The sequence below is a fragment of the Melopsittacus undulatus genome, chromosome 8, assembly GCF_012275295.1.
Source record: "Melopsittacus undulatus isolate bMelUnd1 chromosome 8, bMelUnd1.mat.Z, whole genome shotgun sequence".
NCBI lineage: Eukaryota > Metazoa > Chordata > Aves > Psittaciformes > Psittaculidae > Melopsittacus > Melopsittacus undulatus.
The window spans coordinates 5,744,803-5,816,891 of record NC_047534.1 but is presented as its reverse complement, the minus strand read 5'-3'; positions in this window follow the sequence as shown (position 1 = coordinate 5,816,891).

Below are 72,089 nucleotides of genomic sequence, written 5' to 3'. Positions count from 1 at the left end.
CACAGAGAAGAGAGACATGAGAGGGTTGGAGGCTGCTGATGCAGCCAATAAAAGGGACTTGGAAACAACAGAAGGGAAAGCAAAAACACATTAAAGGAGGAAGAAAATGGACTGTGAAGAGATAAGAGACTGAGCAAAGCAAGGATGTGGTCTGAGAAAAGCTGGAGAAGAAACCACAGGGAGGCAGGGGAATGGTTGTGAGGTTCTTGAGAGTAGAGGATGGAGGGAGCACCAAAAAGACCATCCTGGCCACAGAGCAAGAGCTTTGGGTCTCACTGTCATCTTCCCCTGGTCGAGCAGAGGCCTGGCCAGCAGCTGATACTCCCTTTGTGCTGTATGAAATGTAGCCTATTGCTTTCAGCTGCTGAGGGTGGCAGATTGGACCTGTGGAGAGGAGTATTGAATGGCTGCATAAGACATTGCTCATACTTTCAAAAGGATTTGACTGTTGGCAGTCTTCAAATCAGAAATGGCCTTAAAACTGGTTAACCACCTTGTTTCGGTGGCATTTGTTCAATGTCCCTCTTTGTTCTTGTAGGTGGTAATGGGAAAGAGCAAGGAGGAGTTGTACAGCATCACCCTGATCCCATGCAGTGGAGCCTATTGGGATAAACCAGTGTCCTTCCCATGGAGGAAACATCCTGCTCTGTGCAGCACAGCAGATGCCTGGGCAGAGCAGGAGCCCCCATAGTGCTGGGGGTCACCCCTTTCCTCCACAGGACCAGTTGTGCAGGAGGGCTGTTGCATTGTGCAAAGCTCTTGGTACATGTCCCCAGATGGTCTTCAGGCCTGATCCTTTGCCAGGTCCCTGTAGGGAGTTTCAGCACTGGGGCTGGTTCGTTCAGCTTTGGGCAGCCTGAGAATATGATACATCCCTAATTGACAATTGAACCTCAATTTAATTCCATGCAGGTCAGCAGACCTAGCGCTGGGTTTCTGCTTGTGTGAGAGCACAGTCCAAACCACTCTGATTTCAAGGACTCATAACCAGAGCAGCCCCCATACACTTCAAGGAGTGCAGGATCAGTCCCAGGGTGAAAGATTTTGCTTGGGAGGGTGCGTGGGAGAGGCAGAGTGGCCGTAACCTTATCAGTGGTAAATCTCTGTCTGTCTGGATATTAGCAATGTGTTTTCCCAGCTGCGTCAGTGTATGTGTTTGTGTATACAGACTCAATTTATGTCATTTTGTAAGCAGATCAGTGTTTGTGCCAGACTCCGTGCGATTTTGTGAAAGGCGTGCTTACATGTTTGGATAGATTTAATAACAGCATGCATGTGAGCGTGTTTATATTTAGACAGGCTCATGGGAAAGGCTTAGCACACAGGGAAACGGCATGAAGACGGCCTGGCTGGGGAGGGTTTCTTCTGGAGGCTTGCAGATTGGTCTGCCTTTTGCATGGATGGCAACTAGGTCTGACCATGCCCATGTGTGGGGCATTCCTGACCCCGTGTCCCAGGCTGCTTTGTGGCTGGTGATGCTCCCATACAGGGAGGGAGAGGATTTATGTGTGTGTAGTTGGATGTGAAACAAGTGCATATGCCATTTCATTTTGGTGGGTGCCTTGGGAAGATGCATTTTTGAAGATTTCCAATGGACAGATACAGAAGGGTGATGGTTATGGACCCATAACAGCATCCCATTGTAATGCTCCAAAACTCAGTATAGCTTCAGGGCACTTCCCAGCACATCCCAGTATAGCTGAGGCACCACTTCACAGAGTCAAGCAAAACTGTCTCACCAAGAGCTTAGCCTTAGCCTGCAGTAGGTTTGCTGTACACTGAGGCCCATTTGTGGCTTGAGACAGCAGAGGCACTGGCTGTTCAGTGCCACGCGTGGTTTCACATGCTGTGCCTTGCAGCGGGTGCGTTGTACTCACACACACACACATTTCCAACAAATACCTTTCTGTATTTGAAATATCTGTGCTCACCTCATGGGGCTGCAAACAGGGTCTGCCATGGGATGGCCTCGGGGTGGGTTTTGCTGGTGGGGCGCATTGGGGTGCAGAGGTCTGGGTCCCCATTGTGCAGCTGTTGAGGACAGAGGCATCGTGCTCCCATGCCCCAGCCCTGTCGCCCTCTCACTTGGCCACCGCCCTGACTTTTGTCCTGCCGTTTGACATCTGTGACTTTGAAGGCAACCCATCCCCAGCGCCAAGCCCTGCTCAGCCCCACCACCCCGGGCTGCCATCCAGCAGCATCTGCCAGCCCCATCACCACCACCACCAGCACCCCCATCCCGCTGGCTCCCCACCTCTCAGCGGTCCTCTGCGCTGGCGGGCAGTGAGCAGGATCAATAAGACACCTCCGACTCCTCTATTTACAAACTAGCTGCCTTCAGCAGCCAGGCTGTTTAAGCACTTCATTCCCATTCAGGAGGGCCATCTGCTGCCTTTTGCTGTAAGTCTCTCTGAAAACCTCAGCCTTGACAAGCTCGAGATATGTCAGCGCAGTTATCAGCGGAAAGCAACATCTGCCGTGCCTGACACCCACTATTGTAGGCCATTTAATCTGTCCCCCTCCTCCCTTTAACTGCAGACAACAGCTCCCTATATTATATTTTCCCACTCAATTAGCACTATCATCCTGCTGAAATAGAGGCCAATTTACCTTTAATGACATCATTGTTAGGAGAGTGGCAGCCCTGGCCGGTGGCTGGCGGGAGGCAGCCCGTGTTCCCGGCTCGGCGGGCGTGCGGGCAGCGAATCCGCGCTGCCTTCACCCCGACCGCAGACATTGTTTCCGACAGTTCTCAGAGTCAGTGTGGCGGAAAATTGAGTCCAGATTCATTAGGTTTTTTTCCCCCTTCTCCTCTCCCATCCCCCCCCCCATATTTTTTTTTCTCCCCGTCATGCGCTGCTCAAGTCAGTTAAATTGATACATTTCCTAACAAAATTGAAGTGCTTTGTGCTGCCAGCGGAAAGCCTGGTGACCCTGTGCGGCCCACCGAGCAGCCAAAACGAGTTGATGGATCCATTAGGCCGCGTAGAATGCCTTCCCCCTCTGCCTCCGCTCCTGAGTGACACTGTAAATCTGAACCAATTTCAGTCCCTAATCATCATTACAAACCCCTCCACTGTTCATTTATTACTCTACAATTCTAATACAGCACACGGCTGGGTCAGCGCACGGGGAGCTGGCGCGGCTGCGGAGACAGGCTTAAAGAGACCATAATCCTTCCCAGGTTTTATCGGGGAAGCAAACCTCATTTGGCCTTCCCTGGTCCCTGCATGCTGCCCCCCGCCTCTGGTCCAGTGATCAGATGATGTCTGCCTGGCCTGGTCATGGGGAGTATGGCTCCAGAGCCGGGAGGAGCTGTGGGGCAGAGGGGAAGTGCACATCTGTCAGATGCAGGAATTGAAGCACGCCATATGAACCCTGGAAGGTGCTGGAAGCCACTCGGGCCCCTTGGCTGTGTTATGGACAGGTATCTGATGGGTGCTGTAACCCTACAGTCACTTAAAACAGTTGTGCAAAGAGGGTATTTGGGTTGGTAAGGAGCTGGCATGTGCCTGGGAAGGACCATGGAGCAGGGGGATGTTGTGAACTAGGTTTTAGTGAGGCTGTCCATCAGTTTTGGTTAAATAAAGGACATTTTTTGGAGTTGAAAAGCCTCAGTGGACATCCCTGTAGGGATGGCTCCTCCAGGCAGAGGTAAGAGAGGTTGGTGAGACCCAGGTGATGACAGCTCACAGCTGCATCCCACTTGGCCACCCCTGTGTCAAAAGATGCCACCTCACTTTTGCCAGCTTGGCAAAACCTCTCTCTGGCTACCAGATCTCCAGAATTGGAGAGCGGATGCTGATGGAGTGCTTGACCTGCTAAGAGTGTTTGTGTGCCTGGATCGAACACTTTTCCAACAGGCTGCTGAGGAATTTGTTTATTTGATGTAGCTGATACTATTTTCCCCTCCCTTTATAGCAACATGCCTATCAACATCTCTGTAAGTGTGAAGCAATCAAAGAATTTATAAACCCACCTCGTGAATAATCAGATTAATGGCATGATCAGACATGACTTGCTGGCACCTGCGATTGCTGTGGGTGAAATCAGCAGTGGCTGGGACACTCATTGCTGGAGCAGGATGTGTTGTGTGGAGATAGGCTTGAGGACCAAGGTAAAAGATGGTGAGCAGGGTGCAGGCACCAAGAGTCCTGAGTCTAATCAGAGGCTGATCAGGAGAGTATAGAACTATGAAACCTGTGGCTGAAGTGTTCACTCTCTTCCCAGGTAGGCTTTACCTGTGAGGGTGTTTCTATTGAGAGTGATGTTCTTCCTTGATGGGACAAGAGAGCAGGAACTGTAGTCTTGCAAAGGACTGTGACGGTTGAAACCCTCTTTGCAACTTGCTCCTTCAATAAAAGCCTGGGTGGCAAGACTGGACCTCATGGAAAAGACCTGTGCCTTCATTGGGATGCCAAAACCTGAGCTCTGACCATGGATCTGCCTGCACAGAGGGATGTCAGACTCCAAAATAATCAGTTTTTCTGCTGGTGACAGCCAAAATGGGGCTTTTGCTATAGCTCATGAGCCAGACGAGCGTTTGACTTCCTGCTACAGGGTCCTAGGCTTGAGGTCAGCCTCATCTGGAGAGAGACATGACAGCTATCATGGCACCAGGGCCAGCCACATCCCTGTCAGCCCTGGCTGGCACAGTTGTCTCTCATGCTCACAACAAAACTTCCCAAAGCTTTTTCCTGCCCATGGTCCTCATTAAGAGCAGCAGCAGTTTGTCATAAAAGGAAACAGCATTTAAAAACATGTATTTGAAAGAGCAGCCCTGAAGCCAGGGGAGGCTGGTTGTGGGGCTTCCTGTGGAGATTTAACCAGGGTGAACAACTCTTTGCTTCAAAAAGGTCTGGTGACCTCCTCCTGCTGTCTTAGCCCCACATCAGAAGCAGGACAGGATCAGTTTGCTTCCAATCCAAAGAGGAGAGCAGCATCTTGGCAGTGATGGCACCACTATCTGTAGGCAATGGCCATGTCTTTTAGGAAGGCTCTCTGCTCAAGTCCTTACCAGGTCAATCTGTGGTTGAATCATCCTCTCCCCATCACCCCCATGGTACAGATATTTCTGTGGAGCTGAGCCACCCACTGGCCCTGTGACAAAGCTCATGTACATCAATGTGCTGTCCCTTAGCATTTCCTTTCTGCTTACAGCCCGTTGGATGCCTCTCAATCCACACTGTTGTTAATGCTCCTATCTAAGACAGTCCGGCTTAGTTTCTCAAGTAGCATTTTGCAGCTAGGATCAATATCAAATGCTTTGCTGAAGTCTAGATGTGTTACATCTTCTGTGAGGCCTTTCATCCACTAATTTCGTAATTTAATCCAAGAAAAAAAAGCCCATATCAAGTTGGTCTGGCATGACTTGCTCTTTATAAACCAATGTTGTTTATTGCTTGTGATTCGGTTATCCTCTAGGTGCTTTCAAACACGCACCAAACAGCCTATTAATGCCTTCTGTGACACTCCGGGTTTGATGAAACCCAGCCGAACCTGCTGCTCGCACAACTGGGTTCAAGCACAGCTCGCTGGCAGCTGCTGGGACATATGTTCTCAGTGCACACGGAGGGCCTGATTCATCTCTCATACCGATGTAAGGCAGGAGTAAGTCAGATCAGCAGCGGGCTGGAGCATCCAGAGGCAGGTTTGATGCAGCAGATGTTGTGTTGCTGTTGCAGGCAGTATTCCTGAGCTTGTTTTTACCTGCTGTTTCCCACCACAACCCACAGGATCAGACATCAGGGTTTCTCTTGGGGCATTGGGGTGGAAATTGCTGGCTATATAATCAGTGTTTGATGCCATTCAACTGGACAATTCAGACCTTTAGATGACTGACCCAAAGACTAGTGTAAAGGCATTCAGGCTGTGTCTAAATACATCCTGGTAGAGTGCCTGCTACAGAAAACATGAGGATAAATACTTAGCAGGAACATGTTAGCATCTGTATCTGCTCCAGTCACAGAAGTATACCCCTAGTGCTTCCTATAGCACAGCCTGGTGACTGGTCCAGACCCCTTTCCTCTTCTGAGGGAGGTCTCATTCAATTCTGACCTTAATGATGATGATGCACTGTGCTGTGCTGAATTATCCCAGCAGAGTAATTGGATCATGTCCTGGCATTGCCAAGACCAAGGATGCCTTTGCCTCCCTGATTTCAGTGGAGTGAAGATCACAGCCAAGATGCTGAAAGAGCCCAAGAGGTACGGCAGTCTCTGTGTTGCATTAGCTGTGCTTCCATTGCCTACGGAGCTCTGCTGCTGTATAAATAATGGAGCTGACACAGCACCTTCTGGGATATGTTTTCTACACTTTCATAAGACCTTCAGTAACTGGCCGGTGGTGCCTCGGCACAGCCAGCTTCCCTGTGATCTATAACACTGACAGCTCAGGAGGCTTTTGAGGGATATGGCATACGAGAGTGAATTTCCAAAGTATTGCATGGGCTTGGTGTTGTATTGCTCCCTGCTGGCTCCCCAGGCTGGCACAGTGCTGCAATACTCAGAAAATTAACTCCTTTATGGCATGACACTCAAATCATGCAGCCCAGGGGAGAACAGGATGGATCCAACCCACTGGGATTTGCTTCAGCACATGCGGCTGGAACAGCCTTCTGGCCAAAGCAGCCTTGCACTGGCCAACAGTCCAGCTCTGGCACAGTGCTCCAGAGCCTGCTATGGCTCACAGTTAAGCCAAGGAAAAGATTAATGAGACTTGTTGTAATCTCTTCTGGCATCCCAAGAGATTAAAATAGTTTGTTTCACTGCTGGAGCATAATCTTGAGAAGAATTAGCCTAAGGAGGATCATGGTGAAGGGTCCTTAGCAGTGTGATTTAGAAAGTTCATCTGTCCCAAGGTGCTGATCCTGCTCTAGTTGAAAATACACTGTGAACCAAATCACTTATTCCTCTTCTCCACCCTGCAGATGGGACTTTGGATAGATTTCAAGGAAACAAAAGGCAAACAAACCTCACCCATAGGCATGAGGAGTCTCTGAAATTGGAGACATCTGTGGAAAGCTCAGAAGCAGGTGACTTTCCTGTGAGCTTTCCATCAGACCTGTATTTTCTCCTTAGGAAAAAGGGTTCCCTGGTTCAAGCCAAGTTCATCCAGAAAGACTGGAAGCCTTTCAGAGACTGTGGAATTCTGGAAGGGAAAGTCTTTTGCAGTCTTTTACATTTATGGACACAAGCACATCCAAATATTGCATTACAATGGCAAGCAATAACCAGTGTCTCGCCCTATAAAACAGATGTGAGGGAATGATAATATGACCTTCATTCATTGTTAACAGTGTTTATCATGCGTTAGCCCCAAAATGGTCTCTTAAAGTCATCCTTTTCCCAGTGGAAGGTTGTTCTAGGAAGCAACTCTTTGGTGTGGACATGAGGTTTTGGTGTGGACTATTGCAACATCCTGATCTCAAAGCTTCTTGTGCAGATGGAGCTCTCAATGAGTGGTGGCAGAAATGCAGTGGTGATGATGGTTATCTGCACTGCAAGCAGGGGGATCTCCCTCAGAACAAGAGTCTGTTAGTACAGAGCCCAAGAGGGAGCTGCCGAGCATTTAACATGACCAAATTAACCCCTATGGACAGGCAAACACTTGTTTACAGAGCAGAGAAAAGCAGAGATGGAAATTTATGGTGTCACTAAAAGAACTTCTCACCTGGAGTACAGAGAAGAGGAAAGAGATAGCAATATTTCCCACTGAAAGGAGGAGGAAAAGCTCTTAACAAATCAATACCCTTATTTAGTCAATAAACCCACAAAACAACCCCTCCAGGGGATAAACATGGAGAAAATTCACAGCTTGCAAACAGGCAGGCTCCTATTCTGCCCTCTGACAAAACGGTCTCAGTAAATGCGCTTGTCTCTCTTGGTCGCAGGGAGTTCAGCACGGAGCTGGTCTTTTGGGAGTGTGCAGGGCCAGGGGAAGATGCAGGCTGGAGCTGTGCACTTGGGAGTGCAGGCAAAGGGGTGAGGGGTCTCAGGAGTGCCCCGTGGTGAGGACAAGTACGTTAACTTGGGTTAATGTCCCTTCTCAGCATGATGCATTGAGCATTGCTAGGTTCAGCACTGTTATTGGGGGGAATGGAAGAGAGGAGCAGGGTCCAGGCAAGGATACAGCAGGCAGGATGGGAGCCTGCCTGGGGCAAACCTTTGAAGGAAATACGTGAAGCTGTTCTCAGCGACACATCTGGCAGAAGTGCAGAAGTACCTTAGCTTAGAGAGAAATCATCAGGACTGTGAACAGCAGCCAACAGCTGGAATCAGGAACTCATGACATAGAATCATAGAATAGTTATGGTTGGAAAAGACCTTCAGATCATACATGGCCTTAGTCTATGATGTGCAGCATGTTAATAAATTAATTTGAAATGCTTTTTTTTTTCTCTTCTGTAAATATATATATTTACTTTTACTTAGCCTGCAGGCTTTACATCAAGTTTTTCTCTGTAACCATGAACTAGAAATTTGCTTGGAAGCAATCCAGATTGTTCTCTTATTCACCAGATTTCCAGAGCTGCAGCTCTGGGGAAAAAACAACCTGTTTCTGTCATTATAGCATTCATGGTAGAGTCCCAGGAGCTGTCACACCAGAAACACAGCCGAGCAGCACCATGGCATGGACTCCCAGCACCTTGCAGAAGAATCCACCACCTTTCAGCAGCACAAACACTGGATACCTGTTAAAACCAAGTAAAATTAAGGCTTTTGTAGCAGTTTTGTTCTATCACAAATAAGCCTTTGGCACTTTTGAATTAATTTTCCCTTTCTCTCCTCAGCCCAGGTCCCTGCAAACCCAGCTCTTGGCTATAGACCTGGGGGCTGTACCACTGAGCTGCTCTGCCATGCCAACACCTCAGAGTGATGCCTCCATCCACTGAATGGATCAGACCATGGGACTGCCCTACTAAGGACACAAAGCTGAAATAGAAACTTTGGATAAGAGTTTACAGGCAGCATTTTGGGTAAAAAACTGGAGGAATTCAAACAAGGCCAATGGCTTTCCATGGTTGTATCCAAAACCTCCATGACCTGATGGAGCAGAGAATGATTTCCTTCTGGGTCTATGATTTCCTCTACAACATGGTTGCAGACTGTGACATGTGTTAAAAAGGAGACATCCTCAGTCAGGCCTCACCTATGTCGCTCCACTGAACTGTGAGATGCTCAGATTTATGCCAGCCAAGTCCTGGCCCAATATATATGTTTCATGTTATATTTCATTTTTTTATTCTCCTCTTTCCTCTGATGCTGTTCGCTACCCAGAGCATCTGTCAAGAAATGAAGCACTTATTAGGATAGGATAGCACCAGTCCTCTTGTGTTTTTGAGAAAACTCATGCTTGAAATGCAGCCAGAGGTTGAGTTGTAGGAAATATCTGACTGTTGTAGTCCAAAGTTGGGTTCTAATTTTGTTTTGGAGCTGTACATTCACAGCTGGGAAAGCTCCTACCTAATCTTATTTATAGTCTGATAACCTCTGTAAGTCCCAGTATATATTAGTATGTTCTATTCTGGCTCCTTCCATAGATTGGCAAGTTTTCAGACTCACTTGGGTAAGGTTCAGCAAACCTATACTGAGTTTAGAAATGGGGGGCCATGGAAAGTATGCAGGACACTTTGTACCCGAACCTGTCTGTCTGCTTCAGGTACCTGGATTTGCCTCATGAAGCTGCTGAGAAAAGTCACCAAGAGCTGATGTAGGCTCTTCTTGCATTTGGAGAAGAGGTTTAGAAATTCAGGTAAGGACAAGACGTTTAATAATGCAAGAGGCTGCTACTTTGGTGTCAAAGTGAGGAACACCTTTGTATTTGGGCCCTCTCAAGAAACCCAGATGTCTCCAAAGTGAGTATTTGGCCCCAGTCACCTGGCTCCAAAATGCTGTTAGAACTTGGATGTAGGGGCCAGACCCAATCTCAGCTCTGCTGGTAAACCCAGAGTATTTCTATCAAAATGCCAAGATTTATGCCAGCATAGCTAGGATTGCATCCAGGCCCCTGGCAGCTAATGCTCTAGTAATTGGATGCGAATGTGCTGGGGTAGGCAAGGTGTGTGTGGCGGGGGGGGGTTCAGAAAGATAAAGGCACTTCAAATATGCCATGTAGACAATCTGTGTTTCCTGAAAGAGAGACATCTGTATCTCTAAATTTAGAAACGATGCTCTCTTTCCAGCAGGTAATAAACCAGCAAGCGCTGTACATATTTTTTTCTATTTTGAATTCTGTTAACTGACAATTTAACCTAAAATCCCTCCTATTCCCTACTTGTTCAGCTGTAAATAGAGACTGACAGTTTATTTTCAAACACCCTGGTTGATAAAAACCCAACCGACACAAACCCACACACCACAACCCACCAGCATTTGAAATGAATACTTATGGGTCCATGACAGACTACAGACGTGCAGTCAATGCTCCGCAGCAATCTCTCGGAGCTGTCACACTCCGTGATCGGTCTTTTACAAACACAAACACTGTTGATTTCTTATCAAATGTAAAACCTCCGCAGCTCTTTCGTAAATGGTTACCGCGAGCATGAAATCGACATTGTGAATCACATGTGACACTGCCTTGTCTGCTTGTAATTGAGCTGCGTGGGGAAGGTGCCGGCGCTGCGCCAGCCTTGCAGGAGCCCCACTGCCCAGCACCTCTGAGGAGGGAGGATGAGCTTATCCGGCCATGCAATAAGTGCTCCATCCTGCCTGGATGGTGGCGTTTCTGTGGGGTCACCATGTGTGGGGTGCAACTGGCTGTGAAGAGGATGTAATTCTTTACTAGGGAGAATTTAGGGTGAGAGATGCATGGGGAAGGGGTTTTGGGTGCTGTATGTGCCACCCTGAGAGGGGCAGGGGGCAAAGTGGCAGGTTAGCAGGATCCTATTCTGCCTACATACCCAAAATGCCATCTGGAAACCTGGAGTCTGTTGGGGTCCTTCCAGCAAACACCCCAGATAAAGCCCATAGGATCCAGTCCCAGGAGTACACCTGCTGATGGGGCAGGATCCCCCTCCTATAGCCCCTGGGGTCTTCCCCCATTTCTGACCCTGCAGGAGGGACAGCCTGGTGTGTGCTGGCTGCTTGATGCTCACTCAGCTCAGGCGAACAGAAGCCCTTATCCTTTCCCTTCCCAATCCCTGCTATTTTTTGGCATAACCCAAATGAGTAATCCCCTGGGTTGAAGTTCCCTGGGTGTCCCTCCAGGATTCGGCTTTAGTCCTTACTCTCTCCCACATTTGACATGAGGTAGATCTGTTTTTGGAGCCTCCTTAATTTTGGGTCCAACCAGGCAACCCCAAAATATTCTCCTCCTTGCACAGATGTATTACCTAGCTTGGATAGGTACCTAGTTTGGATAGGGTTGACCTGTTAGAATAAAACACAGAGATGCAATGGAGTTATGAAACATTTACTTAGAAACATTTCCTGCATCTCTATCTATAAATAAAACTATGTCCTATTAACCAGGAGGTGGAAGATGAGTAGAAATAGAGTGGTCTATCTATTTATATAATGATATAATCTATCTAAATAAAACTAATCTATTTTTCATGCCATCTATTTCTCTAATCTAAAATATACTCGTTACCATGGAGTAATGATGTCACTAAAATGAATGACACCCATAAATGCAGACGAGCTGTAGTTATTCTGATGATCCAGGACTTCTTTCTTTGCTCATTTGCTTAATTTTACACATGTGAGGAGTAGCTTGGAGCTAAATAGGATCACACCAGCAGCAAGCTGAGCAATGGTCCTGCTGACCAGGACCAGGTCAGGGCCTCACTCCATGTATCACACTCAGGTACACGTGTGTGCCATGGAGGTGCACATCCACCAAGAGAAGTTTGCATTTGCTCAGTTCTGGATAATCGCTGTTTTATTTATCAGTGTTCAGGAGCAGCACAGGGTTGGGTGCTCTGTATGTGTCTGTGATCCATTGCGAGAAGTTTAACTTAATGCAGTGTTGCATTTAATTTATGGAATGCAGCCCGTTGCTATGGCATTGAGTGCATAAAAAAACCTCCAATCAATAAATAAGTGAAATTGGTGTCAATGGGAATTTTGTACAAAGATGAGTACCAGAGTATGACTCTTAATTTAGAGAGGCAGAGATACAATTTCTTTCACCCTTTCTGGATGTAGTTTCACCTCCTCCTCTTTGGAGAGGTACATTTCCTGACCAAGAGTTATGTCTGTTTTGATTTTACTCAAGAATAATAAGAAATGTTTTCCTTTTGCTGGATTTATTGAGACCTCTGGCATTCCAGGACAGGATTTTCATATGCAAGGATGGAACTTACAGTCTAGAGCATCCAGAGGAAATGAAGTTGTGTATCAGTATGACATACGCATTTGTTGGAAAGTCCTTCGAAATGCAAATAGTGATGATTTGGTGAGCCAAGCAGGTTGAAGTAAATAAGAAGTATTTAATATGCAGGATCCACATACAGGAGTGAAAACTGAAATGCCAAGGTGTTGTGTCTTGTTAATGTGGCCTGTGAGCAGGGGGTTGCACAAGGTCTCTTCTCCTCCGCAGGGTCTTCTTAATACAGATGCTAATTCAGTGATGTTGAATTGGGTTTTGTCTATGCAAAAAATAGAGGAAAAATTTAAGTGTGAAAAGGAAATCTCCCCCAAAAACTCTAAATGATTTTTTTCCCCCCAGTATCATCAGTCAGACAATTTAAACACAGGCTTGAGTTGGAGTTCTCCAAATTGTGGTGGGAAGTGGATATACAGCTGTGGCTATATTAGCTGCCAAAACATTACTGCATTCGGGTCTGCAGAGAGACAATCCTAGAGGAAGAGTGGATAAATGGTGAACCAAAGCCTTACACATAGACCTTGAAAATAGAACCAGAACTACAGAAATCCCCATAATTATCCAAGATTACCATTCTTGTCTTCTGTGCAGCAGCCTCACCAGCTTTGAATGAATTGACCAAGTAGGACAAACCCTCGTACTCTTCCTTTTGCCATAGAGCTGCAGGAGAACTTGGGCAGGTGATGCCCAGGAGGTGAACATGCAGCTTCCCTGATGAGATCAGGACAGAAGCAGAGGTGGAGCAGCACAAACCCAAGGTACTAAGCTACGCTGTGCTATTAAAATAATCCATATGCTCAGCAGCCAGGCCCTAGCACTTGGAGAGATTTGCCACTGAGCTCCATATTTAAGGTTTCCTGCAGCCTTTATTGATGCCATCCTTTCGGTTGTTAATCCTCCCCTTCCTCTCTCCATGGCGGCTGAAGTTGTGACAGATGCATCTGATGGCTTGATTCAGAGCCCACTGGTGCCAGCAGAAAACCTCCCTTAGACTTGAACAGACCTTGGGATGGACTCCTGGCACTCGGCTTAGATGTGATCCCCAGGACAGCCCCCATTAGTGCTGACCCACTTTCAGCCCTATGCATTTCCCATCTGGGTAAGCGCTGGGAGCTACCAGGGATGACCTGTTTCAGAGGACTGGCTCCTTGGAAGATGCTGACAACAGCATTGGGCTCAGATGCAGAGTTCTCTATACTCCCAGGGTCTCCTGGCTGCTCCCCATGCCCAGGCATCTCTCTAGTGATGAGGATGGATGGGGCAGCCCACGATCACTCATTCTGTGGGAGAGTAGAGCTCACCAGAGACCAACAAGCCCCTGGCCAGCCCTGGCTCTCCCTGAGTGAGAGGGGAAGGGAAAAAAATCCAAACTTTGAGGTATATGAACTGTGAAATTAAATCGAAATACTCAAATAAAGAATCACATAACAACATAAGCAAAGATGTTTACCAGGGCTTGAAGTTAAATACAGTTTTTTTTCATAAACCCTAACACCAAATGCAATAAAGTTCTCTGGGATGTTAAATATAATTTACAAGGAAAAAAACCGTGCCCTGCTGCCATAGGCCATGCCATGTTGTGTCTGTTTCCAGGGATCAGCCCGGGAGCAGAAGAAAACATGCACTGCCATACTTGAGATTTCCTTATCCAAAGTAATCACGGCCATACCCTGTGAATCCTGTCTCGATCCACAAAGCAGCCAACAAACAGGAGCTAAATTATCTGTGCTGCATCTCCAGCGAAAGGGATGCCTGGAGTGGGAGCATCGAGTCAGGCTGCTTGGCTGTGCGGGGTCCCAGCTGCCCTTGTTTGGGGTCCCAAGCAGACGGGAGCACGGCCCAGCGCCTTTCATCACCCATCTGGACTTTGCAGTGATAGAGCTGAAGCTGCAAAGTTCAGTCCAGGGAAAATCACAGTCTCACAGGATGCTTATTCCTTGACTATTGCCCTTCTCACTCCCCTGGCGTATCTGACATTAACACCCCGAACTGACAGCACAAAGGCGGCATCTGGATAGCATAGCCTGTGGCTCTGGAGTCACGGCTGGTGGACTTGTGGTGCATCCAGATATATTCATTAAAACACTAATCAAGCAGAAGCTCATTTGTGGAATTGTCTTTGAATTTAAAAGGGAAAAAAGATGGTCGAACTACAAAGCCACTGCAGTCCAGAAGTGCTCTTCCCATAAAAGACATGAGACAGCTCAGGCCCGTTAATGCCAATCACACTCCTGGATGCCCATATGGGTTTGCCAGGTCCTGTTGGAATGCCAGGGAGCGACAAACTGGGCATGGTGATGGCAAGCGGGGGATGAATTGCTCCTCTGACATGCTGTGAGCAGCTCCTACATGTATGCACAGACTGGCAGGTCTATGTGTGTGTCTACTTGGGTAGATCCTCTCCTTTGGTTGCATTGGCATGTGGCAATTATTAGAGGAAGGACTAGTAATATGCATTATATATAAAATAACATACCCAAAGACTATTTCACTGTCAGCCCATCTTTTGTGGTGGGTTGAAAGGATTTATCTCTTTCTTACTAGCAAAACTCCCAGTGCTGTGAAGTGCTCCCAAAGGGAATGTCCCCCCTGCAAGTGTAATCTTGATGGTAGTTTTAACATTTCTAAATGCACTAAGTGGTCTGTCTCAGGTTCCCAGTGTCCACAGTATCTTTAGTAACACCACCATTTTCTGGGAAGAGAATCAGCACATACCAGTCTCTGCTTTCTTCATGATAGGGGCAATAAAGAGGAAGGGATGATGCTTGCATGGGGTCCAGACTCCAAACTTGGTATATTTTGTCCTGGATCAGTGGCAGTCTTTGGACCTGCATCTAGGACAGGCTCTTCTCCAAGGGAGGGGAGATAGAGATAAATTGCTGAAGAGGAACATTATGCCAAGGGAATTTTCTACTCTAAAGACACATCGATGGGTCTTGTTCTTACTGCAAAGGGGGACAAAACTCCACCTTGACTTCAGGAGGGTCTGGGGGCTGCCTGGGAGCTGAGTGAGCAACAGAGATACCCTGGCAGCTGGAGAGGATCAGTGATGGGGTCCAGGGCTTGGGGGCAACCAGACTTAACCAAGAAAAATCCAATCTCTGTAAAAATCCTCAAAACCCAAATCCCCCAAACCTTAGAGGAGAGAAAGTGCCCTCAAGACAAGCTCCCCACTAGGACTTGGTTGGACAAGGAGATTTATATGTGCTAAAACTAAACTAATTTTCAGCCTCTTGGAGGAAACAAAATGACTGTTGCTATCATGGTGTAGCGTGAAAGCCTGGGTCACGGAGGGACGGGAGACAATCCTTTGTTCCAGCAGTCCCAGGTGCATCATGTACTGGGCAGAACTTTAGCTTACAATTTGGGATTAAAGTAAATCCTAGTATTTTTCTGCATGCCTGCCCGCTCCCTGGCTCCCAGAGACTGCTGGGTAACTGCCTATTATCCCGTGGTTCCACTTCAGTGCCCTCCCCAATAAAACTTTTCATATCCTTATAAACGAACTAGATTGCCGTGTTATAAACATTTACACTGTGCTAACAGATCATCTCCGCACATCAGAATTGGCTAAATTCCCTTTTCCAGATGAATATATTGAAGGAGATTAGAGATATGATAGCTTTTCAGATTGCTGAACCCAGAGAAATTAGTTTAGTGAGCATTTACAGAGGCTAAATTGGAACCATTAAATAGTGGATTAAATTGATGGTACTTTCATTGTCTGTCCTTCGGTACTGCTGTAAAATCAATTAGCCGTCACTATTCCATTCTCCATATAGTGAGATTGTCAGCCTGGCTAGGAGCTGCAGAGCCTCACAGCAGTAGCAAGCAGTGTGAAAATACACCTATTAGGTGATGTGGCATGAAATAACATCATAGGGCAGAATGTCCCAGTGAGATTTATCCCAGCCTTATCTCTACTTTAACAGAGAGGGGACAGACAATAGACTCTGGTGACACTCTTATCCTCCGAACATGTGCACCAGGATGCTCTCTGGACTGACAATTATTACATTGCCTCTCGACTGTCCTGAATTTTGCATTGGAAATCCCTTCTTTGCCCCCCTCTTAAACTGGCAGTGTCCCACATTAAGAGCAGAGGATTTGAACAGAGTAGGTTTGCATCTGATTTGGGGGAAAAAAATAAAAAGGATACCAACTCTCTCCTGCTTTTGTTAGAGCAGCCCCAAGTCCTGTTAGCTGGCTGATTTATTAGCTCATCTCCAACCAATTTCAGGGGCCAGCACAGCTTTGCCACAAGCGAAGAAACTGAGGCACAGGCATGAGGAGTGTTCCACTTCCTCCATGAGAAATCAGAGGCATGACACAGTGAGGACCACACCAAGTACTTGACAGCCCTTTTCAGCTTGTTTTACACTCTATCTTACACAGGGGAAAGGCCAGAATGATGTAAATAACTTGCTCCCAGGCCATGGGGTGAGTTGGAGAGAATGAGGTCTCTTCAACCTCAACCCACTGACATCCCACCACTGCTTTGCCAGGAAGAGAGAGAAGCCCTAGAGCACTCCTGGCACCCACTGTGTGCAACTGGGGAAATGGAAATACTCCCCGAATTTGTGCTGTTAAACTCTTCTCTTAAAGTGTGAAATTAAAAAGTAATGGAGAAAACAAGTCTCCTAAATTTAAGCTCTAACCTTTTGACCTTACTCCTGACGTTTTTCCTCCCACAGGAGGTCTCAGCCCTGGTTTGAGAAACTGTCATCCCCATTGTCAGCCGTGGGTGAAGTGGAGGAGATTTTCCATCCCCAGAGAGCTTTCCTTTCAATCTTTAAGTTTTCTATTGAACATGGAAATGGAAAAAACCCCACATTTCCAATAAAACTGCATCCAGTTCCAATTTCTTGCATTGATGTAGCAAAGTTTTTAAATCCCTTGTCAACGTCTTAGTTATGCTTCACGAAGGAACCATCTGGAGCTGCTGGGCTTCATATTAAATGTTTGCCAGGCTTGCAATATGGGCACTCTGTCTTCTGTTCTCAGTAGAACTCCTCTTTGCAGGGGATAGATGGGACCCCAACTGAGGCTTCTCACTTTGTTTAGTGACCTAAACTCAGAGGATGTTCAAATTCCCCTTATTCTGAGGAGGATGTGGGTCAAAGTGGTGATTTCAGTGCAGTTGTATTTGATGCAGTGCTCCTCTGATGTTTGCAAGCCTTTCTCTTTCCTGGCTGAAGTGGATGTGAAGCAGCATCCCAATTGAGATCTGTAAACCTGCACTGCAAGTGCTTGTTCCCCAAGTCTCCATCTCCTGAGACCAGAAAGATGTTGTCCCTGTGGAGACCATGCAGTGATTATGGGCTAATGCTCCCACATGTTCTCAGCTCAAGGAAACAGGGGGAGATGTGGAAGGTGACAGGTAATGTCAGCCCAACTCTATTGCCCTGGGTTTGGCCATGTTTACAGAGACACCCTCCACTACTCCCCTAATCAGGTCTTGCTCTACAAGGCAGCAATCAGCATTTCGTTATCACTGGAATCTCATTGCTAATTGAGGTCTGAGAGCCTTTATTTCCTGGACACCTCATGCATGGTGGGGGCACCACCTTTAGCAAATAAATCATGTCATCATCTGTTTGGCATCGCTCCCCTTTGCAGAGGTCTGGGGATCACAATAGAAGTACTTGTTTCCTCAAAACCATCCTTAGGGCTTTCCCTGCTCCACATGTACCTTGGGGTTTCCAGCACGTCTCTGTATACAGAGCCTCCAAAGTGGATCTCCACTGTTAGTCTTGAAGTAAGTTTGTCAGGCTATGGGTAGCCATGTACATGCGATTTCCCTATCTAAATCCATTTATAGACAACATATTTTATTGCACAGCATCTTCTGTTCCTCTGCTTGTAATTCCTACAACTCTCTTTCTGTGGGAAATGTCTAAAATTTTCCTTCTCTGTTTTTTCAGGGATACCCCTCTGCAACTGCTGTAGGGACAGACTTAGTGAGTGTTAGGTCAGCTTCAGGATGATGCAACATGTGCTGGTGTAAATGACAAGTTTCCATCTTTTTGTAGTCCACACTTCCCTCCCAGGGAAGGAGGAACTGATGTGACCTTGAGAAAGCCACGCTGCCCAGCTGAGCCTCAGCATGCTGTCTGCTGCGACTCAGATCAGGTACATCAGAGAATGATTCCTCCTGCATGGAAACAATTTATTCTTCTCTTTTCCCTCTGAAGTTAAGTCTTTGCTGCTTCTACATTTTCTATTGCATGTAGCATATTTTAAGACTCAGTTCACATTATTTCTTATCTACTTTGAAGTTTCCACACCATGGCTCCATCAGCCCCTTGTGTCCTCCCAGCCCAGCCGCATCACTGTCCTACTTCACCATGCCTGTGATGCTCACTCTAACACAGAGAGCAGACTCAGCAGAGCAACAACTTTACCTTGAGAAAGTATAGTTTGGCAAACTACTTAAAACTGCTCAGCCTGGTGACCCTAGTCCTCAATGGCTTTCTATGGATCCCATAGCAGATTGCAGCAAGTCACACCTTCTGACTCACGAATTCACCCCTTGCTACTGAAGAAGGGTGCCATTCCTTAATCAACAGAGAGCTTCAGCTCTCTGCAAAGTAGATCTGCTTCTGCCATTGCCCCATTTATCTTCATTTCTATTTTTGCATTGATGGGTATCATACACCACAAAGAGCCAGCCCAGCCGTGAAATGACACCGGACTGGCAACCTCATAATTATCTGGGTTCACGTATGAATTCTCTTCAATCCCTTTGTGACACTCCATTGCTTCCTCATAACTTCCTCATCTGACAGATCAGCACTGTGCACCCGAACCGCCTGAGAGCCCCCGGGTAATAGCCTCAGGGACAAAGTTAGCCCTGGCAGAAGTGGGCAAAGATGCTTGTTGGCTTCAGAGGGAGTTTTGCTCACTGTGCCAAGCCTGAATATTGACCAGCCTCTCTTCCATGCACAAAAAGACTTCAGCTCCTTTAGGTGTTGTAAGGGAAAAGTGTTGGGGACTGTGGTAGCCTACAAGCACATCCCTGGTTCATGCAGTAACTTGGAGATGTCTCCTCCTCCACATTACTAAGATGTAGTCTGTCTTATGGTACTCCTGTCTAGGCACATTCACATTTTTCCTCCATATTTGCACTAAGATAACACCAAAATATCTCCTGAAGATGATGGGGTTGGAGCTGTAAGGGTGCACACTGGATTACTGAGTAAGTGCAGAAAGCTCTACCTTCTGCACACACCTCCACTACCATAGTGGAGCATGAAGACCATGGTAAAGGAGAACAGGGTTGTCTGCCCTGAAGAGCAAAGGCCACCAACCCCCAGGCTGGAGCAGCACCTGGACTTTGGCCCAAGTCTCACCTAGGAGCTGCTGTGTATCCTAATGTGGCTTCATGCTCTTAACTCTGGATGAAAAGCCAGAAACTGGTGCATTTTATACCTGGCTGCAGTGCCTGTATCTCTGTCTGGTCCTCACTTACTCAGACCCAGTGTTGAGGTCTGCTCTCTCAGGTTCAAGGTGTAGTGCTGCAAGGACCCAACCTGCTCTGGAGCTGCAGGATGAGCCACAGTCCTGGAAGCATGGGGATGAGCTCCGCAAGAGGGTTAGGGGACTTGCCCTATCCCATTCAAACAAACTGTGATGCCCCATCCCATGCAAACAAACTGCGATGCAAGCAAACCCCAACCCAAAAACCCCTTGAAGATGCTCCCCCTCCCTCAGCACCCAGGCAGAACACAACCCATGGACAGGTACTTTTCACAGGCCAGTGGAAAAGGGATGCTAGCAGCAAACCCTTGGAGAATGGGGACTTCTATTCCTGCTGCTTGCATCTCTCGCTTGCTTCCCTGGTGCTGGCAGTGCTGTGCAGACAAGCTGGGCGGTGGGCGTTGTGCTGCCCGAGCCCCTGCTGCTCAAGGCAACTGCCTTCCTCACCCGTGTCCTGGGCCCCTTCTGCCCATCAGAGAGTCACAGCGTGTGTCCCCAGCAAGGGGGGAGGACAAATCCTGCCGTCAGGGGGTGACTGGTGTGAAGCTGCGCTCAGGCAAGTGCAGAGCTGCTGAAGTCAGGGAAAGCCTCGCTACTGGCTTTTAATTTGCTTTGGATCGTGGCCATTATCATTAGAATAATCTCCAGCAGGTGATAGGCAGGAGTAAATTAATTCTGAATAAAAGCATTCAGGGGTGGGTGCCAAGGAAGGGCAGGGGTGGGCATTGGGTACTGCCTTCACGAGTCGGTCAGAGGGGATGTTTGGTGACAAAGTGGGCTTGGAAGGAGCGTATTTCCCTTCTGATGTTGTATTTGTTTCTGCTAAAGATCCCCAGATCCAAAATGCACAAGCCAGTGTCTGACAACGGAGGCAGGGGGTGGTGGGAGAGGGGTTATTTATTCAATTTTGGTTTTAATTCGCCTTGTCCACTGAAATCATGTGCACAAAAACAATTGAAAATAAATTATCTCCCATCTCCAGAAAGAAGCTTTCACTGTTGTTCCTGGAGCCACCCGGACACATGAACAATTAATCCTCGACTCCAGACCCAAGTGACTCAACCAATAAAACAGCTGTCAGCTGCCGGTCCTGGGGAGGTGCTGCCTAATATCCCAGGAGAGGATAATTATTCTTATCTGATTTGGCTCTGGAATGAAATCATAAAAAGCCTCGTCCCATTCTGTAAATTCAGTTCTTCTTAGCAGGTTAAGCAGAGCCCAAATGACTAACATTTCTGTCAGCACCGACTCTGGCTAAGGGCTAATATACCATGAAGAATAACCCAATAATAAATCTTATTACAGGGAAGGAAAGGGGGGGTGTGGGGCGTGTGAGCAAAGAGGGAGCATGTAAGAGTGCAAAACCTCAGAGACGACCTAGGAGGGTGCAAGGCAATTTCTGTGGTTGGCAAAAGTGTTTTCGGATTTCTGAGGGAAATTTCTGATTTATCTTGTTAAAAATTCCCTAGAATATTGACCCAAATCTGCATGTTATGGGTGGAAATGTTTCTGAAGCCAGAGATTTTCTTTTTCTTTGGGTGTTTCTCTCTGCTACAAGCAATGCCTCTTGGTGTGCAATGAGAAGTTATTGTTGATACAAGCCCCCCGCCCCCCCCATGTAGAAAGCCACTTTGAAAGCATGGCAGTGATTTGGGAGCACTGACCACCAGCAGCCTCCAGTGCTTCCTGCAAAAGAAAATCCCACTGGAGCCTGGAGGTGGAGAATAAGGATGCTACATCCTGCATCTCCTACCTTTAGGGTGGCAGGTAAGCCCAGGCCCCTTGAGTTTTTCCTTGCCTGGCATGTCTCTAGCACACCCCTTCCAAGCCTGTCAGACCCATCCCTGTGCCCTGCTGTACTGCAGGGACAGCCCAGTGCAGGGCCAGGGCTGGGTTACCCAATATCTTGTGGGGGCTGAGCTGGGTAAGAGGTTCAGAACCAAACATTTGTCTCTTCCTTTGGTGAACACAGGCTTGGATGCTGAAGTCGATCTTTGGGAAGGATCTACTCTTTGGAAATTGTGAGCTCCCCTTCATCATGGCAAGATTTACTGCCTGGGTGGAAAGTACTTTGTTGGGGGGATGGGGCACGGTGTTGAGTTTAAAGTTCAGGGTGACCTTTGTTGCCTTTCATACCACTGATCAAGAGACTCCTGGAAATAATGACCGTGCAACTCAATCTGATGTCCCTGGGTCTCTATTTCCACCAGTCTCCCAGGCAGGCAGTTTCCCAGGCAAGCAGGATAGAGGCTGTCTGAGGGGACCCAGCCAGGGCATGGGGACAGTAGGGGGAAAGGGCTCAAGAGGCACACAGGGGCCACAGATGAGAGGTCTGGTGAGGAGGAGCTCAGCAGAAGATTGATGGTGAGCTCTGATGCCACCAAAGAGTTTCTCCAGCGCCTGGGAAGGACATTAAGGAATAATAGGCACCTAGTGGCCAAGATGGGGTTGAAATGAGCCTCAGACCTCAGCAACGAAACCCTGTTTACAGCCACACAAATCATGTGTGATTTTGCCTTTGGTTTGTTGCTCCATCCCAAGGAACCAGAGGTGGCTGAACACTTAGGGGATTACAGGGACAAAGCTGAATGGGGGAAAAGGAGATGCCCCAAGTACTAAAGTGATTTGGAGCCAGTCTTAGCTTTCCAGGGCTACCCAGCACAGTCACACCATGACATTGGCATTGCAAAGCATGTGATTAAAAGGACATGGATGATCAGGGGACTAGTGCACCTCCCATATGAAGACAGGCTGAGAAAGTTGGGGCTGTTCAGCCTGGAGAAGGCTACGTGGAGACCTCATAGCAGCCTTCCAGTATTTGAAGGCGACCTATAGGGATGCTGTGGAGGGACTCTTCATTAGGGAATGTAGTGACAGGACAAGGGGTAATGGGTTAAAACTTCAACAGGGGAAGTTTAGATGGGTATAAGGAAGAAATTCTTTACTGTTAGGGTGGTGAGGTACTGGAATGGGTTGCCCAGGGAGGTTGTGAATGCTCCATCCCTGGCAGTGTTCAAGGCCAGGTTGGATGAAGCCTTGGGTGGCATGGTCTAGTGTGAGGTGTCCCTGCCCATGGCAGGGGGGTTGGAACTGGATGATCTTAAGGTCCTTTCCAACCCTACCTATTCTATGATTCTATGATTCTCCCAGGTCTTGTTGGAGGGGCAGCCAGGTACAGTTTCAAGGAGAGGCAAAGCTGGGGGTACCAGTGGGTCAGCAATGCTGTCTCTGAGACCAGGAGGAGTAACAAAGAAGAGCCTGGGGTGCAACAGCACTGTGGAAGGTGGTGTTTGCCCAAGGCAAGAGGGGCTGCAGTGAAGGTTTCTCATGAACTAGCATGACCCAGACTGTTCTGACAGCATGGGGTGTTCCAGTGGGGAGGGCAGCCATGCTGATAAGCTATTTAGAGCAAGAGGGACAGAGCCTACAGGTGTCACCCAGATGCGAGGTCATCTTCTGTGGCAGAGACATCAGCTTTTATGGTTCTTTCCTCTTTGCCTACAACCATTGCACAGGGAGTAAGGGTGCAGCGAAAGGCGGTATAAATACCACACATCAGTGCTTGTGTCCAGAGTGCCTCTGAGCCAGGCAATCCAAATCTCTAAAAAGGTGGACAAATATTTGCTGAGAAAGGCTCTTCCAGGCCTGGCTTGAGTTCAGGCTGATGGCTGAATTGTACATAGATTCTGGAGAGGCAAGGCCAGGGACCTGGATTTTTTAGAAGAGAGATTTATCTGTCCATGGAAGAAGTGTTAGTACTCCTAGGAAGTGCTGTAATCCTTTAGAAATGGGGATAAATCTGGGATGGAAACATAGTATATAAATTTCTATAAATCACATATTCATTATTGCAATCTGGGTATAATTAGATAATACTGCACTAATAAACCTTTATACACTTCGTCTTCATCCTTATAAACCCTCTGAAATTTTGTTTATGGAATGATACTCATTTATGCCTCATTGTCCTTTCCAGTGATCATATCTCCATCTGCTGAGTGAGTCTGGTAAGACTGACCAGCACAAACCAGCTAAAAGCCATGTGGGAACAACAGTTTCAGTTGAAGGTGAGCTTTATTGTTTATTGTATGAAGATCTAAAGAGAGAGAGACAACTGGTGATACCAGCCTGGGACAATAAATTAAGCCACCCTTGGAAATAGAAGTGTCCACAATGAGAAAGCTGCAGTGGTTCAGGAATGAGTTCAGATGGCCCAAAGGTGACCGTGGGCCCAACAGAGGGAGATGGGAGCCAAGATGGGAAAGGCTCAGGGATCCCTGCTGAGATGGGAATGGCCAATCTGGATGTGCAGTTCAAGACAAAGAAACAAGGCCAGAGAAACTGATGGATCGACAGCAGTTGCATGGGTAACAGCACAGCCAAAATTGCCTCCACTATTGATTGCAATGCAAGCCAAATACTTTTTTCACCTAATACCTACCTTGATGATCATGTAGAGTTGGTGCTTGGGAGGATATTCCAGCTTCTCCCTTCTGCAAAAGCAGAAGTTTGCATGCACATTGATTAAATTTACCCATGAGAGATCTTGCTCCTCTGTAGCTTTGAAAGTGTTCAGCTGTGATTACCTTATTATGTCCAATGCTCATTTTTAAGCCACTATCTGTAGTGGCCATCATGCTCCAAATACCTGGCTTAGCTTTTATCTCAGATGCCTGCTTACCATAAAAGAATGGAAAGGCACTACAGTAACTTCTCCCAACGAGAAAAAAAAGAAAAGCTGAGATTTTGCTTGCCAAGGGAAGCAATCAGTCAGCGATATTGAAAGATCCATCATGAAAGTATAAGGCAAGGAACGAATAGACTTCTAAATCAGTCAAACATTTTAAACATCCCTTTTGTAATTGACAATTTTGTAATATTTATTCACAACAGATCTGATTGCTGGATTCCCACTGGCTCCCCTCAGGAGGGTTTGCGTGAAATCAGTTTGAAATGGTGTGTCAGTTTTTTTTCTGAAGTCACCATCTGGCTGATAGACTTGAGTCTGTTCTAATACACTGACCCAGTGAATCGCTGCTAAACAATTCCCGGGGGTCTCCAACTCCTCTCGCAGGCAATCCGGGAGAACGCTGCCGGGAGAGAGCGGGCGAGACAGGCATATTTTAATGCATTATGTTGAAGGATTGTAAAAGAATTTGATTTATGTAAAGAAACAGAAATCTTGGGATGGTCTCATTCATTCTTGCGCCCTCGTGCTGCTTGTAAATGTGAGGGGAGGTTCAGGACCAAGCATTAGTGACCTGAAACCACCCAAAATTGTGCTGAGAGGAAAAAAAGCCCTCAATAAATAAAACCCCGCAAAAAAAAACCCCATCTCCAATCAAAGGCAAGGAACACAAATGTTTGATAGCAGTAACCCGCACAGCCCAGCTGGCAGAAATAAATATGGGATCAACTACATCACGCATCTATTTCAAATAAGTGACTGTATACAGATGACACTGGAGTCCTGCAAAATCAGCCCCATTCTATCACCAGAAATCCCTGGGTTGAAATATGGTCAAGCCGTTCGTGCTTAAAAATAGATCGGTTTAACTTGCAGTGTGAAATGAGGCCTCAGCATATGTGTCTTGTATGCTCTCCTACATACCAGCCATGAGTTCATGTGGCACATGTTGGTAATTAGATGCTTCCTCTCATCATCCCTCTGCAAAGTATTGCTGCCACCCTTGTGAATTATGTCTTCTACTGTGGCTCTTTGTCATTGTGCCCCCCAGCCCCACAGCATGTGCACACATTGCCATCACAGATGTAACACCGCATATGTACCTGTACACGTGTGTTTGTGTACATAGCCACATTTACACGTAAGCTTGGCATAATTCTAGGATGACTAATTTTTTTTGACAGGCGAGTAAATCATCATTATAGCATTTGTTTTTTTCCATTACCATCAATCATTATTGTATGTGTGATCAAGTAGAATTTGTCTTCGGCTGCTTAAAATTTTCCTGATCGTTTTTCAAGGCTAAATATCATCTCTAGATAAACAACACTTACTGTAATAATGTGCATGCTAAAGAGCTGATCCAAACCCCACTGAAATCACGGGAAGGATGTTGGCTCAATGGACATTGATTTACGTCCTAAAGGATCATTTGTTTCTCAATAGAACCCCAGTAAGAGACTGAACGTGGAGAATGTTTTATAGGGTTTGATTAATTCCCTCTTCTGCCAGTGGAGTAAGGCTATGGCACGTAACTCCTGATCAAGGGAAAAGAATAAGTGTCTAAAGAACAAGGTATCTAAAGCTGGTGAAAATATCTAAAATATCACAAGCTAGTGAAACATGCAGAAAAAAACTCCTGCAAATCTATTCAATTTTTCAATGAATTTGCTGCAGCTATGCTGAAATCCATTCTTCAAGTCTACCTGATGGGAACTTAGAGAAAAAACATATTTGGCAAGATGGGCAAGAAACAGTAGCAGCAAAGGCTGAATGGAGACCATGAAAAAACATGAATTGGTCCAAACCCATAGACCAAGGCACCAAGCCTAGGGAAACAAGTGTAGACTGGGCCAGGATGCCTCCAGGATATCTTGCTGTATTGCCACATTTGAAGGACCTTGCCTGGGGGCATTCTGAGATGTTCTCAGACATCATGATGTCTCTACACCCAGCATGCACCAGGGGCTTATATTATCACAGGCATAAAACTCCCCTCTAAATGTAATCCACTATTAAAAAACATACAGAGAATCAGAGCTTGCTAGGACTGGATGGCAAGCACTCTCTGCAAGCATTGTAATTAACAGTAAAAGTAATTAAGCTTTTAACACTGGCTAAGCTCAATATCAAAGATCTGGGGGTTAATGTAGCAGTTTTCAAAAGGACAGGAGAATAAAGCAGTAATAAAACAGAATGAGCATTACAAGGACTCTAAGGCATGCTTGTCCTCTGCACAATCCACTGATGAACGTGTCCTGGGTTCTTTTCGGCTGCAGGAGGTCCTCAGTACTCCCTGCTTGCTGGTTAATTGTTTTGTTACCGTGAGGCTATGCAGGTTTGGGCACCTTGTGCATCACTGGAAGACAGGAAGACAAGGTCTGAAGCAGCTGCAGAAAAAGAAGTGTTTGCATCCCACTTTCTCTCCCCATTTCTGGGGAGAAACAGACGGGAGGGAAATTGGCAGATGAGCATTCCAAGTTTATCCTCATTTTTAGTGGGTCGTAGTGGAGACCACTGTGGCACCACTGTGCAAGATGTTATTGGGGTTTTCTTTTCCTTCCAAGGAAGCTGGGTGGTTGTTGGGTTATAAAAAAAGGATGAGAAATAGAAGCAAAACTGTCCTGTGAGGCTTGGGCAGGTCTGGGAGGGATTGATCCTGGTCAGGCCTGGGAGATTGGTATTGAGGAACCTGTGCAGGGTCCTGTATGCTGCTGGACAAGAGCAGGGGCAGGAGCATCTATGCTGGGGTGCCCCGAGTGCCAACAGGTTTAGGTCTTCCCTTCCTGGGCTCCCTCCTTCTGTCCCTGTGGTGAGGTGCCCTGGCTGGCGTTGTTAATCCTTGGTGCAAGCCCACCTAAGTAAGGGACATGTGTCTGTCTAATCTTTACCACAGTCAGGTCACTTTGCCTGTTGTTTTCCAGTTTTTCCCAGGTTGGATCTAAAGAGAAAAGCATTTTTCTCAGAAATAGGCTTTTTGTCCTTGAAGGATTCTGCTCCTGTCTCCTTGCTTCTCTTAATTATATAACCCTAAGGTATGCCTCAGATTTACACAGCCTAAATCCAGCCTTATTTGACTATATTTGTCATTATTCCAATTAATTGTGCATCAACTAATTGTGTAACATGGCTATTTGCATGTCAAACTGGGGTCCACATGCTGTTCTTTGCAGTGTAATTGCTCTGGCTAAGTGAATACCAGGAATATTCCTGAGGTTTCAGCCATTAATCAAGGTCTGTTGAAAGGAATATTAGCACTCTGGGAAATAAAATAAAATAGAAGAAAGAATAATAAAAAAGGATGCAAAATATCAAGGAAGCTTTAAATGAAACAAGACGAGTCTGAAGGCCAAGGAAGATCTGGCCAAGCCTACATAGACCAAGTCCTCTGTAGGTCTGGAGGGCTGGGAGATGCTTGCTGACAAATGAAGGGGCAATGGTTGGGTTTTCTTTCTTTGGTTCCCGTTTTGGGGGTGCTTGGGCAATGGTGCTGATCAGTGATTCCTAAGGAATATTTTGGGAGGAAGGAGAGAGATGTGTCCACCACCCACATATGTCCCCAGAGCAAGAGGCACATGGTGATGAACAGTCTCTTCTCTTTGGGGAAGGATGGATTTTTATTGTCAACACTGCTCTTGTGATGTATGTAAGGTTGCTGTGGAAGAACCAACTGAAAGCTGTAATGATGGAAAAGATTATTAATACCCTTGATGAACTATTGCTAGCTTAGTCAATGAGTTAGTGACAGATCCAGTGCTGAAGTTCAACCATTTTGGCAACTGGCCACTGCAATTTGCTGTCCCACATTACTTAGCTTAGGTGTCTCAGAAAAAAAGAAGTCTTTTTTAGGAGAGGGTCAAGGATGCTAATCAAGCACATGGATCCCCAAAGATAGAATCAGGAACTTTTTACCCATTCACAAGAAGGAAGCTTGCACTATGTGGAACCCGCATTGATGGCAGCCACATTTCAACACCTTTCCCAAGCTGATGAGGAGGCTTCTGAATGCCTTTGGTTCCCGTGCTTGGCTTGTTTAACCTGGGCTCCTTGGGGGATCAGGGGTGTCCCCACTCAGCTGTTTCCCATCCCTCATGCTGCTGGATGGGCTGAGGCTCTAGTTTCTGCTGCTCTCCCTGCTGCTGAGGATAAAGTGAAAGCAAAGCTGGCCCTGAGCTGCTGTTTGCAAATAGAGATGAAGACAAACAGATGAGTTCAAGCTGCTGGAAGGAAAACAACCCTGGCAGCTCCTCTGCTTAATGGTGGGAACCTGGAAGTGTAAACAAAACCCTGGGCAGGTTCTCCTCATTCCCACCGTCCCTTGGAGTCCACTGGTGTTTTTCAATCTTTACCTCCTAGAACCAATCAATTTCGTGCCAGCCTGTAACTTTTTACTGATGTTGTGGCTGTTTCAGTTAAAGACAACCAGGTGCTGCATCCCTCACCCCCTGCCCAGCACTGAGACTTCTCCTGCCCCTGTTCTCTCACACCTAGAGGGGTTCCCAGCTGCTTTTTCATCACTGCGTTCGTGATTGTCCTACAATCACATGGACATAGGCAAGAAAGGTGCACACAGAGAATTTTATCATCCTCATTTCAGCACTAAATTCCTGACACCTTTTGCCTTCCACCATGAGATCATCCACTCCCTTTAAACCTCAGAGAAAGGCAATGTTACTCCAAAAACTTGCTAGGTGTCTGAGCAGTGAGCAACAGGGTGAGGAGGTGTGAGCTCCACAAGGCATATGGTCCTCAAGCCCCAGGATCACCTTCTCATCTGCAGCACCACAGTTATGGAGACACGGTTCAGCCACCACCACAGAGTCGTGTGTGGTAGAGCCCAGGAACAGACAGAAAGCAGGCAGATCAGTTTTGGCAGAGAAACAGAGATGCACCTGGATGCAGAGCTGTCCTGGGTTCAGCAGCAGCAGTCATTTTTCCCCTTCTTAGTAGCTGGTGCAGTGCTGTGTTTTTGACTTTCAGCCTGGGAACAGCACTGATAACACCGATGTTTTTAGTTGCTGCTCAGCAATGTTTACTGTGACCAAGGACTTTCTGAGTCTCATGGTCTGCCAGGGAGGAGGGGAAGCCGGGAGGAAGCAGAGACAGGACACCTGACCCAAACTAACCAAAGAGGTATTCCGTACCACAGCACATCATGCCCACTACATAAACTGTGGGCAGTTACCCAGAAGGGCTAGATCACTGCTCGGTCAGGCTGGGTATCGGTCAGCAGGTGGTGAGCGGTTGTATTCTCTTCCCTTGTTATTTCCCTTATCATTATTATTATTGGTGGTAGCAGCAGTGATTTGTGTTATACCTCAGTTACTGGACTGTTCTTATCTCAACCCATGGGAGTTACATTCTTTTGATTCTCCTCCCCATCCCTCTGGGAGGGAAGGAAACCGGGGGGGAGTGAGTGAGTGTCTGCGTGGTTCTGAGTTACTGGCTGGGCTTAAACCACTACAAGAGCAAAGTCCAACAGTGAAAAGCACCATCAGGAAACACTGTGGAGCAGATCCAATGCTCTTATCCAGTACAGATCCCTGAAATTGCAGGAGGTTTGACTCGGCAGGCTGCTGTATTCTTCCTCATGTGTCAAGTCAGAGAAATGAACACAGTATCTTAATTCTCCTCCCCTCCCCCCTTTTTTTCCTGACAGCCCCTTAATTAGCATGAGATTTCACAAAATTCACCAAGGCAGCCATCCATCTGTTTTGCTGACTTCCAGTAACAATATTTATCATTGCAAAAGTGTCAAAACAATACAACCAGATGACATTTATGAAAGGGCTCCTAACTACTTCAAAAAAACAAGGCCCAAGCCTTGAAACCTGCAGTATTTTGCTGGGAATTGTTTGCAGACACAGAGCTGAGAGTAATTCCTTCTGTACCCACATAAATATTTTAAATAAGACATGGAAGACTTTTGCAAGAGGGGTGCAAGGATGGGATATGCTTCTCTGTAATGACTTGGTTCAAAGTGGTCAGATGAAAAGAAATCGTGATGCCTTCTCTTGCTTTCACCCCTGAAATATTAATTTTGGTGACTATATTTCGCATGTCAAAAGAGTGCTGCATAAATCAGTTCATGCTGGCGACTCTTCTTAAGAAATTTAACCTGATCTGCCATGCAGCAAGAAGGGGGAATTAAAACAAAATCTGCTTATTTAACTTTACAGTATTTAAACCAATACATAAATGAGAATTAATAAATCTGCATTTCCTATTGTCAGCACTAGTTGATTACAGCACTGTGGAGCCCTATCAAAGGGTGCATACGGCACACTAAGTTCTGCAGTGTATTTAAATTACCCATAATAAATTCACCTAACAAATTCAAGTGTAGCTGCATTTTCCCAATGTCAGAGTTTCTCTGGCTGGGAGCACTCAGAGTTATGCTCTGGCTTAACAGATCCCTGTGCATAAGGACAAGCCCCTGTAACTCTGATTTTGATGGCTTTTTGTGGGGAAAGTGGCTTTGTCCAGCTTGATCTCTGATTGAACGCTGTTCTCCCCTCTATCTGATCTCTGGCAAGGTGAGATTTTAAAGCCATTTTGTGCTCAGTATCATTTCTGGATGCTCTATGTTAAAGGTTGTTGAAGGATTTGCAAGGGCTGACACCAAAATGAAGCGGGATGCTAGGATGAGCAGCCATAGCATGGATAGATACCACTGCCCTATTTGGGCTTGTGCAACAGCATCCCAGTGAAGGGTGAACAAAGCTATGGGGTAGATCTGCTCCTGGAAGAACTTCCCAGACACTCGGTCCATAGCAAGTCAGTGCTTTCTTCTTCAAGCTGGGGACAGGGAGCCTGGACCCCGTGGAGCTGGTGTGAGCTCCACACTGATTGCACACATCTGTCTTCTCCTGACAGCTCTGCCTGTTAGTGGAGTGAGTCTGCTGTTTAATTTACCTGACTTGTTAACAGCTCCCTGTTTTGAAGTTGTAGGAAGTAGCTGATTCCACATTTACAGTCGGAGCATTGAATTCCCATTGGGCAGCTAAAATTCACAAATAATCTGGTAATTTGTCCGCTGTCTTGGGAGCCTGTGGGGACGCTGCTCAGTGTGTATCACAGTGTATATCACCGTGTTTTGGTGGCAAGATTGATGAGCAAAGAGGAGCGTGGAGCTGGCTGGAAGTGTGTCATGAGGAGCTATCGAAACTGAAAGGATCAAGGAAATCTCTGCCAAGGAAAGCAGGGGTAGGGGCTGCCCATTCCCCCTTGCAGAGGGGCTGCAGAGGAGGGCAGTGGGGGGCTCACTGCCCCTGGGACTGGTGGCTTACAAAGAGGCACATCCCATTGCTGCTGCTGGTGGCCATAGTGAACCAGAGCATGTAAATGGATTTGCTGTGACATATTGCCACCCTGGCACCCCAAAATGTTTTGGGTACTGGTTCAGTCCATACAACAAGAGAGAACCAGTGCAGAGCTGAGCTCAGTTCTGAATTGGCCCAGTCTTCGTGATATAGATCTCCTGGAGGGGAAATGGGCTCTCAGGAGTGCTGCTACAGGTATCACACCTATAGCCACAAGTAGAATGCATTTTTGGAGTTTTTTATCATTAATTTATCACCCCCCATCATTCAACATATCAATAACTGGCAGCCCCAAGAACTGAAGGAGAGGACAAGACCATGTGTGCACCCTGGGGCACCTCAAGACTGCATCAAGGTGGGTTTTGACAGTCAAATCCTCAATAAACATGGTCATTATCCCCTAACACAACCCACTGAGGATCATGCAGGGAGCCCTGCGAAAGGAGCAGACCCTCTGCTGCACCCAATTCCCTTCCCCAGTTGCTGCAGCAAGTGGAGAGTGAGCAAGCTCCAGCTCAGGCTCTGCCTCTGTGTGTCCTCTCCTGGAGTGCAGACCACCACATGCCTGTTCAAAGGAAAATGCTGCAGCTCTCCCTGAAATCAGGCATCTTGGATTGGTAAATGAGTTTGGAGTTAGGGAAGGCAGGCTGCGGACATCCCAGCAGAGCAGCAGGTAATCAGTAGGCTGTCTTCTATGGGGAAGGTGTTAAATCCTTCTTGGAGTGCTGACAAAAAGAGTTACAGCCCATATGCTTATTGCCAGAATAATAACAAAAGAAGAGCACTGGTTTAACCAAGTCTAACTGTCATCAGCAGGTTTAGACATGTGCTCTTGCCACCAAATGATCAAAGCCAAACAGCCCAGCCACCAGCCCAGACTCCCAGTGATCCCAATGGGAGAAGGATATGGTGCTAGAACTGAATGTGAACCCTGATGGCTCATGAGCTCCCTGTCAGGAGATAGATGGTTCTGCCTTCCTCCATGGAGCCGGGGATGGTGCAGGGTCTCTGCCAGCCAGGCCCTGCATCATGATGGGGTTTGTTCCAAATGGGGTGCCAAACCCTGCTCCCTCTGGCAGCACCAGATCCACTTTTGTTAGGTTCTCCTGGGGCAGCAGTTGGGTGCAAATGAGTGAAAAATGTTACTGTTTGAGATGGACACATTTGTCCCTCAAAGTCTGGGCATGATGAAGTGGGAAGACCCATCTAAAAACTGAAGATCATTAGACTTGAGAGCTCTCAAATGGAAAGAATAGCAACAACCTTGTCAAAAAGCCAATGAGTGCCTGAAATCAGAGCCGGGGAGAGGGGGGGGAAATGAAACTAAGAAATGGTGCAGGTGATGCTGCTCAGCCAGGCTGGCGGCACAGGGCAGCCAGTCCTGGGGCTTGGTTGCAGCGTGTTCTTGTTTGCATTAACTAATGCTGCTTGGCATCATGTAATGTGTTATTGTTTTTATTGTTCTTGTTGTAAATATACCTAGAGGCATCTTCTAAATAGAATTAATTATAGTTGTTTAATTCATTAGTTAAGTACATGGTGCATTCTGCTCGCTGGAGAGGCATGGATGGCTGCAGTCAGGGCACACAATGTACAAATCAATGTACGGTCACGTTCATTGTGCCTGGGCCTGTGGCAGCAGTCTCCAGACCCTCTGATCTCATGTTTCCAGCTTCATTCTCAATACTGCCCTTTTTCTCAAAAGCTCACATCAAATTTGAGTCATTGTAAGTAAAGCTTGGAAAGACTGGTCTGGAAAAGAACAGCATAAAGGGAAGCAGAGAGCAATGAGTTTGGGTGACAAGCACTTGGAAGCTGCTCAAGGTTGTGTGGTCCAGGGGTAGGTCTCTTTGTCCATCCTGGGGATGAATCTGGCTGGAGGTGGGAAGCCAAAGATTCTTCTGAACCCACTGGTGGCTGACAAAGGATGGCACCCTGTCTTGGCTCTGTCTGATCACAGCAAGGCCAGTTTGACAAGGGAAATACTCTGTGCCAGGGCAGTTGGAGGTGCCAGGAGGAGGAATCCGTGTGCTGAGGCTGTTTTCTAAGAGAAGGAAATGCACGGGGCATCTCATGGGGGGAAAGGAACATCAATGCTTTAATGCACATGTGCATGGGAGAACTTGTGGCTGGTGTCCTGCAACTCCTATCCTTGAGCAGGCCACTGCAGAGGAGGAAGCACACGTGGCAATGTGTGTGCATGTGCAGCAACCCTATGAAAAGACACTCTATAGGGAGCAGAGCAGTTTCCCAGTGTAGGGGCAATGCAGGCAGCAGTGTTGGAGTGCGGATATTCACATCAGCTTCTCTTCCGCCTCTCTTCCAGTTCAGGCTGGGGGCAAGCCCAGCCCTTGGGAAGCACTGGAGAGAGAAAGAAGGCTTGTAACCAGGTCACCGTCTGCTTTGTGACTTGTGTGTCCAGCCTAATGGAGATAGAAACTCCACACTCCTCCCATGCTATGGAGACTTTCTTCCTCTCCTTCTGCCTACCATGTAGCAGAGTTTTAAGAGCTCACCCTGCTCAGGCTGCCCCAGCTCAGACCTGCCTTGCTCGCAAGACAAAAGCTGTTTTCCTCCAAATCACAACACAACTGAAAAAACACAGCAGGTCAATACATCACAGCACACACACTTGAAAGGGAAGAGGCATTAAACTCATGTCATCAATGCAGGGCAAAACCTGCTCCTTTTTCCCTGATGCTCAGGACATCCCCAAGGCTGGGAACTTTCCTAACCTGAGGATGCTAATGGAACCCCAGATACTTGCTAAAGCATGGAGAGAGGTGGAGGAAAAGGTGCTGAATAAATCCATGCAAAGCAATAGTTATGATCATTAGACTCAGGAGGGGCTGGAGTACATTGCTGACTCTGATACTGCCTCATCGTGTGAAATACACTGCATGTCATGTTCCCATGGGCTGCAGCCTATCACACCCGCCCCTGGGAGCAGAGATGTTGTCAGCAGGCACAAAGCCCAAGCGAGGATGTGAGCACTCTGCAAACAGGCAAAGGGAAGTTAATGTCTCTCACAAAACAGCAAGGTGGTGGAGTTTTAAACTCCAGCAGGAAGGAGTTCAAGCCCATTTTCAGTCACCAGGTCTTGTTCTGCATTGATCTGATTTGGAAGGAGCAGAGACACTGAAGACTTGGGTCACATAACTCAGGCATTGGCTTGCCTGGGACCACTGGGACCAGTGTTTAAAACATCCCACCTCTCACCTACATCAAGGCCATCACAAATGCCTTTGAAAGGTGTTGTTGCATCCTTCTGCAGGCGACTGCCTTTAATTAGTGCAGGATTGGGAGATATTCACAACAAGATGGAAAAAAATTATAATCAAAGAAGATCAAGTGAAGCCCTATGTGATAATAAAGGCTGACTCTAACTAACAGTTGTTATTCAGACATTGTTAACGATATTATAAGCACTACCATGTGCTAGGCAAGCTGTGACATGCACCCCGGTGGACATATGGATAATAAGATCACATGCCTATTTCAATCAAAGCCATAAGTACAAACTTGATCTGAATCAGAAGGAAGCCTAAGCCAGCAGTAGCTGGGGATGTGCTTTGGGAAAGCAAGTTCCTACAGTTAAGAAAACAAATAAAAGGGAGAATCTGATGCTCTGATGCCAGAACACTCTTACTGTGCATGAGACAGCCCAGCTCAAGTGCTTTCAGCACCTCTCAGCACCCTTGGAACAGAGCCAGGCTTTGAGCACCAGGCATTGAGGGGCTTCCTGTTCCAGGGCATCACTGGAGCCTAATGCACCATAACCATCTCCAGCAGGACTTTTCCTCTATAGTGACACTCTGGAGCATTACCTTAACTGAGGGGCAAAACTCTTGCTAAGGATGGAGGTGCTTGAGATGCTTTACCTTGATTTGCCTCCTCTGTATAGCCAGTTGCACACAGCTCCCTCCAACCCACACCTGAGCAGTGCCAGTCAAGTCGCAGGCAGCTCACTGTCATTAGAAACACTGAACATAATCACCAAATTTAATGCCTTTATCATTGCTCAATGGATCAGTGAACAGAGGAGCTAAAAGAAAGACAATTAGAAGCGTCAGTCTAGGCTAGAATTTTTTCCATTGCCTTGCTTTTGTCTAAAGAGTTATTCATTCCTTAATTGTGAAATGCAATTTTGTTTGGAGGCTTTTGTTATATTTGTTTTGTCGTGTGGCTAATGCAGTTATTTGCTGCACACGGCCTCTTTTCTCCCACTCAGCCTGTTTAATGGAATTCTTCAGCAGCTTTGATTTAAAACCATTTTGGTTTAGTGACCAGGACATTTCTGGAAGGGGGAATCAGATTCTCTCCTGGATTTCTGAGCCATATTTCGCTCTGCAAGATTCATTTATTTAAACGCATGTTTCTGTGGAGGTTTTTAACCCAGCAATTCTGTCTGCAGTGAAGACACATCTCAGCAAGAAACAGCATCCCCTTCCCAAACACCCCATCCTGAGTTGAGAGACAGGGTCCCATACCCAAACTCTTCTCCCACTCTTAAGAAAACCCCTAGAAGTGACCCCCTCTGAGCCCTTCCTCCCTTGCATACACATTCCCATTAATGGTGCGGAATCTTAGACTGTCCCAGACTTTTCCTTCCCATGGAGGATGCCCAAATGAGAGCTGGTGCCAGCTCAGTCCTGCTGAGGCTCTGGGTGCTCTGGATGCTTTCCTGCCTCTTGGAAATGGCTGTGCACCAGGCAGACCCACAGGGTCTGTTTCTGATACGTCATAAACCACACCTGAAAGTTGTTTTTTCCACTCTAAGTGTTTAACTAGAAGGCCTCCTACAGCTCCAGAGCCCTGCTGAGCCTGGATGGCAATGCAGGGAGTGAGTAAATTGCCCTTTTAGCACGTTTTCTCCCACAAGAGGATTTTCAGTCTCAGCCCCCCCTCCACATGAAATCCAGGGCGAAGGAAGACTGATTTAAAACCAATCACTAACACTTACACACAGCCCCCTATTCGAGCATCCCTCCCTATCTAAGCTTTGTCTTAGACTATTGAATCAATCCTGTCTCCACTGTCGCCTTTCCTAAGTAACAAACCAAATCAGATGATGGCACGGTCTCCTCTAATTGACTAAGCTGCACAAGCGTATCCATGTCTCAGGATGTGGGCATCAACTGTGCTATGCTGGGGGAGACAAAGCATGCAAAGGTATCGATAAATCCCAGGATGAGGAAGGGAGGAAGCAGGACCAGACCTGGGTATCAAGGTCTGGCACTCACCAGTCTGGGGACCTCTGTAGGGGTTTGTAGCTTTTTATGGGCACGCAGGTTCAGGTATGTGAAAATTGGGTGTCTCCTCCATGCCAGGATCACGAAGTTTGTGGAGAGATGATCCATCAGAGCATGACTCAGCCTGTGTGCATTTGACTCCACATGAGGAACAGGTCAGCTTGCCTTTTGGATGCATCTGCTTCCCTGAAAACAAAGCTATTTATCTGGCTTTAAAGGATATTTTCACCACAAAGCCACAGTTTTCATCATTTTCCTGTTGAATGAAATTTCCAGCTCAATTCTATTGGGCTCACAGAAAATACCTCCGTTCACTGTCCACAGAGTATTGCAGACATTTCTCCCCAGAGCCAGCACTACAGCTCCCTATAGTCATGTTATTTCCAAGGTGGACAAACCAGAGCTATTTCTACACCAGGCACATCTTGGGCTCCAGCAGTGAGGTCACTGGGAGATCCCCATCAACTTTTCACTCCCCACCACTTGTGCAGGTGATGTGGTCATTTATCACTTCCATCCTTACCCCGTCCTGTGGCTACGGAGGTGAAACCTGCAGCACCAATAGTTGGCAGCTGATGTATGGGATGGGGCATTTCACCAGCAAGTGCTGGTGGTCTCTTCTGCTTTGCCAAGCCACCTGCATGGAGTTTCCTTCAGGAGTTGTTCCTAAATTGAGAAGACTGAGGGCCCTCGGTCCTGCCCTCAAACAGAACATCATTAACCACAGTTCCTCATACCCCTACCTCCTGCATGGCTCTCCTGCCATTCCCATGCCCCAGCTCCCTCTTGTCCCTTCCCTTTCATCTTTTGATGATGGGCTTTCAAGGTCCTGAACATGTGTTGAAGACATGCCTATTAATAAGTGTCTTCAGAAAGAAGAGAAGAGGGGGTAAGGAGAAGACATGAGGAGGAGGAGAAGCTAAACAGAACAAGCATCTTCATAAATTCATTTATCCAGCAGAGTCTATATAATGCAGCAGCTGCTGTGATCATGAAACCCAGGGGCAGTCAGGCCCCCTGCTCCTGGTGTCCCTTGGAAGGAGCTGTGCTGCATAGGGCTGGTTGTAAGGAGCACCAATGCAGGGCTGCCCATCACCATGCTGCCAGGGCTGGGCAGAGACTGGGGCTGTCCATGGGTTGGCTTCAGGAGAAGGGTGGGGGACCAAGGTGTGAGCATACCCACGTCAGGAGACATGGGAATCATGGTTGAAAGCAGATTTACCCTGTGGGGCAGAGTAAGGGGCTTTAACCCTTGTGGGGATATGCTCTTCGGAAGTGACAAATGCATGCCTGTCTGTGAGGAATGGTACTTAATGCCCTCCAAAGGGCAATGATCTGGGATAAAATACTGCCTGTTTGGTCCTTGGTAAGCTCCTCCCCTTTCTGCAGAGGAGTGTGCATCACTGCCAGCTCTTGCCCCATCACCCCAACAAATCCCTGGCAAAGACAAATCCCAACCCTAGCAGGAACCACAAGCTTCCAACCACGCCTGGCTCTGTAAAGCCCTTAAAACCCAATCCCCGCTGCCCCAGCCCACTCAGCCCATGCCATCCTTGGAGTGGGACCTCCTGGTCCCGGCTCATGGTACTGGGGTGATTTAAAGTCTGACTCCACGAGGCGCCTCTGGAGAAGTGAAATCACCGACTCGTGTGTCCGGGCTGGGAACAGGTGTGTGAAAACCAGCACCCAGGCACCCGCTCCAGCAGCGTTGTTTTTGCCTTGCGCACCATAAATCAGCGTGCTAATCTTTCACTGTCCGGAGAGATCTCTCACTGGGAGGGTGATAAATTGCCCTCCAGCCCCTGACAGCTGCTGGGAAATCACTCACAGCCCGAGACAAACCTCTAAATCTGACATTATAGAGTGTTGAAAGGAAGAATGTCTGTTTTTATAACCTACCTCAGTTATAATAAATATTTAAAATCCACATTAACATCCTCTTATAGTTACAATCTGTCCTCTATGGAACAGTGTCCAACTTAGATTTAATTAGCAACTGAACCTTTCCAGTCCAAGCTCCTATTTAGGCTGAAGATCCAAATCTCCAGTGAAATGCCTCTGTTTTCTTAAACTACCTGCACTGTAATAAATATTAGCCATGTCGCCATGCAGCTCTGTTGGAGACAGTGCTCTTTTTGTCTTTGCAAAGGCTAACATTTAATTTAAACGATAGGGTCTTTCCAGACTCCAGGGGGGAATTTCTTTCCTGCCCTCTGGAAACTTTGCCATACTTCACATCCAAGTGCTGGCATATTCCTTTGGCACCAGGAGGACACAAGACTGGAAACACCTCAATGCAGGTATGAAGTGATGAAAAGAAATTCCAGGCACAACAGTTCTGGCTTTTAGTTGTGGACCTGTGCTAGAAACAGGGAGCAGAGACATCCCCTTCTGTTGAACTGTGGAGAATGTGGGAGCTGGATCCCAAACTCCTTCAACTGGTTTCTATTGGAGAGGGAATAAAATATACCTGTCCGGAAGTTTTTACATGTTCACTCTGCTCCCACCTGTATTTGAGGTTGCCTTGTTGTCTCATTTATTACTTTACACCAATTGCTTTCCAGAAGGCAGCATTCATCCAAGGAAGCTGTGAATGCTCCATCCCTGGCAGTGTTCAAGGCCAGGTTGGATGGAGTTGGATGACATGGTGTAGTGTGTGGTGTCCCTGCCCATGGCAGGGGGTTGGAACTGGATGATCTTAAGGTCCTTTCCAACCCTACCCATTCTATGATTCTATGATTCTTGCTTCTCCCCTCTGTCCTCTCCAGTGTTTCAACAGGGCTTAAAAAGAAATACCACAGGAATAAACACAAACAGAGGTTGTTGGAAAGGACAAGGCTTCCTTCACCTCCATTAACTCAAAACCCTACATCTGTCCATTTTAATTGTTGGTGGTTTCCTCCCTGTCCTGTCTGTCTGCTGCTGCCATATGACTATGTCAGCCCATGGAAGGGAAGAAATCAACCTGACCCACATGTCTGCAACCTCTCCAGCTCCAGAGGTGCCTTGGAGCTGTTCCACCAGCCCATTAGATGTCCTATTGCAGGTGGGCTCAGCATCAGCCTGGATGGGGCTCAGGGGCCAAGGCTGGGGAGGGTGCTGCTAAAGAGCCTGAAGGTGGCAGCCACCCTGCCAGCATCTTCCTTTGGGGCTGTGGTTAATAGGAAAGGGGTCAGGAGGCTTCAGGCAGGAAGGGGAGGCAGGCCAGCTGTGGTCCGCACTCGTGCTTCCCTTTGGTTTTGAATCTGGGTGCCCTGCGTCCAGTCCAGCTGCTGCTTGAATCAATAGCAGTGTATCAATCAAGGCATCCCAGAGGAAACCCGCTGCTCACGCAGAAATAAACAGGCATTTTCCTTCTGTATGTCACAGAAAGCCATGGATGTCTCCTGGCATTGTCTGAGCTAAGGGTAAGTGGGATGCTGCATCTTCAGCTGCACCATTGGAGAGTGGGTTACGGAAACCGGAGTGTACATTATATGTGCTGGATATAAATAAATATGCAGACACAGCTTGGCCTGTGTTAAACAGACAGACATGGACTTCTGTTCCATTTCCAGCTCTCCAAATGATGGCAGACACCCAAAAGAATATGCAGCTTTTAAAAGAGCATCCTCCAAGTCCTAATATTCTGCTTCCTGTGTGTGTGTGATGTGCTGGGAGCTTAATCTGGATGACTCCAGCAAACACAGTCTTCATGAAAGCAAACCCTTGGGCATCTTGGTGATACTTGGATGGTTTGATGCCTTGACTGGGAGCTTCTTATCTCTGGTCTTGCAAAGTCCATTGGATTTCCCTTTGCCTTTTCCTGTCAAGTTTTCCCTTTTCCTTTCCAGTTTGTCTGTGGTTGTATCAAAATAAAGCTTTTGGGAAGAGGCATGGCATATCTTCAGCAGGGAGCTTGGGTGAGTCTTAGCTCTAGTTGGGGGCTGGTAAGACATTGCTAAATCATTGTGCTCCTGCCATCCTCCAAGGACAGCAGGAGATGAAAGGGTGGCCTGTGTGGCTCCTCACACACCATCCCAGCAGCAGCAGAGCAGGCTTTGTACCTCCCCTCACCCCAAACCACTCCTGCCCTGGCATCTGTTTGCATAAGCCGCCTGCTGTGAGTCTTGCTTGGGTTTGCAGAGACAGCATCACCCCCCTTGGGAAACAGCCAGTGTGTTTTACCAGGAAACCTGCTGTTTTACAAAGGGTTTACAACCAGTGTGTCCTACCTCTGAGAAAAGTTACATTCTTGGGCATTCAAGGTTTGTTTTTTGATTATGTGGGAAGTGGTGTGAATGGAAGTCACAGAGTCCTTGAGGGGGAGAGGTAACATGAATCCTCAGCAGCTTTCTTAACCTTTGCTTTTGCAGATGTTTTTAGCTTTGCACAAGGAGCTCCCAGGAAGCATCAGATGCAGAGCACATGGGAAGAGAGATGCTAGGACATCCACGCTCACTCAGCGTCTGCACAGTGCTGAGATGGCAAAGACATTAGGGTCTTCCTCCTCTGCCTACCCAAAGGAGCAAAGACGGGATGTTCAACACTTCTGGGGTGAGAAGGGAATCAGGTCTGGAGGAAACTTCTTGCAAGGCTGCAGGGTTAGCCTGTTGGAAGAGGATTTTCCAGCTCTTCCTAGGCACTAAACTACTATTTCATACAATATCTGAGATAATCCCAGTCCTCCCTGGCCAGTGCAGAGAGCAAGCAGAAAGCAGCAGCCTCCCACAGCAATAGCACACATGGTGTATAGGCCTTTGTTACACACATATCAATGGTGGGTGGGAAAACAGACTCCTCCTGGAGAAGGTAACGAAGACTAGAAGATCATATCCAGGCAGGATCAGCTCCAACTAAGCTGATGTGTTAGTGTTTGTCATGCCCAGCTCAGAGACCCCTAAGAAGGGCTGTTCAGAGCCACATGTCAGATGTGCCCACCATTGTCCACTGAGGAGAGATGAGGTTTTAGGTTGAGCTCAAGCTCCCAGGCCATGTTTAAAATTCCTTAAGGTGGCAGATGTGAACAGTTAGAACCCCAAAAGAATTAGGTTTTTCAGCATCCCCTCTACCTCCTTTCCCACCTTTCTGCTCCTGCAATTGGTATTATACAGAAAGATGGACTAGATCAATGCATGGTCTCTTCTATTCTCAACCATCATCTGTGACAGCCCAGGTTGGAACTGAAACAACACAAAGAAGGAAAATCAGTGTTCCTGACAGAAGAAGCACTGCTCCAGATTCTTACAGGCCAGTCTGGTCCAAACCCAGACCCACCTCTAAAAGAGGTTGGTCCCCAAGGTGGCTGAAGCCAAAACACCAGGTGACAATGGGTGAGCAGGTGACAAAAGCCCACAGGGATGAGGTGTAGCTCTGAAACTGCAAGAAGCTGTTTGCCAATTTTATGTCTGAAAGCCTCTTACGGACACTGGGCGGCTGGCTCATTGTGAACACTGGTGCTCAGTTCCTTTATACACAGCTATTCCCTGCAGATTGCATCAACCGAGCTGCTTGCCAGCAGGACGTAGCTCTGTCCCGTCATTAATCAACGTCATGCTTCGAGAGAAACGCTGAGTTCATTCTCATGTGTCTCCTCAGACCTCTGGGGACTGGGCTGTCTCTAGCCGAGGCTGGTAGTCACCTGGAACAGTTTTCCAGCCCCCCTAAGCAGCAGGAGTGTCCATTAACTACCACGGATCGGTGCGGACGGTTTGTAAACTCCGGATACATACGGAGGGGCCCGGGCGCTTATTGGCTGGTGCTTTCCGCTCTCAGAAATGGGTCATTTAAACAGAAAACTGTAAAGTGTTCATGCCTCTGAATGCAGGGAAACTATCAAAACAAGCTCCCGTCTCCATGCCACAGACCCGGCATTCAAACAGAGACTCGGGGCATGTTGTACGGGAATGAACCAAGTGCTCCCAGCAGATTCCTTTCCTTTTTCTGATGTTTCACACAATAAACATTTCAACGCTCCGGCGCGAGAGCAGACCTACCCCAATTACCAGGACAGCTTGTTTTGTTTGGAGTAATAGTTAAGGATCCCATCCTGCATCCCCAGAGCCAGTGAGAAAACTCTCCTGGCCCCCAGTGGGTCTGAATCCAAGAGAGCCCCACGGTACATTAGAGACACAACTGTTACTGGGAGGGTATTTTGCTTTCCCTTATGGAAGCAAAACCAGTTCAAGCAAGTCCTGCCCTGGCCCCACCTCCACAAAGGTGGAGACATCCCTGCTCCCCAATGAAATGTAAGGCAGAAGCTGGCATCACCAAACGATGCTGCTATAGGCTGCTCTGTGACCACAGGCCACCATGGTTGCATGGTCTCCTACAGCTGATTGACCTTTTGTCCATGTCACTTGGACATCTGCTTGCCAGAGAGCAGTCCTACAGTCCCTAGGGCCTCTGGAATCTCAGCTCTGCAGGGCTGCATCTCAGAAAGGTGGAGAGTGGAGGAGTCAGAAAGAGACTGGAAGCCTTTAAAATCTGGAATGCACAGCAAGAGATTTAGTAAATGAGATCTGAATAAAACCAGCTCATCAGTTGCTACATTCAGTAGGGGGGTTATGCTGTACACAGCAATAGAGGGGCTATTTCTGAAGGACCACAATCCCAAAGAGTGAAAAAGTCTTGGAGGGCTTGGAAAGAGGAATTAGGCAGTCATAGCTGCCCTGAACCTAGACATGCTATTCCAGCAGGTACAGAGAGAGCCCTTCTGCGAATAGCTTCTGTGTCATTCAAACTCCAGGGCTATGCAAACTCTACCTCTGCCTTGTCTGAAGGCTCCATTGAAGCCCATCAGCTCACTCATTTACCTTGTTAAATGCCATCTGTGCGTTATCAACTGTGTGTCACATCCAGTTATTCCAACCAGCTCCATCACTGTGCTCATCAAAGGTACATCTATATCTGAATATTCACGAGTAAGATGAAGCCCATCTGCCCGTACTGCCATTATATAGCTTGTCAAGGTGGCTCCTGTAGTGTCCCACCTTCACTGGGCTGATTTTATCCTCTGCAATATCTGGAATTACCCCTGAGCAATCTGATCCACCTTGTTATGGTCTTTAGAAGGAAGCATTACTTTAAGATGAACAGTATCAAAAAAAGCAAATACATCTCTGGTCTCGAAGTGTCTCAGTGTAAAGAGACTTCAGGATTTTCCTCCTTCCCTTTCAGCTTTGTGAATATCTCAGAGGCACACAAAATGTACCCCTTGAAATATCCCAGGATGTGACGTAAAAATAATCTATCATTGAGCATCAATCTGATCCCATTCTGGTTCCAGATCTGCACCTGGATTCACCTAAAAATTGACAGATATCTTCACAACCTGCTAAAAAACTATTGTCGGTGCCTTCGTGGGTTTCCAAGCAGGTTCATCGCTACCATGGGGTTGACCCTGCATCAGTCAAGAGCACAGCTCCCCAGCAGTCTTCAAATTCTCCAAAACCTACCTCTGAAAATGGACAGCATATTTTTAAAGGGAAAAAATAATTAAAAATTATTACAGCAAAATAATTAAAAATTAATTAAAATATTTCCACTTTCCCCAATGTTTTAACTTTGTTTTCCAGGCAAGAACTTTATGTCAAAATTTGCCCCAAAGCCTTGAGTGTTTCTGAATGCCCTCCAACAACATTCTTTCCTGAGTCTATTATTCCTAGCAAAATACATGTCTCTACAGAGATTAAATGAATAGCAGGACCTGGCTGGTTCCTACCACCAGTGCTGAGCAGGGAAGAAGTGTAGACCCCAATGTGAAATGCCTCTTATGGGCCTTACCTGGAGGGAACCACACTGCTTCACTTTGGCACATGAACTTTGGGTTTAGCATTAAACTCCCTTGTAGCAGTGGCCTGAGCAAATGCCAGATGCAGGATTTAATCTGTGCATGACCTCCATCTTCTGGCCCTTGGCAAGATGAGCTGGTCACCAGTGCTGCTCCTAAAAATGCCTGAAAGGATGAAACTATAGTGTCCTAAACTGACATAAACTCTATTGCATGCAGACTCTGGAGCCATTTCTGCTTATTCCTCATTGCAAACCAATTCTCCCACTGTTCTGGCTTGCAGCTTGCTGCTCTCTCCTTTCACCATGTGCATTTTTGCATGGGATGGGAGCTGATGGGTGCTCCGGCACCTCTGGGAGTGAGCATCCTCCCATCACCTCCCTGCCAGCATCATCCTGGATGAGGGTGTGTTGATGAGCCCTGACTCTGCTGGCCGGGTGGCTGCAGGCAAGCAGGAAAGGGGCAGGGAGCAATGGCTTGGATGTGTCCTGAAGCCCACTGCCTGTCCAGGCAGGGCTAACCCAGTGGCTCCACACCCTTCCATGCTGTTGGTGCTGGTGAAGAGAAGGGTCTGAGGGCTGTGGTCCCCCCATTGAGCTGTCAGTCTTTCTGTCTGCCTGGATCCCTCTCCCTTTGTCTACCTTTCCTTGCAAGCGGCAATTTCTGACAGCTAATATTTCACAGAAACTGGAGCCAGCTCTTTCCCTCCCTCCTTCCCCCCCCCTCTCTCTCTCTTCTGTTTATGAAGCTGAGGGTAAGTGTTTAATTAGTTGCCTAATTGCCTGGGTAATTGGTAGACATACTCAGCTCTCCAAGTAATCAGTCTGAACAGGCCTTGAAAATATCTGGCCCAATATTCATTAGTGCAGTTAAATCGTTAAACAGTTACTGTGTTTGGTTCCTGACAAAGCCCTGACAATGGCTGTGTTGGCTGCAGGGCTGTGGGGGACCCTGCACCCCACAGAACACACTGCTGGAGGGGGCGAGGGGCTGATGGAGGGGAAAATCCCCCAACAAATGCAAAGGGCAGTGCAAGTGTGAGGTCTGTTCCCTTTGCAGGGGATGTTGGTGGTGGGAGGAGATGCTGCCTTTCACTGTTTGTCCTCTTGCCTCCCATTTCCCCATGTCAGTGGTGCTGGTCCCTGCTGTGTGCAGGCAGCAGCCCCTTTTCCCTCCTTGACCACCATGGGTTTGGAAGCCGGTTTTGCCATTAGTCTAAACATCAATGTTAATATTGTCTTGGCGGGCTGCCCTGACCAGAATAACTCATTAAAAGGGCCTTGGTCCAGCTCAGTGCAAAGGCACCGTTCTGCCAAGTGCTGCCAACACACTGCCTGCCCATCCATCTATCTGTCCATCCTGCCTCCTCCCCATAGGGAGGGTTAGCACTGGTAAGGAGCCCAAGCCTTGAAGGAGTCTCCAAAGGACTCCTTTTCCCCACAGTCAAGCTAACAGCAACTTCAGCCTCATAGGAAATTCCAGGTGCAAATTCCTTCACAGCTATCCAAGAGGCCACACTGTGGAGAGGAGGAAGGCATTGATGTGCCTGGCTTTTGAGGCAAAAGATTTGAGACTTGAGAAAAGCAAGAGGGGGAACCAGCTTCCTTCTGCTGGTTGTTTTGCTTCTTGTAGTGGATTTTTTGGGAAGTATATAGTGGCACAGAAGATCCAATGAAAAAGCAAGTGAAATGCAGCTAAACATGGTGTAGCTGGACAGGACTGTAGGCCAGGGAGCTCTCAGTGTGCTCCCATATAACCCCAAGACACATGAAATAGCTGAACCCCTAAACACTACACCCAGCTCAGCAGGCAGTCAGGCAGGATATACGACCTCAAAGTTATTCCTAGCAGTGATTCACAGAATATGCATCAGGAATCAGACCCTCATTAAAAGGATGCTTGGCTGCAGACCTTTGTGCAATTAAGTGCAGAGGGGATGGGAGCCTGTGCTGCCTTCCCAGTCAGACCTCTCTGGCCAACACACCCCTGCTTCCCATCAGTGCTGTTGGAAGACTGTGTCCAGCAGCTCCAGGTGCTTCATTTTCCACTGAGCTTGCTCATCCCTCTTGCCAGTGCTATTTTGAGTGCGTCCATGAGCTTATTGCTCCTTAACAACTCCTAAAGCTCCTCAGAAACCCTCTGTGGGACAACCCAAAGAAGGGACTGAGGTCCCTAGCAGTGGCAGAAGGGGAGATGACAGCATCCAGGCAAGTAAATTCCTAATCAGATCCCACACCTTGGTTTTTGCCAGGCAAACAGTTGGGTTCCTGGCAAACAGGTCTTCGACCTGAACATGAGGACAGGATGTGCTCTGCCAGAGACCAGGGCAGCCGGTCGGCCCCATGCAGGCACTGCCAAGTATCAAGCTTCCCTCTGCAGAAGGCAGGGCGGGATTTGGGGCAGGGCAAGAGGGAAATTGGACGAAGACACAAAAAAGTCCAGGAAGGGAAAGGGGAAAAGAAAGCAAAAGGAAAAGAAGTGAGAATTTGGGTGTGACCTTTGACCCAGGGGTGGAGGGGAAATCGGAGATGGTGAGTGAAAAGGGAAAGAACACTGGGGAGATCAGAGAAGGGTTTTGCTCCTGCACAGCAGACACTGACAACTGGAGAAGGAAACTTGAGATGGTGACATAAGGATTTAGGGAAGGTAAAACACCCTCACATGCAGGAAAGCCAGGAGATGTGCATATAATGCAGCGTGTCATGGGTGCTGTGTAACCCCAAAGCCCCAGGAGAGCTGGCAGAGAGCATCTTGGAGTCTCTGTGCCTGCTGGAGCAGCCAGGTAAGAGCCACGTGCTTTGGCAGCATGCAGGAGCACCTTCCTCTTGTGCTGCTCCTCCTTCACTCATGTGGCTTTTGGGATTTCCAGCAGAACATCCCCTCCCTTTTGGGGAGGATGGAAGACAGCTTCTTGATACTCTCTGCTAGGAATGGGGATGAGTCCCTGTCCAGGGGAAGATTCTGGGACACTGGGAAGCACCAGGCAGGCCCCACTGAGCCTCCGGTGGAAGAGGGAGAGTGTGCAGGGGGAGGAATGTCAGAGGTGACTAAGAAATAGGTCTCAATCCATTACTCTGCTGGGCGGCCCTTTCGAGTCACTGGCTGGCTTTGTTCTCCCCAACATCTGTAAGAGATTACGGATGCCTTCCTAGCTGAGGACATGGACGGGATCTATAAATACCATGAGCTGGGGGTTGCTGCTGTCAGAGGAGAGCTCTGCCTGGGTGGCCTGGAGGCCAGAGTAGGCTGTCTCCCTAGCTGGGAGCCATGACTAGTGCAAGATGGTGATGCCACAGGCAGGGTTTTCCCAGGGCTGTGCCGATGCATGGCCAGGGGCAGCTGGAAATGTGGTCAGGAATGGGAGCACAGGGCTGGGGCATCTGCACTGATACCTGCTCCTCGCTGCCCTTGAGCAGCTCATATCCTTTTCGTCTAAAACCAGACTAACCCCTGCATGGGGACAAGGGTTATTCAGTGGTTTTGGGTTCTTTTTTGGAAAGCGCCTCAAATAGCCATCCCCTGTAAAGATGAGACAATACACGGCCAGGTATCATGGTGACGGGCACCATTTAAAGAACACAAAGAGAGCAGAGCTGTTAATGCTCCATCCTCCCAACTTCCCTGTGTCAGCACTGCTCCCCCAAGACCATCCATTCCTGACACCATCCCAGGCTCCTGCTCTGAATGTTGTGAGGCTTTGTGCAGTTTACACAGGGCTAAAACTGTCCTGAAGGACCTAAATTCTCCAGTAGCTAATTGCTTGAGCATGTCTTTGTTCACTCAGCTTTCCCCACCAAAAAAGGGATCCTGATTTTATAAGCTGTTAGAAGCCTGAAGATCCAGCTCTACACTAACATGTTGTTAGCCACAATTATCCCCTTTCTGACAAAGGATTCCTGATTAGGGCTGTTGCATATTCATCCGTAGACTGCGCCAAGCCTGGCTTTGTTTTTCAAGGTCGAGGATTGCATTTCTTTGGATTCAATTCCCATCCTAGACATAGATTACAAGGCAGGAGAGGAGGAGGCAGCTGAGGTTGCTGGAAGCACTGAATCCTCCTGGTATTGCTCAAAACACCCACCAGATGTATGCCAGACTTGCCATGTGAACCAGACATACTCACAGCCTTTGTGGGCTTAGTTAGGTCAGCCAAGCAGCCTCAAAACTGACCCAGGCTGCAGGTCTGACATGATGAGATCAAAGAGTGGGGAAACCCTAAATGTCCCTGGTACAGAAAGGTGGGTGCTGGGCAGGGATCTCAACCCAAACCACACTTCCAGCAGTCAAGACTTCATGAACTCCTGTTTCACATCCTGCCTGGGGTCCCTGTCCTGTTTGCCACAGGGGGAGAAGGGACAAAGGGGGTACTCAGTCAGGAGGGAATATCTCACAGAGGAACTTCAGCTGCTGTCCCCTGCTGATTCCTCCACTTAAGAAGAAGAAAAAAAGGAAGAAAAGGAAAAAATAATTACTTCTCAGCCTCTAACCTTTCCAGCAAGTGACTTTGTAATAAATAATCCACATCTCTCCAGTGCAATCCATCAGCAGAAGTGCCTAATTACTTCAGATTCACTTTGAAAACCCTCCCAGTGCCACTTTCAGATAAATAAAAAATTAACATGGATCTAAAGCAGTAACCTGGAGAAAGTTTCCCCATTCTCTCTCAGTCTTCTCCATGTCTGGTATGATGTCTGGAAGGCTTCATACCCAAAGACGCTTCCCCCTGTAGTGCTGAAAGGCAAGCTTGGATTGCAGTTCATGGCACAAGGGAAATCAGCTGTGAAGTGTCCATGGGGACACTCTCCTCCAGACATGCAGATGCTTGGAGAAGTAGTTGGAGACAGACCCCGTGCAACCGCTGTGTATAAAGACTTAGTTTTTCTTGCTACCTTTCCTTGGGAAGTTTCTGTTATTTGTTTCTAAAAGTGCATTTGGGGGGATGCTCTGTCTTCTGCATCACCCCTTTCTCTCCCACCACCCCTTTCTCTCTCATTCCCAAGATTACAGCACCTAATGGCTTACCTAAAAGCTGGCTGAGATGACTTGCCCCTCCTTGTACCCCAATTCACCCTTACCAAGGCTAAGGGGCACCTGCTGTGGGATTTCTGCAGTGGAAGGTGCCCCAAGCACTGTGCTCCCGCTCAGCATGCCGGGCACGCTGCAACACAAAGGCTGCAACAGAGGGGACAGGGGTCACTCGAGAAATTATTTCTGTAATGGGTCTTTCTCTAGCAGAGACAGGAGGAATTCCCAGTCTTCCTTGCCTGTTTCCAGCTGCTGCGTCTATATCAGTTGTGGTGTGGATGGATGAGTGCATGAACACAAATGGAGTGTTCATTGCTAGAGTGCAGCGTAGTGCTGCATCCAGAAATGTTTGAAATGGAGCTGGACATCAATGGGCAGCACTTCTGGGGAGATTCTTGGGAAGTGAGTAGCATAACACTGAGGAAGTTAGTGATGTGCTCATATTGAAGATAAGTGGGCACAGAAGACAGTGAGAGCACTGTCTCCAAAGCAACCCTAGGCATCCTCTGCCATGGAGGGATGTGCTTTAATGGAGCTATTACCAAAGCAAATGGGGTCTTGCTCTAGGACTGTTAGAATAGGGATTGTTAGGCAGATGAATTTCATTACAGTGGATGTCAACTTGTTCTGAAAGATCAAGCCAGAAACCAAAAAGGATGTTCAAGGCATTCTGCAGCAGTTATCCTTAAGGGAACTAATAGTGAGAGGAGGAAAGATGCTCAGTTGTGTGGTGGCATGAAAAGGGATAGGAACTGTGGATGCTCACAGCTGTCAGAGACATAGGGGTGATCCCCTGCCCTCCTGGAGTGGTATCAAAGAAGCAAGGGACAGACAGCCTTCCACTGGCAGCCCAGATTGCCATTGAACCCACTTAATCTCTGCAAAGAGTTTTTGTTTAGAAGTAAGAAATACTTATTTCTTGGTTTTCCAGCAATAAAATTAATATCAAAAACCTACCTGCATTTCATTTTGCAAAGAGTCAGAGCAACTCATGCCTTTGGTAGATGAAAGTTGGAGCTTTCTAAAAAGACTTCATCCACCTCTTCTTCACCTTCATACCTCACTTCTCCATTCCTTTCTTTCTCTTCTCCTCTCACCTCTGTGCTTCGGGCCCTGGGCAATACCTGACAAGCATTCAGAAACTAAACCCCTACAAAAAAGCAGTAAAATTAAATATCTGAGAAAAGCAGGCCCAGAACCAATAAGGTCTGATTTCACTGCAGGTTACCTCAGCCAAGGCAATGGTGTGTCAGGGGAGGAAGATGCTTGAAAAACCTCCACAGGAGAATTAATTAAACGAATTTCACTCTGCCAATTGTTTGTTATTTTTGCTGACCTCACCAAGTGGATTAATATTTAATTAGCCTTTAGGAGAAGTGGAAAGCACTTATTAACCTGTTATGTCAATCTGTCAGGCCTGGGGTCTCAGGACAGGCGCTGTTACCACGAAACAATAGAAATATCAAGGTCTGTTTTTCTCTATCTCGGCTGTTTTCTCCATTGTAAAGTGGCTTTTTTGGGGAGGGGGGGACACAAGGAGGGGACCTACTATGCCTAACTGAGGGATGTCTAAAATGAGTGCCCCAAATCTAGATGTATTTCAGCGGCCAGGGCAAGAGCTAAGGAAGCCATATGTGATGTCCCAGGCACAGGTGGGAAGCACATATGGATATATGATCCCCTCGGAGGTATTTTAGAGAGCAGGCTAGATCTCATCTGCTGTGATGCTGATAACTAATGAAAGGTTTGAGCTTTCCTTCATTTTTCTTGTTTAAAAAACACTGCTTCCTTTTTATTGTGTTCACAGTTATCATAGTTCAAGCTCTAAGCTTGGTGTCGAAATCTAGTTATCAGTGGGGAGATGTGATGTGGCTCTGCAAGACACAGAGGTCCCAGGTGAGTGTCCATTAAAGAAGAGCTCTAAACCAGACAACAGAATGAACACAGATGGCAGAACAAGAAGCCCATCCCCACCAGTAACAAAGACCAGAAGGTCCCCAGCCAGCATCTGAGTTCAGGGAAAGCTGGTGAGATTCACCTTGGGATAATGACCATGTCTGCTTGCCACAGGGCTGGGTCTGGCCCAAAAGAAATAAAACCTCAAGCACAATTGAACCCTCAGGAAATATCTTCAGCAAAACAGTGAGATGAATGCTGTGTACAAGTTAGCAAAACTGGGAGGAGCTTGAAGAGACAGTGACTAAAGTGCTAAAGTGGATCAATATCTTCTCCTCCCCCTCTACTCTACCTTGGTGAGGCCGCATCTGGAATATTGCGTCCAGTTCTGGGCCCCTCAGTTCAAGAAGGACAGGGAATTGCTTGAAAGAGTCCAGCGCAGAGCCACAAAGATGATGATGGGACTGGAACACCTCCCTTATGAGGAGAGGCTGAGGGAGCTGGGTCTCTTTAGCTTGGAGGAGACTGAGAGGTGACCTCATGAGTGTTTACAAACATGTAAAGGGTGGGTGTCAGGATGATGGAGCTAGGCTTTTTTCAGTGATATCCAGTGGTAGGACAAGAGGCAATGGGTGTAAACTGGAGCATAGGAGGTTCCACGTTAACATGAGGAAGAACTTCTTTACTGTAAGAGTGACAGAGCACTGGAACAGGTTGCCCAGGGAGGTTGTGGAGACTCCTACGTTAGAGATATTCAAGGCCTGCCTGGACAAGTTCCTGTGTGATGTACTCTAGGTTACCCTGCTCTTGCAGGGGGGTTGGACTAGATGATCTTTTGAGGTCCCTTCCAACCCTTGGGATTCTGTGATTCTGTGATAGAAATTCTCACAGATGCTGGGCATGGCCACTAGCTGACATCGTAAGTTACTGCTCGGAGAGGAGCCAAAGCAAAGTGTCTCCTCCAGACCTCTCCAAATCCTGATGGTCCTGAGCATCACGAACAGCTGGAGATCTGCACTTTGACTTCAGCTTAGTGAGTCAAAACTAAACCTCAGGTTTAAATAGCTTACTGGGTTTCTCTCAGGGTATTCCACACTCCACCAGCAAACCCAACTAGCATCCACACCCTGGTTTTGCCATCTAACAAGGTCACCAGAGAGATGCCAACCATCACAAGAGCCAACTTTCCATCACGGGTAGAAAGCTTCAGCAGACAGCAATAATGACAAACCCTATTCAGGAAAACACAGGGCTGGCAGTGGCCATGGGCTCATGAGTCCCTTTCAGTCCCTGCATGCAGGAGGTGAAATCAGCAAGCAGAGGCAGGAGCAGGAGTGTTTGGAGGCCAGCCCTGAGCATGCAGCTTCACACCGGCTGCCAAGGTGGGTCATGCTCCCCTCCCTGCAATCTGTGCTGCTCCCAAAGGCTCTGCCTGAGCCCAGCCACCTCCTGCTGCCTCGCTCCCACAGCACAGGGACGCTGGCCACAATGCTACCCTGCCTACACCGGGTGCTGATACCACCGCTCTGTGACAGGCCGTATCATTTATTTTTATTATTATTATTTTTTTAAATTAAAATCCTCCTGAGCTTTATTAAATAGGGATGCTGATAGGTAATTAAATCGCAACTTAATTAAATCTGTCTGCTCAATCCAACCGCGGCACGCTGGCTACTCTGCAATCCCTGTGAGAGGTGCTGCTGGTGGAGAACGGCAACATGAATTAAACAGCATCACATTCAGCACTGCCACCTCCCCGCCAGGCACAGCCAGGAATGGGACCAATGGGTTTCTCCACCCATAGAGCAACAGGAGAAGATGGGGAGACCACACAGGGGACCTGACCTGACTTCGTAACAGCTTTTTGGGTAGGGACTGACTCCCTCCATCATGGCAGGACCAAACCAAGGCACGGGAGGTGTGTTGGAGGATTCATGATTAACTAACTGCTTTGGCATAACATGATAGTGTTGGACACCTTGGGGCTTGGTGATCAGGGCCTAAGGTAAGGCCATGCTGGTGGCCGGTGTCACCGAGCTCATTTGCATATGGAAGCCCTGTATCTGTTTCCATGGTTACCTAGAATGCTTGCTGCCCCGTGTGTCAACAGCCCCGGCTGGCAGTTGCCCACGCTCCAGGAGTGACTGTGGACGTGTGAGGAAGCAAGAGAGGCAGCTCTGTGGTTTCCCTATCCCAGGAGCTGAACGAACACTTCCACACCTTCCACGTGTCCTGTGGCATCGCTGGTGCAGCGTCTCCATCTCCAAGTGACCTTGGTGGCCATGCTGCGAAGGGAAGGGCAGAAGAACAGGCCCCCCAAGCAGGTCCGGTTCCAGCTCCCCACCAGGGACTGGCGAGAGGAGCGGGAATGGGAGAGGAGGAAGGCTGATACCACCCAGCTCTTAGCCCCAGCCGATCTGTTGACTGGTTCCCTGTGTGACCTGGTGGAGTATGGACAGATTGCTGAGGAGAGCCAGCCACCTCTCAACCAGAACTGGTGGAGACTTCTGCATTATCTGTGTGGATACAACAGGGAGAGGATGACCTCTGAAAAGATGCCCCTACCAGCAGAGACAGCTCCTCAAGCAGCACCAGCCCTCTGCTCGAGCAAAATACCTTTTGCAGAGCCTGTTTATTCTACTTTTTCTTGCTGTTGCCTAATTATTTAATGTGTCTAATTTCACCTTCTCTTAAAAGGACTTTATTTTATTTGTCACATGATGTGAATAGACAAACACTTTCTTTGCCTATTGTAGAAAACTGTTCTTGTAGTACCTGTTGTATGTATGTTTGTTAAATAACCAATTAAAAAGTTTCTGAGCCTAAAGCCTGGTTAAATGAATCTTTAAAATGAGCATGATGGGAGGTTGGTGGCAGCTCATCTACTGAGAGCAGAGCTTTTACAGCTGCATTGAGGGAGGTGCTGGAAGAACAAAGCATCGGGATGGTTTTAAAGGGAGTTGTTTTGTGAAAGTCTTCAGGAGAGTCTGATCTTATTTGTGGCAATTCAGTCATTGTCATATTCAAAACAATGATTTTAGAATGGTACTCTGTTGTTTCAAATAATTTGCAGGTCTGTCTTTGGGGAACTGGTCATTTTAAGCAATGGTTCTGTATTGATGAGTTACTGCCAAAACAGTGGAGAAATGGCTGTTTAATGAAGGGCAACGGAGCTGGTGCAGGGCCTGGAGCACAAGTGTGATGGGGAACAGCTGAGGGACCTGGAAGGTTTAATCTGGAGAAGGCTCAGGGAGGACCTCATCTCTCTCTACAACTGCCTGATGGGAGGATGGAGCCAGGAGGTGGCTGGGCTCTTTTTCCCTAGTAACCAGTGATAGGACAAGAGGTAACAGCCTCAACCTGTGCCAGGGGAGGTTTAGATTGGATATCAGGAAACATTTCTTCACCAAAAGGGTGCTCAGGCATTGGAATAGGCTGCCCAGGCCAGTGGTGGAATCACCATCCCTGGAAGCATTCAAATCCAGTGTAAACAAGGCCCTCACTGACACAGTTTAGTGGTGGCCTTGGCAGTGCTGGGGTAACGGTTGGACTTGATGGTCTTAAAAGGTCTTTCCAACCCAGTTGATTCCATTAAATGGTGGGCAGGCAGGGAATGGCTTCTGACAGATAACAATGCTAGAACATGGTTCTGTCACCAGCTGCCTGATACCCGGTGCCTTTTATTTGTACTCTGAGAGTTTCAGCTCCTAGAGACACTGAAGGAAGTATTTTTGTGGTCAAGAAAGATTAAAGCTTTTCTCTGGTTTAGTCAAGAGAGTGAAGTCTTCAAACTTCTGAAACAAAAGCAAAGAAACCCAGTGTGTGTCTACAAAGCCCTTCTGCAATTACCGGAAGACTAGAAGTTGTGATCCAAGAGACTGAGGCTGCTGAAGTAAGTCAGCAAGGGCAGAGGCCCCATGGGATGGATGACCCAACTTGCACAGCCATACCCAGGCAGAAAGGAGGACAGAGAAAATAGGTAGCTCCTTCCAGAGGTAAATGGGAGAGTGAATACCCAGAGCCTGGGTCCCCATGGCTACAGAGAGAAAACCTTGCTCTCCATAGCACCTTGATACTCCTTTGCCAGATCTGTCCCTGTGCCCACCTCAGATGAGCCCTTTTATACCATGCTAGAGGTTATTCCTTCTCCCTGCACACAGGGTAAAATAGCCACTACTGCATGCAGTGGGTTTTAAATCTCCTGTAGATATTGCATCCTTACAGTCCCGGAAAAACCCTTGAGCTCTGCTCTGGCCATGGACCCCCACAGTGGAGACACAATGATATTGAAGAAGGTCTCACAACCACCGGCATTCCCTCAGATTTTCAGCCTGGGATCCAGGTACTTGAGCACACTCCATGTCTTCTGCAACCCCCCAGGAGGTGGAAGAAGAAAACCTCAAAAACAAACCCCCAAAAAGCCCAAAGGGCAATGGCACCTAATGGAAAACAAAACCCCAAAGAGATGGACAAGAGATGGACAGGCTACAGGGAGCCTTTCCAAGGGCGACTTTCATGCAGTAATCTTGAGAGATCAAATTCCTAATCTGCTTCCACCTCTGAGATGGAGGAGTGAAAGTCCAACCGGGATTAATGTTTAATGCTCGAGTTAGCAGTTGATGCCTTACGTCAGGATGCTTGGGTTCCCTGCTCCGCAGCTGAAAAAGGCTGGTATGTGAGCTCAACCAGCATCCATCCCGGATATTAGGGATGACCCTACTCTCAAGCTAAGGTCAAGGAGGGGTTGCCAAGTTCAGGATTCCCCGCACCATTACAAAGTGTTGTGTGCTGGGGCTGCAATAACAGATGAGCTCTCCTGTCTGTATCTGCTGGGGCATGTGAAACTTCAAACATACCTCCTCGTTGTTTTAGAGCCACTGAGGTGAGCTGCTGGAACACAGCACCAGGGAGGGCAGTTGAGAGAAAAAGCAGCTCATTCCCACTGATAGGTTTGCATTTCTGCTCCTGGTGAGGACACATGTGGCTGGAAACCCACACATGGCAGCCCCAGCTCCTGTGCTCCACACCATGACAGGGATGGAAGGAGAGATGGGTCAGCTGCAGAGGGACAGAGTGGGGAGCAGCCTGGAAGACAAGAAAAGCACTTGTTGAAGATAAAGACATAGGCAGAACCCAGAATACACAGACAAACAGGTATAGAAACTGACTGTCTGAAACAAAGCTCATGTTGTTTGCTATTCTTATTACCAGAAGACTTTCTCCACTGGGAGTACATGGCCTTAATTTTGAGGGTCTGCTTAGAAGGCCAGACAGTGGCACAGAGACTGACAGGGACATGGGCATCTACACTAGGAAATGCTTTTTTGCTGTCAGAAAAGCAGGGGGGAATGAATTGATCATGTCCTGTGACTCCTTCATGCATGCTGCACCATCATTTAGCAGGCACTTCCAAATGTACTGTTTGTGCTTACTCTTGAAAAAGGTCTATTGTGAGTGAAATGATGCAACCATGAGTGGTCACACACTAGATCTCATCTTCTACTGCACACCTGCCTCCTTCCCATCCAAGTTTCTACGATCTGATCTGTATCTAAATGTCACCACTGCCCTATCAAAAGAGGGCGAATCTATTACATCCTGACCTAAGGGTCTGGGCAATTAAGGTTTATGTCCAGAGAAGAATCTACATTCTGAGTTCAGCCCTTCTCTTCTTTGACAGATTGTTTTGTATTCTTTCATGTGTCCCAGGTGGTGCTGGGACATGTCAGACCACAGGGCAGCTTGAAGTTATGGGGCAAACCATAGGTAATTTGGCAGGAGAACATTAAAAAGGAAGAGGAGGAAACTATAAATTCAGAGTGTAACCACCATAAAGTGTTCTCTTAGTTCACAGGCAACCTCTTAAAAGCATAGATAGCTCTTCCCCCTGCCTACAGGATGCCTTTCCCTCCCCGTAGGGTGTCGTGTTATGGCTCAGACAACAGAACACCATGGGAACAGTGACCCTGATGGATTTCACATGTGTTGCAAGACCTGTTGGAAGCTCAGCCCTTTCACACGCTGGACTTCTCCTCCATGCAGTATCAAAGGTTTGGCAAGTCATGGCCCTGTTTCATTTCTCCCTCTCTGCTGAAGGGCTTCATCTCATCCCTCCTCTTCCTTTCTTACTGTCAAAGATGAGCCATCTGCCTTTAGAGCTCAGAATGAACCATAACCCCAAGTCCTAAATTGGCTGTAACTCCCATGGCAACATCCAAGAACATTTATGAGCCTCATTTCTAGGAAAATAACACAGACAAGCCATCAAAACCTTTCCTCATCTCCTTCTCGTGTCCTCCAAGGGTTACAGATCCTGGAGAAGATGCATGTGTGGCTGAGATCTGCTTTCCAGTAAATCACAGCTGGCAGTGTCCTAACTTTCCTTAGCTCTACTACAAATACTTCATGGAATCACTACATTTCTGTGTTCCTTCCTCTTAACCAGAAATTAATTTCTTGCACCTAGGAAGCACTGAAGTGCCTAAATCACATTTTCAAGAGTCACATGCATTTATGACCAAAATTTCATAGATTCTCCTTACAAATTGTTTCCCTAACAATCTCATTTTCTCCCAGCCAGACCAGTCTCTTATTTGCTTTTTTCCTCCATTTCCCCCCTTTCTGGTTATCTTTTAACCAAAACTCATTGCCCAGTTCTCATTCTTGGTCATGTTTTAGGGATCAGCATTTGCTGTGGGAGGAGGAACAGGAAACATTCAGTTCTCATCCTCATTTAGCTGGCCACTTCCCTGTCCCCTACTGACCCAAACCAGGGCTCTCCTGTCTTGCAGCAACATCTTCCTGTTCCCACAGCCATGGGGTCAAGTGCACTGCAAGCACTTGGGAAGCACAAGTGCTTGGGAAATTAGGTGTATTTCTTCTGAACTTCATAGTATGAAAAAGAAAGTGATTTTTCTGAGGGAAATGGCTCATGGAAATCCATTGCTAGTTTTGCTTCAGCAAGAAATGATGAGTGATAACTTAAAAATGATACAAAAGAAACTGCAGTGGAATTAATTTTTCAAAGGCCATTTTTAAGTAAAATTTGGAAAATATTTGCAAGAAAACTCTCCACTGCAGAGATCCGGACATCTTCCCTTACTGAATTCTACTAGGGAGCCTCCTCTTCCTGCTCAGTCTGTTTATCTCCACTGCTGCTTTTAAGGTAACCACTTCTGATGAGGATTTCATTCTAGAATACAGACTGTCAAAGTGGAAAACTCAAATTCCAAGTTTTCTTGTGAATATGTGTTTTAAACCTACTCATACAGTGGTGGGAAAGTTTCCGATATCAAATATTAGCTGATGTTACAGAATTGAGCATATACATAGGGAACATATGAAGAATGAACAAAGTCAGAGAAGAGCAAACTGAAGGGGACTTTTTGAAAGCCAGAAACAACTGGAGGCAAGCACCAAATAGCAGAAAGATACTAGTGCAGTGAGAAAGAAAGGGGGACCTGGCGAATTAAGGGGAGAGAATGAGAGTGAATGCATAGAGTAGACAGAAACAAGGAAACAAAGAGTCAATCTGATCTTTGTTTGGAGAACAACAAAGAATTTGTTTTCTGCAAAGCTGTTTTTGAATGTGGGCATGCTGCAGAAGACTGTAAGAGAAGACAGTATGTCTGAGTGCTACCACTAAAGTGATGGAGTCATAGACTGATGTTCTCCACCTAGAGGCTGAGGTTCCAAAGCACTTTGAGACCTCATATGTTCCCTTAGATGGTGTTACCTGCTGTCATCAATGATTGTGGTGTTGCTGAGCCTCTGAACCAGCTGCTGGCAGCAGGGACTGCCATATGTGGTACAGCACAATGTCTCACAAGCCCTGAAAACCTGTGGAGGCCTCCAGCTGCCCATGTGCATGAAGCATGCTCTTTCTCCAACACCGATCCCAAGGGAAACAGCCAAGAGAAGTGCCAGAAGGTCAAAATGCAATTAAAACCAATGAGATTTTGTGCTACTTAATGGGTGCAAAGGAAAGAGGGTTTGCCTCTTGGGTCATGCTTCTCTCACCTGCACAGACCACCCCACACTCTCTCCTCAGTCTCCTTTCCCATTGCACCTCTTGTGGCCCTGCTCATTCATAGCATCAGCCCCACTGATGTTCAGGTCCAGCAAGTGGGGGGACAATTAGGTAAATGTGTAAGTTTGGAGGGGAGGGGATTTACACCTCCTGTTGCCCTTGCAATGAATTACCAGGGCTGTTAATGGGCTGGTGCCCCAGTGCCTCGTAAATCGTGTGACTGAGGCCAAGCGGTGATGGGTGGCTTTGATCTGGACACGCTGCCCTGCCATGAACAGGAAAAGGAAGAGGTGATTTTTCATGGGTTACTACTCACTCCAGCCTCCAAGTTTTCCACTCTGCTGAAACTTTGACAGTGCCTAATAATCCATCAGCAAGACTTTCCTTGCTCTGCTTCCACTCCATTACCACCTTCATGGTCCCATTTAGCTTCTTTCACACGGACCCCGGAAAGGTTGACAGTCTCCCACCCTTCCAAAGCAGTTTGGAGGATGAGAGCAAGGGCTGGGGTCACTCCACACATTTCCTTTGAGGAGTCACAAAGTGGATGCTGAGGTGAAGGGAAAGAGCTAGCTCACACTTACAGACCCAGGGCACTTCTCATCTCCAGGAGCTCCACCATCTGCAGCCCTGGGCAGCCCTCATTGTCTGGAGAAAGTCATCCTCCCTTCTTGGTTTTTGCCATTTTGAGGATACCATTAGCTTCAATTAAAAGAAAAGGCCAGTCTGTCCTCCCATAAACTGCTTCACAGCAAAAAGATTGGAATCTAGATGGGAAACAGCACAGGGGGGAAAAACCTATTGCTAATACACTGAGTGATTGCAGATGTGTCTCTAGATCCACATGCCTAACAGGTTCACACCTACTGAAGAGGCACCACCTGGGATGTCAAAGCAATTGGTGAAACTTTGAAGTGCCTCAGAGGAAAAGCAAATAAGAGGCTGAGATGTCACCTGATAAGAGAGGGTTAGATGTCTTAGGGTTCATTTGAAATGCTCTAGACTATCTGCCATGATGGCAGAACATGGGTTTTCTTCAGGTCTCTTGTCACATCTTCCAGCTATGCCTGGTGTCTTGGATACTTCAGGGTGTCTCAAATAGTACAGTACATTTGGGTACCTGAGTATTTTGTCATTGTGTTTTTTCATTAAGGGCTGCTACTTAGATTTGTTCTTGACTGGTCCTTCTGTTATCTCCTATATATTAGACCAATACATTAATGTGTTCAATTTCGTGTGTTCTGCCTTCTGAGTGGAACCAAAGGCTCAGAATGGCACTGAATTCTTTGAGAGGGGTAAAAACCACCTCAGTAATAAATCCAGACTGTGAAGGCTTGATGTATCTGTTTTTCTGTTTGCCTCCACTACTGCTAGACAGAATTAGCCCTCACCTAATACAGAGTGCAGACTTGATACAACCTTGTTTAGCACAATTGGCTTGAATCCATTATATTGACAATATCAATTTGTGTAATTCCTGCATTAGGATTTTGTACTAAACTGTATTTGAAAGGAGCTGTTGACCTTGATTAGCTCTTTAATTGTGGTTAAAATCCAAAGTAATTCAGATACCAGCTTTGACTGTGGAAGGGAAGGGCTACGCCATGTGACAGTGCAGTCAATAACTGACACGTTCTCCATGGACACAGTTCCTGTGTTTTATGTGCTCTAGGTCTCACCACTGTCTCAGTGCATCCATTTGCCTTCACTTTGACCATACCCTTGGGGCTTCACCTTGCAGGGTGTATTGTACAAGCAGGCACTTGAGGTACAGTCTCCTGGACACATTCCAGTGGAGTCATCCTCTGGCTCACACGACCTCTGCTTTTGCATGCAGGTGGGATTTTCAGTTCATTTTCCATCCTATGCAGAGGTGTAATAGTGCTGGGTACTACCCAAGGGCTGCTTGGAAAGGGATAGGAAGGAGCCAGCCTACAAAGCTAAATTTTGGCTGCAGATGTTGCCTTACTCACTTTGTGGTCTCTTAGCAGCAGAAAGAAAAGTAGAGTGTTATTACAGCACATTAAGAAACCCACATCTGCCTGTCAGTGCCCAGATAGCGGCAGGGTAATAGGGTTATGGGCACTCTAGAGAAGGGATGAACAGGCTTGCTGGTGTTTCAGCAGGCACTACGCTCTTACCAAAGCTGAACAGGAGCTGGATGCCCAATTCCCCCAGATATCTGCAGGAAAAGATCAGCTATGTGCCTTGAGGTCTGCGCTGGGTGAAAAATGCCAGGCAGGAGGAAAGGCCATTTCCAGGACTCCCATGTGCTGAAAGGGAAAATGGATAGGATGAAGCCTGGAGGGGGAGAACCCTTTTAAGTCAATGAGGAATTCTGCCAGAAAGCAGCAGAAGGAGCAGTTCAGCAGGAATTACAGAGAGTAAGAAAAAAAACCTGGCAAGAGATAGAGCCTGAAAGATGGAGCACTTCATTTTGGGCAAACTGAATGTTTCAATTAAAAATGACAGAGCTGTGATCCTTTAAGAGCAGTCAGATTTTAATACATTTTTCATGAATGGAAGCAGCCCGTATCCTGAAGACCTGACAAACTCTGCTCTTCGGGTAGCATGTGCTCTCCTGGATCTTTGTCTTGCTGGCATCAGAATGGGTTGCCAGCCATGGATCAAAGAGGGAAAACACAAAAAGACCTGCCAGGCATCTTGTGCTACATATGTGTGCAGAATATAATGTGCAGAGAGGAGACAGATGCCTAGTGCTACAGCAGGGAAGGAGAGGGTTCATGGGAAGGAAGAGTAAACCAACAGTAGAGAAGAGGACACAGAGATGAAAGAACAGGCTGTGGAGAACACCAGTGTCAAGGAAAGGAGTTTGTGAAAGACAGGAGTAGAGCAGTGGAAGTGGAAACAGGGAGGGAGGGAGAGGAGGAGGGAGAAATGTACCCTCTGTGCCTGGGAAAAGACAATAAAAGCAGCGGACTCTTGTCACGCAGGACAAGCCCAGCACTATTTACTGTTTGCTCATTTAACCTGGTTAATTTTTAATAATGTTGAAATTTTCATTTTAATAATTTAGGTAAATTATTTATTAAACCGCGGGATAAAGGAATCGTAGCAATTATGAATTGACAGTGTTACCTGAGGCTCATGAAAAGGTAAGGGGTTTTGCAAAGTCCTTGTTATTGGATAAACATTAAATTAGTAACAACTTCACATCCTATTCAAATTACCTTCTTCCGAGTCTAAGATTGCTCTCTCTTGGTCTCTCCTGGGAAAGAGCACTGTGGGCAAAGATGGTTGCAAGGAGCCATGGCTGTCCTGTGTGGGGATGGGGATGTTTCTCCTAGATGTCCTTGACACAGGGATGAGGCAGTCTTTCCATCAGAGGATGGCAACAAGGTGACATTCACTGCTCTGATCATGGAGAAGAACACAATGGGTTAATAGGAAAAGATGTTGGATGGATCTTGTGGCTATGGCTATCAGAGTGGTGGTGGCTTTTCTGGTACAAAAAAGGTCAACAGAATGGTGCTGGTATCTCCTACCTATTGCATGACTCCTTGTTGTACTTTGGAGATGCAGACTTCTAAACCAGCTCATGACCACAGGAATCAGCTGTCTGATGCCAGCTGCATTATTGAAGGTTCCTCAGGAAATACAGACCCAGTCCTGGAAGATCCCAAGTTTGTTCTGGAGATGTTTATGTAGAAATGTAGTCTGCCACTCGAGGAAAGCAACCTCTAAAAACTGTCGACAGAGACACACAGCTCCACACTTGAAGTGATTGTATGGGGATTGCAAAATAAAGCCCTAGATATCTGAAAGGGTGAAACCAATGAACTTTAAAAACACCATGGGAATGTAGCATCCAGATACTCTCTGCAAGAGTGAGAATTTTGCTTCAAAGCACAAATCTAAATGGAGGATGGTAAGAGGTGGGAAAGAGGAGAATAAGGACAGGGTCTGGAACCTGGTGGCCTCAGTCAGCAGAGTACTGCAGCCTTTGCCCAACTTCCAGCATCAACGTAGACCTGTAGAATTCAAACCAGCCACCCAGAATTCAACAGCAATCCTGGGTTTTAAGTACTGCAATGAATCAGAGCCAAGTTTGCATTTTCATATTTTGTGATGTTTAATTTTCAAGCATTTTGTTTTAATTACCAGTTTCCAATCATTTTTATGTTAGCTCTGAGTGCCTTTCCTACATTTTCTTCTCAATAATTAAAACTTTTTAATAACATTACTTTCAATCAAAGGATTTCAATTTATCTTCTAACTTAGTTCTATCCTAATAAGTTTTTTTTCCCTGGGAATTTCCTAACATTCAGTAAAGGAAATAAGCATTTCTGAAGTGTAATTTTTCCTCTCTAATATATTGAGAGCTCAGTTTTCTTGAAGAAATTCTTCGGAAAAGCATGAAGACACATTCAGAGTCCTAAATATTTGTGCACAAGATGATGTCTCAGATACAAATCTGTTCTTTCTTCTTGGTTTAAATGGCCATAGCCACCAACTAATATGTGAAAGAAGTTGATAAACAAATATGTCCCATAGACTAAAGGAAATGCCCTCCTAAGTTTTGAAATCTGCTCAATCACATTCATGCCTAGCAGGTAGGAAAATACAACCTATTAACCGAGAAGATAATGTTGAACAAAATATGCAATAGTGAACAAATCCTTAATCCAGTCGTAAGGAATGCCTGCTTTATAATGAAATAAACCAGCCTCATTACACAAACTGAAAACAAGTGAAAATACAATTCTTCAGTCTCCAAGCCCCACATGAATCTAAACTTGCCCATCTCCAGGGTTTATAAATTGCCAGAGTTTCTAAACTCCGGAGAGCTTAGTCACAGAGAAACCATAGAAACTCATAGGTAGAGAAGAAATAGGAAGAAATACGAATCACTGAGATCTCACTAATATGCTAAGGCCCTAGTCAGCATTGTGGACAGTCCCTTACACCCGGATCAGCATATTCCTGAGAATACCATATTAACTGAAAACAAACAAAATCACAAAGCACATCCCTTGGGCATCTCAGCTCTCCTTCCTTTGCCCTCGATCTTCTCTTGGATTCTTCCATCAGGAGATCAAGTGATAAATTTCAAGTGTGAAAACATTTTGTTACTGTGAGTCAATGACAAAGATAAGATACCAGAGCTGAGCAGCTTTTTGCAAGGAAATGCTAATTCCACAAAGACATGGAGTTTGCTAGGAATCTGTGCTGAACAGTTCAATGAAAACAGATCAGAATCCTTCATTCTGGTAAGGTCCAAATGTATGTTTCAAATTAAGCAATTGGTTTTCATTTTTTAGTGCATAAGAACATTAACACACAAGCTATTTTAAACCTCTTTCAAGACTACAATATTACAGGTTACATGAAGTTTGTTCCTTTCATAGCAATTTTTAAAGTTTGGCTTTTCATTCAGGTATTGAAACTTCCTGTAGGAAGTCTGAGCTTCTACTTCAAAACCCAAGCTCACAATGGGAATGGCATTACAAACTGCCATGGATCTCCAGCCTCTGGAAGCAACTCATGATCCAGGCAGCATCCAACAACTGACCCCCTGAAACTACAACTGATTCCATGGAGGTTATTTACAGCCTCTTTAATTTCCTTTCCTTGAAACTTCAATCTAAATTAAGACAATTTGGCACCTTCAGGAGGTCCCCAGTGTCTGAGCAGCTAATGAACCAGGGTGGAACAAGGTGCCCTTTGAGTGGAGGCACCCATTAGTTCCCGGAGGATGGAGGAGCTCCTCTTTCCCCCAAAACACCACTGTCTCACATGCTTTTCTTGTTCACAGGGAGTGTTTTCCTTGCAAGGTGACTGTAGCCAGAAGATTGTGCAGGCTCGCAGCTCTGACTGAGTACATTATATTATCTGACATCTTTTCTGCTGCTGAGCAGAGACTATCAGCTGTTCAGTGGAGCCCACACTAGGATGAACACGCCAGGGCAGGAAGCAATTAATAAAACATCTGATTACTTAGAGCAGCTCTTCCCAAACTCCTCCTTGGCTTGCAATAACAAAGGCCTCTGCCTGCGCTCTTCCATCTCCTGTCACTGCTGCCACCGCTCTCATATACCAAAGTTAACAGTGATTATTTTTCAGGGATGGGTCCAACCCAAAGCCTAACTGAAGACAAGAGGAAGCCTTCAATGGACACTGCTTCGCTTTGGGTCAGTCCCATGGGCAGGGGAGAGGACACACAGATTCAGATGCATGGAGCCCATGCTCAGGAGCAACACACCCACGGGCTGTGCCTTGGCTGCAGGGGCAACCACGGAACTGCCAAAAACCCCAGTGTGGCCAGTGGCCATTTCCCCCAGTGCAAAGGGCTCTGCTCTCTCCCACCCTGCATACTGTACTGCAGCCCCATCTCCCACCACCCCTTGCTCAGGCAGACCAGCAGAGCCAGGCAGGGTCACTGTGCACGTTTGTCCTTATTTTAAGTTATGCACCATTTCCTCTGCCCCCTTTTCTTTTTGTTGTTGTTGTTATTATTAAAATTTTCCAAAAAGGAATAAAACTAATCCCTCCCCTTCCCTGTCCCTCCCCACCATGTTCCCAAGGTGCCAACTAATCTCCGATGCCCAGCTTGTACACAGCCACCTCTAATTGCTCCTGCATTTTCATCTGGTGTAAGTTCAGCCATCGCTACAGCTGCCCCTCCTCCCCCCGGGAATTCACACCTTCATTATCACTCTTTACTGCAGAGCCGTCCGCAGGCTCCCGGCTCCGATAAAAAATAGAGCAGCTTTTCAGTGGTTTCAATTTTAATTACCAGCATCAAGGCAGCTCGCATTCTCACCAGGCTGTTTCGCACTAATTAAAGTGAGGAGGAGTTTATGGAAGGGACACCAACTCCACTTCACTCCCTCATCTATTATTTACAGACAGTAATACAAATAATTTCCAATTTAAACAGTCTGAGCTGGCCAGCAAAGAGGAGGGAGAGGTGGGGAGAACACTGAGCAAGGAGAAACTCAAATAAAGAGCGGAAACTAAGAGGAGGGGATGGAAAATCGACTCCCAGTGCCCTCTAGTGGGATGATTTCCTGAGGGGTCACAAGGTTGGAGGTGTGAACGTGGCCAGGAGGGACAGCGAGGTGGCAGGCACTGGTTTCTCCTTGCCTGGCCTCACCTGTGACCTTCAAGATACGACCAAGCAGCAGCAAAAGATAGTTTTGGATAAGGGTCCAGTTTGCTCCAGCTCTGCATTGGTGCATCTGGTTTGGTCCCATGCTGTTCATCACTGGTGGTGCTTCATCTTTCCCATGGGCATGGCAAGGTGCTGGTGGAAATGGGCTCTGAAAACCTTGGGTGGGCTCCGAGCTGACAGCATCTCAGTGGTGGGTGCCCAATCCAACATGAAGGTAACCAGTCCTGGTGGGATGTGAACCTGGGGTAGCACTGAGCTGCAGCTCATGAACAGGGTTTTGTGGGTGTCATGGGAAAATCCCCCCACCTAGAACATGGGCTGTCCACACAGCTCCATCTGTCAGCAGATATGGTTTCCCAAGGCTCGGATTGGTTTCCTGACCCATCACTCTCTCCTTGGATGTGAAATGTTCTCCATCCCTCAGGCTGGCTCCAATCAATCTCTCCCAGTGCAGCACATGCCAAACCTGCATGTTTTATGGATTTGGAGGAAAAACCCTGAGGATGGGCCAGCACAGAGGTAGGTGGTTCCCACCCCCATGAAAACAATGCCTATAAACAGAGACTGTTGAAGACCCCCCTGCACAACAGATTTTACCATGTCGAGGAATTAAAACGCAAGTGTCTCAGCCCCGCTGCTTTGTTTGTTCTTGTTGGCATAGATGAGGTGATCAATACCAGTGAACTTGTGTTATAGCTCTGATCTTTACAGGGCCTGAAATGATGTCATCTATGGGTCACATTCGGATTTCATTTAAACCAATGCTGATCAGGAATAACTCCAATAAGAACAGGGTTACCCTGGGTTTACGCCAGGCTAAGGCAGATAAGCCTGAAGATCAGTGACTGAAGGAGAAGAAGTTTCAGCATAAATGTTATTACTACAGAAAAGTAGCTTGATTGAAGCACAGATGTTGAATGTTAATCACTGTAGGCTTGATCCAGCATCTCTGTAAGTCAAAAGCAATATCCCATTTACTTCAGCATCTCAGGATTAGATCAACGGCAGGTAAATATTCAGAGACTAAATCATCTTACTCTTGTACCACCTCTAGAGTGTGTGAAGTGCCTGGGACTTCAGTGAAGGCATTCCTGATTTATGCCAGAGTGTGAAAGAGAATCAGGTCCTACCTTCTGCTTTTTGAGTGCTTCCAGGGGCTAATGATGATATTTGGAGCAATTTTACCTTGATATCACTGATCCAGACCAGGCCACGCTGGCTGCCAGCAAAAGTCATAACCAAGGGACAGCCTATGGAAATGAGTGTCGGTCTCACGTGTGACAAAGATTCCCACTGTTAAGCACAGCAGATACGTCACACATCCTTTTAACAGCAACAAGCTACAGGTTCCAGATCAAGGTACACTGCTCTCTTCCCTTTGGTAAAGGTAAGATTTGGGACTGATAGTTGACTTCTGTTAGAAAACTGTGAGCTCAGCCCTGGTGAAGTCTTCCCCTTCTAAGGTTGGTACTGTGGAGTCCATAGCTGCAGTCACAGACAGGAACTTTGGCCAGGATGAACATGGAATCAGTTTTCCCCAAACTTCACAATCCCTTTGTGTCACTGACTTAAGTATCTTTGCTGTTGGCCTCAATTGACAGTCTCACTTGATCCTTGAGGGAGAAGCTGAGGTGTGTGCCAACACAGAGGCTAAACCTCTTCTACCCCAACGGGTGGTTTCCAGGGCCTGGGCTGTATTGATGGAGAGGTGCCAGAGCCCACGCCGAAGCTTAGCTCAGACCATCTTTCAGAACTGTCACCCTATCCATTAAAGATTTGGGGTGATTTATATGACTTTTCATCATGAGCATAGTGTGAGAACACTGGTAACTTTGTGTTGGACACTGACTCCAGCCATCATAACTTCTTTGCAATTACTGCCCCATCCATCCTCCTGCACTAGCACAAGAGCCCACGGTATGGACCAAAACTGGACGTTAGCGCCTGCCTCCCATGATGTGCTGCATCCCAGTCCCTTGTATCAGAGTATCTTAGACCAGGTAACATGTATGGCAAAAAGAAGCAGACAAGAGCTCAGCCCTTTTTCATGTGCATAGCTCATTAATGGAACAGCCACAGGACTGAGACCCCATTGCAATTTCCCTGCAAGGCTGAGCAGCTTTTGTGCTAGCAGGGGCTCCGATGGTAGGGTCTGTGGGTGTCCCTGGGGCCGCAGGGTCAGTCTCCATCCATCTTTTGCTCCATGTCTGGCTGTGTCTGTCTAAGGAGAGGGGACCAGGCTTGCTCACATGCTGTAACTGGGTCAGACCCTAAGCGATGCTCACTCCATATACACTGGCAGAGCCCAGCTCAGCTCCAGCACCTGCCAAATGCAGCTGGAAGCACAAATCACTTCATAACTGCTGGTGTTTGTATGGCTGCGCCTGGGTACTCCTGTGGCCAGGCCTGAACATCTTTGTTACGGGTAACTATTTACACTTAAAAAAAATATACAATGTCATATTTGCTCTCATCTGGATTCATGAGATGGATTTTGTTACGTTCTCTGTGGTGGAAACCAGTCATTCGTGTCTGCAAATAAACACTGCCGTTTTGGCCTCAACCAGCTCATCTCCAGCAGCATTAGTTAATTGTACTTTCAAATCCCTTTTTCTGTCCTAAAACTCACTTTCTGATCATCCTCTCAGTGCAAATATGGTAAATAACCAACCAATACAAGCAGCCACAAAGCCATAAACGTTTTTACGGCTGTTAAGCCAACATCCATGAATGCAGGCAAAAATTCCTCTTCCATTCCCAAACTCCAGTGGGCCTGGCTTGGCTCAGAGGGGAGCGTGCAGCCAAGTAGCGGGGTGCACCATAGATGTGCCTGGTTAGTAGGAAAGGGCTGCTCACCACAGATCACAGGGAGCCCCTTCGTGGAGCTGAAATGCCTTTGCACCAGGTCTCTCGCTCCCAGCCAGAAAGTATCTCTCTCTCTGATGAGAAAAGGGGGTTTTTCTAATTTATTGCTTTTATGGGATTGTTCCTCCACAGAGGCACAAATAGCAGCATATCAATAAAGCCAGTCGTTTGAAGTTGGATATTTCCACCTCTGTCACAGCAAAATAATTAAAAAAGGATTCACAAGATCATAAATTGCATGTCACCAAGGACACAGCCTCCTTAACCCTTCAAAAGCCAGGCTGTGCCCATCCAGGGCCCATGTTACTCAAGGCATGAAGAGACATTCGTTATTCTTAGCATCTCAACCACAAGGGTTTTCTTGTCTGGAAAGAGGGACACTAAGGACCTGTCTACACAGGGAATGAACTAGCTGGCTGGCAGGCTCGTAGCCCAGCTCCAGTATGCAAATGCACATACAGATTTGATTTTCAGCCAGGCAAATGAGAAGCTGTGCTGCAGACCTGCAAGAGCCGAGTATTTAGTCACATTGAAGTTAAAACATGCTACAAGCACATCAGGCATTGGGGAAAACACTTTCAAATGTACTTGAAGAGTGGCAGCATGGAGAGGGCCTAAAAACATTTGTTCTCGGTTAAAAGCTCCTCTGGCTCCAGCTAGATAATAGAAAAGGATGGAGCCCATCTGGGTCAAAAACTGCTGTTATCCTGCTGGTCCCTCCCTAGCATAGACACAGCCAGAATGTATCCCAACCCATCGGAAAAAACCCACATTAATGCAACGGAAGGGAATGCACCTTATTTTCTAGGCAGGTTGCAACTTAGCTCCCGATACAACAGTCAGGTTGTGCTCCAGCCTAATTTGATCACAGGCAAGGTTAACAACCATTGTTAAACTCTGCAGGTCAAATCCTGCCCTCTTATAAATCCAGGAGAACTCTGTGGGAAGGGCTTGGGGTGTAAATCTCCAGGTCCGAGTCCTGATGGCACATGAGAGGTGGACTCAGTACAGCAGGGCTCAGTATAGAGGCAGAAGAGCAAATGGGGGGTGTTTGGGGCAGCAAATGCCTATTTCTGGGGTGGAACCCAACCCCCAGACCGGCAGCAAGTTTCTGGTTTGATTTTGCTTTCACAAAGACCACTTACCAAAGCATGTGGGGGTCTGTGGTGTTAGAAGTCCCACTGGAGGTGGATTAGTAGGAAGAACAGAGCTAAGTGTGGTTTATCACAGGGTGGTGTATTATATTACACATATCCCATGGCTACATCCACTATAACCAGCATGTAAGGGAGGCATGTGTGTTTGACTCCTTAATGCTCTCCTGACCCAATACAAAATCCCTTTTTGTTACCTCAGCAAGATGATGGTGGATAGAGTAAGGGATGTATTTTGGCCAGCCTGGAATTTCTTGTGTAAGCTCCTCAGTGAAGGAAGCAAAGGAAATAGCCATTCTGGTATCCCCTTTTGATAGCACAGCCTAAGAGCTTACTTGGGAAAGACACTTGCTGAGAAGTGAAATTTGGCTCATATTACTCCCGTATTGGAAGCTCAGGCAGAAGGGACACGCAGCATCCAAGTGGCACCAGCAGCATTCCTCACCACAGAGCCTCTGCACCAAGATGTGCAGCCTACAGATCTCCCAGTCCTGAGGCTGTGATAACTGGTGCCATAAACAGCCGTAAAAACAGAGGGAAAGGCACTATTCTCCTTTGCCCATGCTCTGCACCAGCACAAGCAATAGCAATGCCAGTTGCAAGGGCAAGAAAGGGAATAAGCATGACGTTAAAGAGCCAAACACATTCACATGTTCTTTTTAGACACAACAGGACTTCACCAGCCACAGGAGATAAAAAATACATAGTACATAGGATAATATATGGTGTAGAGAGTCTAAAACTAGGTTTTATCCAAGTACAGGCTTACTTGCCCTACCACAGACTCAGAAAGCCAGAGAAGCTCGAAGTCTTTATGCCAAAACAGCATCAGTTTAGTAATGACCAGCAACAGACACAATGAAATTAAACCTTAAGCCTGGATGTTGGGAGGAGGAAAGCAGATGTGGAGCAACAACATGGCTGGTGTGTGCTTGATTTTAACTAATACCCTTTCCCAGCCTTTCTTGCCCTCTGCAGTGAGGACTGGAGGGGAAGGGGCTCAGCGAGCTCAGCCTAGGCATGGATGTTAAATCAGGAGCAGAGCCCAACCCTCGGGAGCCCTGCCCTGCCTCCTGGTCCTCTCTCAACATGACACCAAATTAGGACCCTTCAGTGGCAGAGCCACAAACCAGGCAGACAG